General features: G+C 40.6%; 4 protein-coding genes across 4 annotated transcripts; 1 reads left to right on the top strand and 3 right to left on the bottom strand.

The window, feature by feature from the left end:
- Window positions 1-9,762: 9,762 nt before the first annotated feature.
- Window positions 9,763-10,704, bottom strand: LOC128103995 (olfactory receptor 2B2-like). Its single transcript, XM_052728716.1, has one exon. The coding sequence runs from the start codon at window positions 10,702-10,704 to the stop codon at window positions 9,763-9,765; it is 942 nt and encodes a 313-aa protein (XP_052584676.1).
- A 12,304-nt stretch (window positions 10,705-23,008) lies between these two features.
- Window positions 23,009-23,950, bottom strand: LOC128103981 (olfactory receptor 2B2-like). Its single transcript, XM_052728700.1, has one exon. It carries the CDS (start codon window positions 23,948-23,950, stop codon window positions 23,009-23,011), a length of 942 nt encoding a protein of 313 aa, XP_052584660.1.
- A 12,459-nt stretch (window positions 23,951-36,409) lies between these two features.
- On the bottom strand, window positions 36,410-37,351 carry LOC128104012 (olfactory receptor 2B2-like). The gene has a single exon (XM_052728754.1). The coding sequence runs from the start codon at window positions 37,349-37,351 to the stop codon at window positions 36,410-36,412; it is 942 nt and encodes a 313-aa protein (XP_052584714.1).
- Window positions 37,352-69,418: 32,067 nt separating this feature from the next.
- Window positions 69,419-70,360, top strand: LOC128103928 (olfactory receptor 2B2-like). The gene has a single exon (XM_052728615.1). It carries the CDS (start codon window positions 69,419-69,421, stop codon window positions 70,358-70,360), a length of 942 nt encoding a protein of 313 aa, XP_052584575.1.
- Window positions 70,361-72,089: the final 1,729 nt, after the last annotated feature.

Raw genomic sequence — 72,089 nt, 5'->3', positions numbered from 1 at the left:
CACAAGAGATATCATGTGTAAGTGTGCGTTGTACATTTAAGATATATTTAAATTGTAATGATCATTACTAGCAACCTACTAACTTTACTGACCATTTCTGGGTACTTTTGTCAAATAGAAATAGAACACATATGATAATTATCATGCTAAATATTTTATCTGAAATATAAACATTATTAAAATAGTGTAGTTTAGTTTTAGCACTAATTATACTGATGAGGATGGAATATTTTGACTAGACACAATGAATCGCCGCTTCTATTTAGAGGCAGTGGGTAGTGTTTTGTTGTCAGCCAGAACGGAATACAAAGGTGAGCAGTAAAGTCCTTCACGGGGTTCTGCTTTTCCACTCAATTCTTGGCACATGTGAGTTATTTCACACTTAGATTCAGCTATTGGCGTGCGCTATCATCTTACTTTAGCATTTTCTTATGGAAACTAGGAAGAAAAACCTAGAGAATTTGATGCTCTCAAGAATTTCTTGAGATAATGAGTCCCTCTGAGAAATGAGAAAAATGTGTTTCATACAGGCAGAAACAATGGCAGGAGAAAAATGGTTAGCCAGGAAAAAAATTCAAAGCCATCTTTGTTTTTATTTTTTTCGTTTCACCTCTGTTTTGTTCACACTTAGCCTATCATAACCTACAACTCATTTAAAACACATTCAAGTTTATAATTGATGGGAATATTATAGTGTGAAAACTTGATATGGAATAAAGCAATACAGCCCAAACATTACGTGTTAACATATTAATATAATATAGTGTGACATCACAGAACATGTCAGAGGAAGGAGCAGAGTCTATGTCTGCGTGTTCTCTCCTAAGTGCATCTACATCCAAACACACTCTGCTGTGTTGTGACTTAGTCCGTTACCACAGTAGCACTGGGGAACAGAAGACTTTACTAATACAACTTTAATTATGTGTAATCAGAAATGTTGATGTCAAGGATCCATTAGCTCTTTGAATTTTATTTCTTCAATCTGATTTGGATGATTTTTGCCTCACTTGGATTTGTCCAGCCACCAAGTTTTAAAACAGCACAGATCGCCGGGCGGGTGGTGGCGCACGCCTTTAATCCCAGCACTCGGGAGGCAGAGCCAGGCGGATCTCTGTGAGTTCGAGGCCAGCCTGGTCTCCAAAGCGAGTTCCAGGAAAGGCACAAAGCTACACAGAGAAACCCTGTCTCGAAAAAGAAAAAAAAAACAAAAAACAAAAAACAAAAAACAACAGCACAGATCCCATGTGTCTTTCCCTAGTTCATACCCCTAAGCCAATAGATCCACTGTGGTGTCTGCCTTTCAGAGCTGATTCTTTCTCTCAACTCCACAGTTACAAGTGCTTCTTCGCTTAAAAAATAATTTTATTATTTAATTTTTTGAGAGAAGGTGACCTTGAACTCATATCAATCTTCCTGCTTCAGTGTCCTGAGGGATGGGATAATAGGCATGCATATTACAATCAGCTTCATTTGTTAATTTTAATGTCTCACCGCTTCTAACTATCCTTCACTTTGCTACAAAAGGAGATTTTCTAAAAACTTAAGTATTGTCAGCCCATATATAAAGTCCTGACATGGAAGTCCTTGGCCTAAAAAAAAAAATGCATATATTCTTAAATACTTATTTTTAGTCAGAGAAAATTTACATTTTCCACTTTACCTAAGAACTTAAAAAATGTGTGTGTGTGTGTGTGTGTGTGTGTGTGTGTGTGTGTGTGTGTGTGTGCTCATATGTGTGAGTGTGGGCATGCATGTGGGATTAGAGGACTATCTCGGGTAGTCTAGCTTTCCTCCTTGTTGCAGATCAGTATTCCCCGAGATCTGGCCCACAGGCTTTCAGAGATTCCCCTTCCATCTTGCTTAAGAACACTGGGATTACAGATGCAAGCTACTGCATCTGGATTTTACATGGGTATCAGAACACCGGGACACAGACACACACTACCTCATGGGTATCAGAATACCGGGACACAGACACACACACTGCATGGGTATCAGAACACCGGGACACAGACACACTACTGCATGGGTGTCAGAACACCGGAACACAGACACACACACTACATGGGTATCAGAACACCGGGACACAGACACACTACTGCATGGGTGTCAGAACACCGGAACACAGACACACTGCTACATGGGTATCAGAACACCGGGACACAGACACACACACTACCTCATGGGTATCAGAACACCGGGACACAGACACACTGCTACATGGGTATCAGAACACCGGGACACAGACACACACACTGCATGGGTATCAGAACACCGGGACACAGACACACATACTACATGGGTGTCAGAACACCAGGACACAGACACACTACTGCATGGGTGTCAGAACACCAGGACACAGACACACACACTACATGGGTATCAGAACACCGGGACACAGACACACTGCTACATGGGTATCAGAACACCAGGACACAGACACACACACTACATGGGTATCAGAACACCGGGACACAGACACACACACTGCATGGGTATCAGAACACCGGGACACAGACACACATACTGCATGGGTATCAGAACACCGGGACGCAGACACACTACTGCATCTGATTTTATACGAGTCCCGGGTCCAAACTCAGGAGCCCGTGCTTGTGTGAAAAGCCCTTTGTACACCGAGTCATCTCTCACTCCGACTTCTAATGATTTCCTCTCTACTTCATGCATTTGAATCCTTGGTACCCAAGGACAACGCTCAGAGGTGGCTCCATACACCTGTAACCCGTGTTGAGGGAATGAGGCAGGGACTAGAGAATCCCCAAGGTTTGCTAGCTGGCCTGTCTACCACAACAACTGCACCAAGAGACCTTGCCTCAAGAAAACAAGGTGGAGCAGCAACAGAGAAAGAAACTTAAAAAATATATATATATTTATTACATATACAGTGTTCTGTCTTCATGTATGCCAGAAGAGGGCACCAGATCTCATTACAGATGGTTGTGAGCCACCATGTGGTTGCTAGGAATTGAACTCAGGACCTCTGGAATAGCAGCCAGGGCTCTTAACCTCTGAGCCATCTCTCCAGCCCCAGAGAAAGAAACTTAATGTCAAATTCTCCACATGCAAATGAACATATGGCCACTCAACACACACACCCACAAGTACATTTGCACACACCCTGTTTAAAAAGTTACAGTTATCATTAACAAGGAAATGTAAGGTCAACCAGAATTTCTTACATATATATGTAAATATATATATTTGTTGATGTAAAATATATGCACAGCTATTTTTTAAAGGTAGTGATTTTATTTTTTCTTTACAGCCAAATAGTATCCCATGGTGTATATGTACTATATTTTCTTTATTCACTCATCAGTTGAAGATAATTCAGTTGTCTCCATTTCCAAGCTCCTATGTATAGAGCAGCAATGAACACAGCTGAGCAAGTATCTGTGGTATATGATGTTGATTCCTTTGGGCAAATGCCAAGGAGCGGTATAGCAGTGTCATATGGGAAATCTATTATTATTTTTAGCTTTTTGAAAATTCCCCATACTGATTTCCAGTGTCTCCACTGTTTGCTGCCCCACTACCAATGAATGATGGCTCCCTTTCCCATATCCTCACCAGCATTTATTGTCAGTTGTTTTCTTAATCTTATCCATTCAGACTAGAGTAAGGTGGCATCGCAAAAGGGTTCTAATTTGTATTTTTCTAATTGCTAAGGGTGCTGAACATTTTTATGCTATTTTAGCCATTTTATGTCTTCTTTTAAGAATTTTCTGTTAAGATTTAAAGCCCATGTTTTGAGTGAGTTATTTTATTTTTTGACTACATTTTGAGTTCTCTATATATTCTGGATATTCATTTTCTGTCAGTAGTACAACTGGCAAAGATTTTTCTCTCACTCGGTGGGCTTATTATTCACTCAATTGATTATTTCCTTGGCAATGCAGAAGACTTTTCGCCTCATGAGGACCCACTTGTCAATGGTTGGCCTTAATTTCTAGGCTAATTCAGAAAGTCTCTTTCTACACTGATATCTTGGAGAGTACTGCCTAAGTTTCCCTCTAACATTTTCAGTGTTTTAGGTTTCACAGTGAGGTGTTTGATCCATTTGCGGCTGATTTTTGTGCAGGGTGACAGATAGGGATCTAATTTCATTCTTCTACATGTGGACATCCAGCTTTCCTAATATCATTTGTTGAAAATACTGTATTTTCCCCAGTGTGTAAAGCATATTTGGCATCTTTGTCAAATATTAAATGGCTGTAATTATGGGTATTCATGTTTGAGAATTCTATTTTGTTCCATTCGTCTATACGTCCATGTTTGTGCCAGTACCATACTGTTTTTATTACTATGACTCTGTGATATATCTTGAAATCTAGAATAGTAATCCTTCCAGGACTGTTCTCTTTGCTCAGATTTACTCAGGATATTCAGGATCTTCTATAGTTTCAGCTGAATTTTAGGACAGCTTTTTCTCTATTTCTGTGAAGAATGAGATGGAGACTTTGATTAGGATTGCATTGAATCTGTAAGTTGCTTTTGATAGAACGGTCTTTTCACAATATTAACTCTACCATCCATGATATGGGATGTCTTTCCATTTTCTAGTGAGTTCCTCAATCTCTTTCTTCAGAGATTTGAAGTTTTCCTTGTGGGGTCTTTCACACAGTTGATTAGGTTACTTCCAGATGGAACTAGAAAACATTATATTGAATGAGGTGGTCCAGACCCAGAAAGACAAGCACATATTCTCTGTCATCTGTGGTTCCCAGATGAGAGAGACGTGAGTATATAGCCTTGAGTAACTGCAGAAACCAGGGAAGTAAAAAGGTACGACAGTGGAGGGGGAACAGGAGGCAGGGGGGAGAATGAACACTAGAGAGTGGAACAGCAGGGTCCAAGTGATACGAAGGGGAAATGGGAAACCCAGGGTCTGGGGATTTTACTGTGGGAAGTCACTACAGAAGGAGAGGGAGGGAAGAGGGGAAATAATACTAAGAATGTTTGAAAAGGCCATAAAATCTTATTTTTATTTACTTAAAATTGCATACAACACATAGGAATGTATGTGTATACAAATACATACACAGATTAAATGAAGTTATACCATTAGGGCTGACAATGCTCACTCTAAGAGCTAAAGCTAACAAAATATTCAGTACATGCATGATAACCCCTTTAAGTTGTTGACTAAGGGAATCAAGAAGTCCAATGCAGAGCACTCCTGAGACTGAAGGTAAGTCCCTATTGTTGAAGATATCATGCATTTCAGACATGGATCTGAGCTGGATCTGAACTGGAAGCCTCCTCCCTGAGGCCTAGCTTTCACAGTAATGCAAGCTTCCCAAGGGGGGAAAGGAACCAATAGTCTCCACCCAGCTGTGAAGTCTATAAACCATAATGATTAGTAGCATGGCAAGATCTCACTAAGGGTGTGATAGTGGCACTTATATCTTGGTGGTAACCAACATCTCTCTAATTGGACTTAATTCTTGCTCAACAGGAGGGAAATCATGCCTGGTACTGCAAACCTAGCCAATGACCCATGGGCAGGAGGTCATGGATCTTAAAAGACAATCTACTACTGTCGCTTTACCAACCTGTCATAATTCCTAACAACATTCTACATGCTTATCCTTATAGCCAGATAAATTTAGCTCTTACCCATCATCAAAAGCTTCTCTTTGTTTTTTTTTTTTTTTTTTTTTTTTGGTTTTTCGAGACAGGGTTTCTCTGTGTAGCTTTGCGCCTTTCCTGGAACTCACTCGGTAGCCCAGGCTGGCCTCGAACTCACAGAGATCCACCTGGCTCTGCCTCCCGAGTGCAAGCTTCTCTTTGTAGCAGACAGAAACCATTACAGAAAATCACAACTGTTCAAAATGGAGAGAACAGCTGATCCTGGGGTACACAGCCTAATGGGTAAGTCTATAATACAACTCCTGGGCTTAAGGCTCAGGAACATTGATGAAGAGGGGTTGGAAAGACTGAAAGCCAGACTACCAGGATATCTGATGTGAGATTGTGACTCCTAGAAATGACAGGGCTGCTTCACCTACAATAGCCCAACAGTATGTCTGCCTGAACATGACCTGAACAAGAACAATACCAATAGAAATGCTGAAGTGGAAGGGGGAAATCTCAGGGGCTCTCTGTCCAAACAAACAACTACAATGAGGAATTTGCCAATGAGGAATGCTGAAGGGGGAGAATTAGTTTTCCCTCGGGGTCAGCTCCCTAATTGGTTATCCAATATGAAGTAAGTAGTCAGTCATATCTCTATATATCTCAATTAAAGAAAAATGGGACATGAGTTTAAGAGAGGATGGGGACTGGGTGGGGGACATGGGAAGAGTTGGAAGGAGAGAAAAGAAGGTGGGAGAAGATGTAAATATATTTTAGTTTTTAAAAAGAAATAAAACCTTTAAAACATAGGTTGTGAATTTAGAACTACTATATAATCACTGAGTATTTCCAAATATGTAAAATGTATAGAACAAATTTGAAAAATATCAAAAATGGATAATAGAGCTAAACAGATATTTCTCAAAAGAAGACAAAAAAACAATCAATAGATTTCGCTAAATGTTATTGATCATCAGGGAAATGCAAATCAAAGCCACAGTGAGCAAAGACCGGGTATTATCAAAAAAGATAAGGTGAGGGTGTCGGAAGAAAACAGCTGTTACAGAACAAAGTTTAAGTAAGCAAGATATTATGGAAGACAGTTTGAAGGTCCACAAAGAATAAAAAATGGGGCTAACATATGACCCAGAAGTGTCACTACTGGATATTCAACAGGGAGAATAGCCATTTGTAACCCCTTGCCCACTACTTACAATACAAGAGAAATGGCCGTCAATGATGACTGTTAAAGAAAACGTGGCATAATGTATTTCAGTATACACAATGGAGTATTACTCGGGTATGAAAGGAATGAAAGCCTTCTTGCAACAGTGAGAACTGAAGATCGTTATGCTGAGTGAAATGACCCACACACCTGAAGACAGGCAATGCATCAGCTCATATGTGGAAGACAAAACACTGGCCTTAGACTTTTGAGGAGTGGATGAGGGGGTGAGGTGGGGGGAGGGAGGCAGGAGGAGGAGAGGGAGGGGAACCAGGATTGGTATGTAAAATGAAAAAAAATTTAAATAAAAAAAAAGCCCACTGGCCTTGAGAAATAAAAAGTAGAACATTGGTTACCAAGCATTGTAGTGATCAATGGAGGCTGAACTACAGTTAGATAAGAGTAAGATATTTTGGTGTGCTGTTGCACAGTAGGGTGACTGAAGATAATGATTTCATACTGTATATTTCAAGAAGCTAGAAGAAAGGATCGTGAATGTTTCCATAGCACACATTTTGGAGATGTTCAATCTGATTTATGCATCACTCAGTATCTATATGTGTTGAAACATCACATATTACGACATTAATACAAAATCACATGTTTTTGTACATTGGCTAAAATAAGTTTATGCTGTGGGATAGTCTGTACGTCAAATGTGTTAGAGGAGAATTGAGAGAACAGGAAGGCAGCGGGGGGAGGGGGGAGACACACTGCCAGCCACCGCCGCCATGACAAGCAGCATGTGAAGATGCCAGTAAGCCACAAGCCACAAGGCAAGGTATAGATTTATAGAAATGGCTTAATTTAAGATGTAAGAACAGTTAGCAAGAAGCCTGCCATGGCCATACACTTACTTTGTAAGCAATATAAGTCTCTGTGTTTACTTGATTGGGTCTGAGTGGCTATGGGACTAGTGGGTGACAGAGACTTGTCCTGACTGTGGGCCAGGCAGGAAAACTCTAGCTACAGGTTTACTTTATAAAGTATATTTCTTCTGGATAGTGTAGAGTGGGTCATTTGAATGCTGTGACAATCTGGGTCTTTTCACTGGACTTTAATAACATAGGGTAAGTTTTTTGTTTTTTTTTTACAAAAATGGAGTAAAAGTATTGCACATTTGCATGATATGATTGTTACTTGTAATATATATTATGCAGATAAGGGAAAGTATAAATGAGAGAGTGTAGTGAATGTGTTTGTTGAAATTAAATACAAACAGACAAGTTCTACTGCTTCTAATAATCCTGTCACCCATGCATGAAGTTGACAAAATCAACCAGCACAGTGTTATTATCAGTGTGCTATCCCAGGTGAGGTTTCTTTGGAATATGTTGTCAATAGTATTTCAGTATCTTGTAGTGTATGAAATGAAGAAGATACATGTATATTGATTTTTGTTAAATTTTACCACCTTATTTCTTGCTTTTATTCTTTTTTTTTTTTTTTTTTTTTTTTTTTTTTTTTTTTTTTTTTTGGTTTTTCGAGACAGGGTTTCTCTGTGCAGCTTTGCGCCTTTCCTGGAACTCGCTTGGTAGCCCAGGCTGGCCTCGAACTCACAGAGATCCGCCTGGCTTTGCCTCCCGGGTGCTGGGATTAAAGGCGTGCACCACCACCGCCCAGCCAACTTTTATTCTTATTTCATACATCTTTAGAAGAATTTTCTCTCATTCCATTGTCCTTTTTGTATCATTTATTCTTATGTGTATTGGTGTTTTGTCTGCTTGTTTATCTGTGTGCCTCCTTTGTGCCCATTACCCACAGAGGCCAGAAGTTCAGAAGGGGGCATCAGCTCTCCTGGGACTGTAGTTATAGATGGTTGTGTGCAGCCATGTGGAACTGGGAACCAAAGAACACTAGTTGCTTTTCCGGAGGACTGGGGTTCAATTCCCTCCATCTACATGATGTCTAATAACTGTGACTTTAGTTCCAGAGGATCAAATGCCCTCTCCTACCCTCCATGAACACTGTATACACATGCTACATAGACATATAGGTAGACAAAACACCAGTACACATAAAAAAAATTCTTCAGCACTTTGCTGGGTTTTCTGAAAGCCATATGGAAGATGTATGAATCATGGTATGTTCTGCCTCAAGGGCACTAATAATAATTCAATAAGCATTCTTTTTGCATATGAAAAGTGAATTAAATAAGTGGTGGAAATCATTGCATGATGAGCTTACGTGAGATCATTTAAACTGCATGCAGTGCCTTAATACTTAAAGGAGAGAAATGTAAGGAAAAAGGAAATTGTTCAAAATGCTAAAAGTAAGTTGGATTCAGATTGTAAAATCCAGCTTTATTTATTTATTTATTATTTATTTATTCATTCATTCATTTATTTATTTTGATACATGAGATTCTGTAAGACATTAAGAGAAGTAGAAAGTACAAAAATAAAAAGAATTGAAGATTTGATTAAAACTGTGGAAATTTTCATTGTATTTTTTAGAATAGTATTTCTTAAAGAGTGTGAAATTTCACTCTAAGTCTCCTAAGTGTATACTTCTGATATAGAAGCCATAGAAAGTTTTACAGAATTATACTAGATCAACACATGTCAGAAAAGAATAGCAGAGTTCTGGTTTTTGCATGTAGATGAGATATTCATGTTATTAAAATGTATTATTGGGGAAAAGATCCACAAACATGTATTTCAGACCCTGAGATGTCTAAGAAACCTCACCAAGAACAAAAAGGCTGTAAATCCTGAAAGTGTGAAGCTTATAAGGTTAGCAGTTTTGGAAGATCATAAAAGGTCACTTCTCACAGCTTGTGAAATGAATATATCTAGGCAGCAGAATACTAATAAGGGTTTCTGGCTTCAAGATTGTATTTTCATAAGATGATCATAACAGTGCCACAGGGAACAAAATAGTATAATTCATCAAGCTGTAAGAGCTTATAATAATAGGGCTATCATTGGTAGTCCTTATTTTGTGACCAAGAAGACCCTTGTTATCAACCTCTTAAATGCTCCCTTTACCTCTTTGTTCCTAAGGGTGTAGATGAGGGGGTTCAGCATGGGTGTGATGATTCCATAAAAGAGGGACACCATCTTTCCCCGGTCCTTGGAGGCAGGGGATGGAGGCTGCAGATACATGTAGATGGCAGTACCATAAAAAAGTACCACCACAATTAGGTGGGAGCCACATGTCCCAAATGCCTTTCGCCGACCTTCAGCTGACCTTATTCTCAACACTGCTTGGACAATAAGAGTATATGAGATAAGGATGAGAGTCACAGGTATTAAAAGGAAGACAACACTTATAAAAAATTGTTCTGCCTCAATTGCTGTTGTATCTACACAGGACAATTTGAGTAGGGCAGGGATCTCACAGAGGAAATGATCCACTTTCTTGTGACCACACCGTGGCATCCTAAGGGTCCACGTAGACTGCAATACTGAGTTGCTGAAGCCACTGATCCAACAAGCAGCTGCCAACTGGAGACAGCGCCTATGGTGCATGATGACTGCATAATAGAGAGGCCGACAGATGGCTACAAACCTGTCAAAGGACATGACACCCAGGAGAAAACATTCAGTGCAACCCAAGGCCAGGAAAATGAAAAGTTGGGCCACGCAGCCACCATAGCTGATGACCTTCCGGGTGCTGCATATGTTGATGAGCATCTGTGGGACTGTGCTTGTGGTGTAGCACAGGTCCAGCAGGGACAGGTTAGTGAGGAAAAAGTACATGGGGGTGTGGAGTTTGGCATCCAGGCGGGACACAAGAATGATCATCATATTCCCAAAGATGGTCAAGATATAGGACACTAGAAACACCACAAAGAGTGGCAGCTCCAGCCATGGCCGATCTGAAAACCCTAGGAGGATGAATTCCTCTGAGATGCTCTCATTCGCCAGACTCATGTTAAATGGGACAGCCTCCGGGTCCCTGGAACACAAAGGGTTAGTAAGCTGGTGAACATGATTATTGGCCTCATCAGTTAGTTATGAACTGACTATGCCAGAGTATCTCATGCATTTATAAGCTGATCCTGTTAGGTTTGAAAAATATACTGACAAAAGATTAAGCATCTGTCAAACCTTTCATAGGTGTTTATGGATTCCTATGCAACAGTTTTTAGCAAAATGATTTCAAGTTACAGCACTGTACCAGTTTCTACAGCCACAGAGCTTCTCCTTTGGGGTTTGCTCTTCCATGGATGGGTCTTCTGGGGACTTTCTACCCAGATACCTGCTGTTGGGGCATATAGATATTGTTCCTATTATTTGAATTCACTTAAATCTCTCCCCAGAATCAGTGAGAGTGTCTGGTTGTGGGCATGTGTTACAACTATTTAAACCTTGTTTTCCCACAATTCCTGCCCTTCCCTCAAGTAAATCCAGCCATTATGGCATCTATCCAGAAAGTTTTCAGACACAATGTGAGGACACTTGTCCTCTTAGGCTCATGTCACAGAATCTACACAGGATTGTTTGCTGGTGTGATAATGAGGCTGGCAGGCCTGGCTTATCCACCCCAACACCCACTGTAACTAGTTTTATTGCCCTAGAAATGCATCTTGTGCGTTGATCTTCAGGTTCTTCATTTGTAAGACAGAAATATAAATGCGTTTACTGGCCTGTTGAGAATCACAAGGTCACCCCACTCAGCCTGACTCTGGTTGAGAACACAGCAGTGTGTACAAGGACAGAAATGCTGAAAGATTCCCTTGGAGCTTCTACAGTGTTCATTTCCAAATGGGTCAGTGGTGCAGATGGTTATGTTACAACCCTAAATGTCAGCTTCTATCTCAGGGGCCAAGGCAACGAATATGAATACAGATGTTATCATCTGTGTAAACTGTTTGTCAATGCCTGGTCCCCAGGAGCACTGGTGCTGGACCACAGGAGCACCAGTGCTGGGCCACAGGAGCACAGGTGCTGGACCACAGGAGCACAGGAGCTGGACCACAGGAACAAGGTGCTGGGATACTTTGGGTGGAGTGAGTCAGAATCCTAAATATCTTAGAAGGAGTCATGTAGCAAGTCCAGGATCTAAAAAGTATGGATCTCAAAGAAATCGCCCTAAGAAACTGTGTTCATATTGATTCTATCAACATGAGAATGTATTTTTATCAATTTTATCCATAGTCATTAAATATTACCAATAGGTATTGATTCCCCCCCCCCCCACTTATTCTAAAATATTTACACCCTTGTCTGCTGGAATTGTATAAACATGAGATAAGATACACTGTTTCAATACATTTTCGTGTGTGTGTGTGTGTGTGTGTGTGTGTGTGTGTGTGTGTGTGTGTGTGTGTCTACCTGTGGTTGCTGGTTTGTACACACACATGCCGCAGCACATACAGGAAGGTCAGAGGGCACCCTCAGTTGCTGCTGTTTTTTACCTTGGTGGAGATCGATTTTCTCTTTTGTTGTTCATGGTGCATAAGGCAGGCTAGCTGGCCCTCCAGATCGAGACCATTCTCCTATCTGTCTTTCATCTCCCTAGAAGCACTGGGATTGTGAAGAGCACAATGTGCTCTAGAGTGTTTTCTGTGGTTTGAACTCAGGTCCTCAAATCTATGTGATGAGGCATTTATCTGCTGAGCCACTTTCTCATTATCTCAGTAGAGTTTTTTATTTCTTGAGTTATGGTCTCATGTATCCCAGGCTGGCCTCAAACTCGCTCACATTTCCTTTCTGCGACACCTCATTATTTTATGCTTTCTCAAACTACCTCATTTTCTTATGAGAAGGACTTTCACGTATGTTTTCTAAATTTGTAGATAAACAAGAAGTCTTTCCCCCCACACAGCTAATAAAGTGAAGGTTTTACATAAAATTTTCTTTTGAAGAGATGAACCCTGAAGGCAGAAGCTTGGGTTTCTATGTTCCTCTGGCTTAGCTTGCTTTCCTGAGGGTCCAGATCTGCTTGAGCAGCAAACAGAAGGGACAGCTGACCTGCTGTGAAGGCCATGGTCCCCACCGAGATGACAAATGTCTCCTAATGCTCAAATCCTAATGGGAGTTTATTTAGACATTTCTGATATATTCTACTTACCTCTGATTTAAGCATGAGAGACAGAAAAATTAGTTTTGACTTCCAAAATGCCTGGCATTCAAACAGAATTAACTCAAAAGGCACAAATATAATGCCATTTCCATGTACTAGTCATGTATTGTTCAGGTGAAGTGAATTCTTCTTTAGTTTTGCTTGCTGGAAGTCTCAAGGTCTTCAGTCAGAGCAACCTGGATGGTGGCAGGATGCACGGGTGATGCCCAGAAAGTGTGGTTCTGGAGTCAGTTTGATTACTCTTCAGGGAGCTAATCACTGTCTTTTAAAGAGATAATTTCTGGTTGAATTTACAAAATGGTGAAAATACATTTTCAGCTAAATACTGGTTTTGGCCTCTGGTAAAATCTCAACACTGTTCCTTCCTTTATACTGTCCATAGGGGCTAACCAACCTCCTGACCCAATGGAAACAGGGAGGAGATCTAGGAAGGGACGTCACCTTTCATTGTTGTTTGGTTCAGGATAAACATCTCCAGGGACCAGCTCCTTAACTGTGTGACACTCCAGCAGTGATGTTGGGAAAAACAACAACCAGAACATCTGAACAACTAACTGGGTTTTGTGCCCAACAGGGCTGTGTTTACACTTGTCAGTTATTATTCAGTGAGTTCCCTAAAGTCATTCCATTACTGTTGTTCTTGTTCCTTTGTTTTTTTTGTTTGTTTGTTTTTGTTTTTTGAGACAGAGTCTGGATATATACCCCAAGCTGTCCTAAAGACCAGGCTCCTCCTGCCTCAGTCTTCCAAGTGTTGAAATTACAGAAGTGTGTCTCTACATGGATTTACAGGGGTGTTTCTCCACATGGGTTTACAGGGGTGTGTTTCCACATGGGTTTACAGGGGTGTGTCACCACTTCTGGTCATCATTTAATCAGTTCTGTCAGAAATCAGAAAATTCATTTTATGTTCCCTATATCCATCTATAATCATGTTCTCAAACCTTTTATTTCCATCCACATCAGGAAAGAGACTGATATTTGACCAATCTTTTCAAATTGCTTATTAACTTTGTCTATTATATATTTCATATAAGAAAAATTGTGAAAACATGTATTTATATCCAGTATATCTGGAATATATTTTCTTTCCTGGGTTCATTCTCTCTATCAATGAAATGAAAGGAAGTTCCAAATGCAGGTTCTTTGATGTCCATCATCATTTAATGAAGTAGATTGGTGCTGCCAGGAACAGACATGTCTTACTGTCATAAGAGCCTCAGTTTATTAAACATCTTAAATGTCATGTTCTGTAGGCCTTAAAGTGTTTGACAACCATCTGTCTCTATGGATATATATCTGTTTAACCTTGAAAATATACCTAACGTGATTACAAGTTTGATTATTATAGATGGCTAACTAGTAACCTGTATTTCTTAATTATACATTATATTTTAAAATGAGCTGCATAAGCATAAAACCCCAAACAAGCACAGAAACATACATACATTATAACAAAAATAACATTAAATTTGTATCAATATAGCAAAGTCTACACCAATGTAAAATATTTGAGGTTAATAGTCATCTTTTTATCCTATATTCCTATATCGCCTCTAAATGATGACAAATATCCATAACCTACCGAATAACCCAATACCACCCACCACACCTCTTGGGAATTTGGGCATCATGATCTCTAGACTGCTTCCTGTTGTCCAGGGATGAGGACATCTTTAGGAGACACTGAGAAAATTAAGATAATGGTCAAGTCCTGGGAGAGTTAGCTGTTGTCTAGTCTTGGTAAGGTGGGAAAATGTAGGACTTACCTGAAGTCTGGCTGGAGTCGTCTGTGAGGCTGGACCATCTCTGCCAGTAGCCTTGAAGCTGCTCTGGATGTGGAACTCTGTGGAAAGTGCAACAAATGCACCCCGAGAGATTGGATCATCTGGGCCACCTGTTATTATTGGTGTCTGGTCTCCTTGCTCTGAAAACACACAAAAGTTTTAAGGTAACATACATATTTTCATTAACACAAGTATGGAATGTGCAGTGTGCACAAGTCAGTTAAAGATGATTTCCTTGTTCTGTGTTTGAGCAGCTAAAAGGTATCTGTCAACTTTAGAAGTCCATTTGGACTGTATAACCAAACAGTAATATAAATTTCTATCCATGCCATATAAAAGGATGGCATGTAATAATTAATCATGAGTGCTCTGTAGCCAACAAGATTTATCGTGTCTCATCTTGTCTCCAAGCTGTTCCCTTGAAGAGGGATCAGCTTACATGTCACCTGTCTTGAAGTCTTTCTTAGCTTCCTCTTCCATGTCTGTAGATGCTTAGGAAGTCTCCCCTAGTCAAATCTGATCTCTGTTAACATGGAAGGAATCCACAACCTTTTATTTCCTTGGAAACAAAAGCATAGCCTCTTCTCCAATGTAACACGTTTTTAGCCTTCCATTTTAAAGTTAAGGTATTCCTAAAGATGGTTTAATTCAGCAGTCCCTTCCCCAATTCAATGTCTCTCAGCAACTGTTGTCTGTTCATTAGCATTCAAAAATTTCAAAATTAAAAAAGCACTATATAAGGTCCAAACTCCCAGTGTTATACTATTTCCCATCCTTATGTGGTTTCTTTTTTCTTTTTTTTATTTACTTCTAACTTTAAAGACTTTATTATTCTTACACTATTTATTTTTTGTGATTATCTACACTCTTTTTCTTTTCCTTAACCCTTCACACATTGTTAAACACACTGTGAAATGTTTATAGGTTTTTTTCCCCTCTGAACCTGCTTTACTGGGTATCTGTAATCTTTTCTTTCTGCTTGAGCAAAACCTTAAACCACTGTGTAGCTTCACTCATGGTGAACTGGCAGCTCAAGCCCACAGGCAGTGACTGAGAGTCTCTGTACTGGGACCTGCATGAGAGACAGCAGGACTAAGAAGCCAAGTTTGGCTCTGTTTCTGTGTGTTTATAATCTTTTTTAAAGCTTTCTCAGGTCTTAAGTGGAAATATGGACAACTACATTGGACACCATTTGTAATCAAACTTTTCTTTGGGCTGCCAGCTCACAAAAATGACAAGGAGACTTTTATTAACTATGAAAGCTCCACCTATAGGTTAGGCTTGTCCCACTCGCTCTTATAACTTAAATTAACCCTTTTCTATTCATCTACATGTTGCCCTGTGACTCATGGCTTTTACCTTCCTTCCTGCCTGTTCTGCTTCCTCTGCAGCCAGCTGGCAATCCCATCTTCTTTCTTCTTTCAGAGTTCTCTGTCCCTAGAAGTCCCACCTAACTGCTTCCTGCCTAGCTAATGGCCATTCCGCTCTTTATTAAACCAATCACAGTGGTATATCTTTACACAGTGTAATCAAATATCTCCCAACATAGTTTTCAATCTCCTCCTAGGATGGCCCGATAAGCAGCATTTAAAACATTCAACTGCTTTTCTAATCCACAACCCCAAGGTCCATATTCCTTCAAACAAAACCATGGTTAGGCCAATCACAGCAATACCCTAGTCCCTGTACCAACTTCTGTCTCAGTTAGGGTTTCTATTGCTATGAAGAGACCTCCTGACCCCAGCAATTCTTATAAAGGGAAACATTTAGTTGTGGTGACTGTTACAGAGCAGAGGGTTAGTCCATTATCATCTTGGCAGGAAACAAAGCATCATGGTGGAGGACGTGATGCTAGAGAAGGAGCTGAGAGTTCTTACCTCTTGACTCATAATCAATAGGAAGTGATCTGAGACACTGGGCATGGCTTGAGCATTTATGAGACCTCAAAGCCTGCCTCCACAGTGACACTTCCTCCAACAAGATCACACCTACTCAAACAAAGCCATAGCTCCCAGTAGTGCCACTCTCTTTGGGGGACATTTTCTTTCAAACCAACACATAGGGTGACTGAGGATAATAACTTCATATTGTATATTTCAGAAATCTGGGAGAAAGGGTCAAGATGTTTTCATCACACACATTTGGGTTATGTTCAATCTGATTTCAGCATAACTCAGCATTTATATGTATTAAAACATCACCCATTACCATATTAACATGAGAAAATTGTTGGTTTTTATATATTGGCTAAAAAAGTTTACTTTATAAAGGATATTGCTTCTGGATAGCATGGAGCGGGTTGTTTGAATGCTCTGACAATCTGGTGTTTTCACTGGACTTTAATAACACAGGGTAAGTTTTTGTATAACAATGGAGGAAAAGTATTGGACATTTGCATGATATGATTGTTATTTGTAATATAGTTTATGCAGATATATGAAAGCATTAATGAGAATGTACTTGATGTGTTTGTTGACATTAAATATTAAATACAAGTTATACTGCTTCAAATAATCCTGTCACACGTGGTGCTGATTAATGTTCACATAGCTTTTAAAATTACACTGTAGTGACTGTTCCAGGCTGAAAGCAAGGCAAACGGGGACAAGGAAACGGCTTCTTATGAGACCATGCTGTTTGCATGCACTGGGCTATTACACTCAACTCGCTAATATGTCCACCTGTATACATATATGTGCCAGTAATTTTTATAAAACTATTTGTTTCTTGAATCTGAAAACGGGGTATTATTCTTCTGCCAACTTTGCCTAAATGATTAATTCAGTGTGTGTGTGTGTGTGTGTGTGTGTGAGAGAGAGAGAGAGACAGAGAGAGAGACAGAGACAGAGAGACAGAGAGACAGAGAGACAGAGAGAAAGAGAGCAGCAATCTTCCACTAATTCAAACGGAAAAATATGTGTAGTTAAAAAAATTTTATTGGCAATAAGAACATGTTCATGCTAAAAGTGAAACTAAAGTATTTGCTCACCAGCTCAAGAATCCAGAAAAGAGTTTCATCACTTAAGTTATCTTTATTCTGTATAAGATGAGGGGCTCTATGGCCTAGAATGTTGAAATGGTTCAGAGCGTTCAACAACAGCAAAAAATTCCCACAAAAAATATAGAACATGTAATTTATGATGCCACAAATGACAAAATATATGGTTGAAAATCTTTTTCAAACGATTTACTTTTGTCGTTGAAATTTTTGTCTATTTATGTGCCTGTGTGTATTTAAGTCACACGTATGCAGCTGCTTGCAGAAGCTCAAGAATGTGTCAGATCCCTGGAGCGGGAATCACAGGTAGCGGTAAGCCACCCAATGCAGGGTCTGGGAATCAAACTCAGGTACCCTGAGGAGGCAGCCGGCTCTCTTCACTGCTGAGCCACTGTTCCAGTTTTCTTTGAGATCTGTGGTTAACACCATGATCAAAAGGAACTTGGGGAGAAAGGGGTTCATTCCAGCTTACACTTTCAGGTAGCAGTCTATCACCAGGAGAAGTCAGGGCAGGGACTCAAGTAGGAGCCTGGAGGCAGGAACTGAAGCAGAGACCATGAAAGAGTGTTTTTTACTGGCTTGCTCTCTGACTCATGCTCAGCCTGATTTCTGATATGACACCGGCCCTAGGATAGTGCCATTAAGAGTGGACTGGCCCCTGCCTTGTCAATGTTCAATCAAGAAAATCTCTCACAGTCTATGTTCAAGGCCAATCTGACTTGGAAAACTTTTCAATGAGTTTTGTCTTTCAAAGTGACTCTAGGTTTACATCAAGTTGATAATAAAATCTAACCAGGGCACCAACTCTCCAACTCCTGAATGAAAATCCTTAGAGGTGGCATTTAGGATTCATCATCCATATGGATCCCAAATGTGTAACAGGCTTTCTTTTGTTCCACCAGCCAGCTCCCAAATTATAACATAGAAAATTGTTATTAGTTATGAATGCTGGCCTTATCTTAGCTCTTGTTCTAATCTGTTTCTCTTTATCTATGATTTGTGTCAGGACTTTTTACCTTTCTTTCATTCTGTATATCTTACTTTCTGTTTCCTCTATGTCTGGCTGCCTGGCTTCTGGCCCCAGAAGTCTCCCTTTCTTTCTCCCTTATTCTCTCTCATTGCTCACCTCTCTTCTCTTCTCCTTACTTATTCTCTCTGCCTGCCAGCCCCTTCGACTACTGCTCTCTACTGCCTGGCTATTGGTCCTCCATCTTTTCATTAGACCAATCAGGTGTCTTAGACAGGCAAGACGAAACAGCAACACATCTTTATATAATTAAACAAGTGAAGCATAAACCAATGTAACACATTTTTACAAAGTTAAAGCAATATCCCACAACATAAACAAATGTAACACATCTTTGCCTAGTTAATGTAATATTGCACAACACAAATGTCATCATGAATCCTCAGGAGACAGGGGATGAGAGATTTAACTGAATTGCACATAGAGGAAAAAGAGATGTGACATAGAACCTAAAGTGTCCTAGAGTCAACCAACAAGACACGCCCACAGTGACCACTGTTAAAACAAGCAGAGGAGCTTCCCTACTTTCTTTCCTACCACTCCAGAGTGAAGCCCTAGCTGATACTACGATTTCAAAAGTATGGCCTCTAGAACTTCAAAAACTAAGTTTTGTTGTTTCAATTCATCAAGAATTGGACATTATATTATGGTGGCTTTGGGTGACAAATACAGCTGATTGCTTCATTGAGCCCAAGATTTTATCTTCTGGAAACTAACCAAATTCATCTGACATTGTGGTTGCCAGAACCATAGACTTTTTGGATTAGAAGGGTTGTTACAAGCTGTGTAGTCTGACTTCCCATAGGTATTTGTAAATGTCAGAGATATTAACCCATTTGTGTCATTGCATATTTTATAGTGTGACATCTATGACAAGAATTAGAACAGATTCCAGCAGCTCTGGTCTCAGATGACAAGCCATCAGTCCAACTTCTACATGACACCTGCTAAGTCATATCTTCGTTTTCTCTGTTTTATTCTTTGGTCATTCACAGACATCAATGTATCAAGTTTGATTTCACTGTAAAAATATTTCTAAAAAAGAACTGAAATAGGAAATCATTAAGCAGATTTTAATTTGATCTTTATTTTATATGCATTTCTATTTTCTAAGATTGTCAGAAATGGTCTACTCAATTAGCATGGTGTAGCATCAATATCTTTATGAGTCCTTTCTTCTGTAGTACTAAAATTAACTTCTTGATTTTTTTTATCCATTGGTAGGGATTCTGCTCTTTATGAAAGAAACTATATTTCATGAGCACCCTTCCAATGCTGATGTCAATGGCATCAGTACAAAGCACTTCCTACTCCGTGCTGAACAAATCCATGCCTTAAAAAGTCTTCAAGAGTTTTGATATTCTGATTCCTCAACTCGTCACTCACTCCCTATTCTATGAATTCATTTTAGTTGCAAAATAGATTGATTAAAATGCAAATTCCAAAGCTAAACCAGTGTTTGTCTTACTTAGATTTCTATAGCTATGACAAAACGCAATGACCAAAAGCAACTTGGGGAGGAAAGGGTTTATTTCATCTAATGCTGGCTGGTCTGTCATCCATGAAACTCAGGGAAAGAACTCAAGGCAAGAGACCAGAGAAAACTTCAGCTACAGAAATCAGAGGCAGGAACTGAAGCAGAAACCATGCAGAAACATGTATTGCTGATTTGCTCATAATGGTTTTGCTCAGCCTGTATTCCTTTGCCATCCAGGACCACCTGCCCAGGGATGGCACTGCACACAGTAGGTAGGGCCCTTCTACATTAATCATGAATTGAGAAAATGTCCTACAGACTTGTCTACAAGTCAATCTTATGGAGGCTTTTTCTCAATTACAATTCCCTTTTCCAAGATATACTTAGGTTTATGTCAAGTTGACAAAACCAACCAGCACAGTGTTATTATCAGTATGCTATCCCAAGTGAAGTTCTTATGGAATGTGTTATCAATCATATTTCATTATCTTGTAGTGTATGAAATGAAGTAGATGTATGTATATTGATTTTTTGTTAAATTTTACCAACTTATTTCTTGCTTTTATTCTTATTTCATACATCTTAAGAATAATTTTCTCTCATTCCATTGTCCTTTTTGTATCATTTATTTTTATGTGTATTGGTGTTTTGCCTGCTTGTTTATCTGTGTGCCTCCTTTGTGCCCATTACCCACAGAGGCCAGAAGTTCAGAAGAGGGCATCAGCTCTCCTGGGACTGTAGTTATAGATGGTTATGTGCAGCCATGTAGACACTGGGAACCAAAGAACACTAGTTGCTTTTCCAGAGGACTGGGGTTCAATTCCCTCCATCTACATGGTGTGTTATAACTGTCTGTAACTCTAGTTCCAGAAGATCAAATGTCCTCTTCTACCCTCCGTTAATATTGCATACACATGGTGCATAAACATTTAGGTAGACAAAACATCAGTACACATAAAAACTAAAATAAAATTCTTCAGCACTTTTTGGGTTCTGAAAGCCAAATGGAAGATGTATGGATCATGGTATGTTCTACCTCAAGGGAACTAATAAAGATTCAATAAGCATTCTTCTTGTATATGAAAACTGAATTAAGGAAGTGGTGGAAATCATTGTATGATGAACTTTTGTGAGATCATTTAAACAGGAAGTAGTGCTCTAATGGTTAAGGGAGAAAAATGTATGGACTGAAGAAATTGTTTAAATTGCCTAAGAAGTTTGATTCAAATTGTAAAGTCCAGCTTTATTATTTTTACTTATTTATTTTTGGTAGATGAGATTGAGTTAGACTTTAAGAGAGGTAGAAAGTACAGAAATAAAGAATTGAAGATTTGATGAGACATTTAGAAATTATAATTGAATTTTTTAGTATAGTGAGTGTTGTTTCTTAAACAGTGTAGAATTTCACTCTTGGTCTCATAAGTGTGTACTTCTGATTAGGGAGCAGAAGCTACAGACAGTGTTATAGAATTATGCTAGATCTAACATGTCAGAAAAAATAGCACAGTTCTGATTTTTGTATGTAGATGTGAATATTTATGTGTATTAAAATGTATTCTTTCTGGGGAAGAGATCCACAAACATGTATTTTAGACCCTGAGATGTCTAAGAAAACTTGCTAAACATAAAAATGGTATAAAGCCTGAAAATGTGAAGCTTATAGGGTTAGCTGTTTGGGAGGATCATAAAAAGACACTTCCTGTGTCATGGAGAGCCTTTAGCTCTGGATCTGCAGGTCCGGTCCCTTCACATGCTCCAGCAGTTCAGAGATGAGGTGGATGTTGAGGTAGGATAACTATAGGCCTGGTTCTGGGACTGGGTGGTAGCTGGGTTGCTCAGCTTAACAGCTTTCCCTCTTCATCACCATTAAAGTGAGTTCTCCACCATTGCTGTGGGTAGCTCACACAATGAAGGAGGCAGCAAGAATCAGGGCCAGTTCTCCTGTTCTCCTGCCCTCAGGGCTGGCTCACCCACACCTACACCATCAGGGACAGCTCTTCTGTTTTGCCCATGAGAGGTGCAGGACCCACTCTCCCAGCTGCTGCAGTTGGTAAGGGACAGGTCCAGCTCTCCTGCTCTCATGTCCCAGAGGCCAGGTCTCCCACCCACCTGGGGTAACAAGGGGGACGGGAAGGACACCTGGTGCCACCACACAGTAGATGTGTGGGAGTTATCTCTCCTGCTCTCAATCAGGGCCATTGGCCTCCACAAACACACCCCATACCCTCCACCCCGGGAAATAGGGTCAGCTCTAGTGTGCAGCGCAGGCAAAGTTCATGGCCCACTATCCTGTGTGCTGCAGCTAGTGAGGGGAAGGAAGAGGTCTCCAAAGGCAGCAACACGATATCCACCAAGAGCAGACCCATGAGGTCCCAATATTGATGGTGTAGTAGAAGCCAGAGGCCTTAAACCAGATAAATGACTAATTGCAATGAACACTTACAAGTTAGGATGTATGGTCTGGTGGGTAAACTGTGTGACTCACTGTGTTACACTACAGCTTCCCCAATGAGACTGTTGTTTGTTAATATGTGTTTTTTATTTTTCTTTTAATCTTTATTTTATTTTTGGGAGGAGGCTGCAAGGGGAGAGGAAAAAGGGCAGATAGGAAGGGATGGGGGATGAGTGGGATCCAGTTGCATGATATGAAACCCGCAAAAAATCAATAAAAAGATTTAAGAAAAAAAGTCACATCTCTGGATTTGTGAAATGAATATATCTAGGCAGCAAAACACTAATATAGATTTCTGTCAACAAGATTTTATTTGAGGAGGATCATCATAATATTTCCACAGGGAACAAAACAATATAATTTATCAGGCTATAAAAATGTATTCTAATGGTGCTGCTATTTGAGCAACCCTTATTTTTTAATCACAAAGACCCTTGCTATCAACCTATTAAATGCTCCCTTTACCTCCTTGTTCCTAAGGGTGTAGATGAGGGGGTTCAGCATGGGTGTGATGATTCCATAAAAGAGGGACACCATCTTTCCCCGGTCCTTGGAGGCAGGGGATGGAGGCTGCAGACACATGTAGATGGCAGTACCATAAAAAAGTACCACCACAATTAGGTGGGAGCCACATGTCCCAAATGCCTTTCGCCGACCTTCAGCTGACCTTATTCTCAACACTGCTTGGACAATAAAAGTATATGAGATGAGGATGAGAGTCACAGGTATTAAAAGGAAGACAATACCTCCAAAAAATAGCTCAGCTTCAATTGTTGTGGTATCCACACAGGACAATTTGAGTAGGGCAGGGATCTCACAGAGGAAATGATCCACTTTCTTGTGACCACACCGTGGCATTTGAAGAGTCCACGTAGACTGCAATACTGAGTTGTTGAAGCCACTGATCCAACAAGCAGCTGCCAACTGGAGGCAGCGCTTGTGGTGCATGATGACTGAGTAATGGAGAGGCCGACAGATGGCTACAAACCTGTCAAAGGACATGACGCCCAAGAGAAGACATTCGGTGCAACCCAAGGCCAGGAAAATGAAAAGCTGGGCCACGCAGCCACCATAGCTGATGACCTTCCGGGTGCTGCATATGTTGATGAGCATCTGTGGGACTGTGCTTGTGGTGTAGCACAGGTCCAACAGGGACAGGTTAGTGAGGAAAAAGTACATGGGGGTGTGGAGTTTGGCATCCAGGCGGGACACAAGAATGATCATCATATTCCCAAAGATGGTCAAGATATAGGACACTAGAAACACCACAAAGAGTGGCAGCTCCAGCCATGGCCGATCTGAAAACCCTAAGAGGATGAGTTCCTCTGAGATGCTCTCATTCACCAGACTCATGTTAAATGGTACAGCCTCCGGGTCCCTGGAACACAAAGGGTTAGTAAGCTGGTGAACATGATTATTGGCCTCATCATCAATTACTTGTGAACTGACAAAGCCACAGTGTCTTATGCATTTACAAACTGATCCTGTTAAGTGTGAAAATGTATTGACAAAAGTTTAAGTGTCTGTCAAACCTTTCATAGGTATTTATAGATTCCTATGCAACAGTTTTCATTATTTATTTATTTATTTATTTATTTATTTATTTATTTTGGTTTTTCGAGACAAGATTTCTCTGAGTAGCTTTGTGCCTTTCCTGGATCTTGCTCTGTAGACCAGCCTGGCCTCAGAATCACAAAGATCCGCCTGGCTCTGCCTCCCGAGTGCTGGGATTAAAGGCGTGCACCACCACCGCCTGGCATGCAACAGTTTTTAACAAAGTGATTTCAAGTCACAGCACTGTATGAGTTTCTACAGCCACAGAGCTTCTCCTTTGGGGTTTGCTCTTCCATGGATGGGTCTTCTGGGGACTTTCTACCCAGATACCTGCTGTTGGGGCATATAGATATTGTTCCTATTATTTGAATTCACTTAAATCTCTCCCCAGAATCAGTGAGAGTGTCTGGTTGTGGGCATGTGTTACAACTATTTAAACCTTGTTTTCCCACAATTCCTGCCCTTTCCTCAAGTAAGTCCAGACATTATGACATCTATCCAGAAAGTTTTCAGACACAATGTGAGGAGACTTGTCCTCTTAGGCTCATGTCACAGAATCTACACAGGATTGTTTGCTGGTGTGATAATGAGCCTGACAGGCCTGGCAAATTTATTCTAATCCTCTCTTTAACTAGTTTTATTGCCTTGAGATGCATCTTATGCTCTGATCTTCAGAATCCTCATTTGTAAGACAGAAATACAAATGCATTTTCTGGCCTGTTGAGAATCACAAGGTCACCCCACTCAGCCTGACTCTGGTTGGGAACACAGCAGTGTTCAATGCAGACACAGTGATACAAGGACAGAAATGCCGAAAGATTCCCTTGGAGCTTCTACAGTGTTCATTTCCAAATGGGTCAGTGGTGCAATTGGTCATGTTACAACTCTAACAGTCAGCTTCAATCCCAGGGATCAAGGCAACATATCCCTTGGACGGATGTTTTCATCTGTGTAAACTGTTTGGCAATGCCTGGTTCCTAGGAGCACCGGTGCTGGACCACAGGAGCACCGGGGCTGGACCACAGGAGCACCGGGGCTGGACCACAGGAGCACAGGTGCTGGGCCACAGGAGCACAGGTGCTGGGCCACAGGAGCACAGGTGCTGGGCCACAGGAGCACAGGTGCTGGCTACAGGAACACAGGTGCTGGGCCACAGGAGCACAGGTGCTGGGCCACAGGAGCACAGGTGCTGGGCCACAGGAGCACAGGTGCTGGCTACAGGAACACAGGTGCTAGTCCACAGGAGCACAGGTGCTGGGCCACGGGAGCACAGGTGCTGGGCCACAGGAATACAGGTGCTGGCTACAGGTGTCAAGAGTGCTGGGATACTTTGGGTGAAGTGAATCAGAATCCTAAATATCTTGGAAGTAGTGATGTAACGTGCCCATTGTCTAAAAAGTACGGATCCCAAGGAAATTGCCCTAAGAAATTGTTTTGATATTAACTTTATTAATATGAGAATATATTTTTATCAATTTTATCCAAAGTCATTAAATATTAGCAATGGGTATTGATTTTTTCCCCACTTATTCTAAAATATTTACCCCCTCGTCTGCTGTAATTTTATAAACATGAGATAAGAAGTACTAGGTCAATGCATTTGTGTGTGTGTGTGTGTGTGTGTGTGTGTCTACCGGTGGTTGCTGGTTTGTACACACACATGCCGCAGCACATACAGGAAGGTCAGAGGGCACCCTCAGGTGCTGCTGTCTTTTACCTTGGTGGAGACCTATTTTCTCTTTTGTTGTTCATGGTGCATAAGGCAGGCTAGCTGGCCCTCCAGATCGAGACCATTCTCTTCTCTGTCTCTCATCTCCCTAGAAGCACTGGGATTGTGAAGAGCACAGTGTGCTCTAATTAGAGTGTTTTCTGTGGTTTGAACTCAGATCCTCAAATCTATGTGATGAGGCATTTATCTCCTGAGCTACTTTCTCATTACCTCAGCAGAGTTTTTATTTTTTGAGGTATGGTCTCATGTATCCCAAGCTGGCTTCAAACTTACTCACATTTCCTTTCCTGTGACATTGTGTTATTTTATGCTTTCCAAATTACCTCAGATTCTTATGAGAGAGTCTTTCAAGTATAATGTTTTCTAAATTTGTAGATAAACAAGAAGTCTTTCCCCCCACACAGCTAATAAAGAGAAGGTTTTACATAAAATTTTCTCTTTGAAGAGATGAACCCTGAAGGCAGAAACTTGGGTTTCTATGCTCCTCTGGTTTAGCTTGCTTTCCTGAGGGTCCAGATCTGCTTGAGCAGCAAACAGAAGGGACATCTGACCTGCTGTGAAGGCCATGGTCCCCACCGAGATGACAAATGTCTCCTAATGCTCAAATCCTAATGGGAGTTTATTTAGACATTTCTGATATATTCTACTTACCTCTGATTTAAGCATGAGAGACAGAAAAATTAGTTTCGACTTCCAAAATGCCTGGCATTCAAACAGAATTAACTCAAAAGGCACAAATATAATGCCATTTCCATGTACTAGTCATGGACTTGTTCAGGTGAAGTGAATTCTTCTTTAGTTCTGCTTGCTGGGAGTCTCAAGGTCTGCAGTCAGAGCAACCTGGATGGTGAGCAGGATGCACGGGTGATGCCCAGAAAGTGTGGTTCTGGAGTCAGTTTGATTACTCTTCAGGGAGCTAATCACTGTCTTTCAAAGAGATATTTTCTGGTTGATTTTACAAAAATGGGGAAAATACATTTTCAGCTAAATACTGGTTTTGGCCTCTGGTAAAAATCTCAACACTGTTTCTTCCTTTATACTATCCATAGGGGCTAACCAACCTCCTGACCCAATGGAAACAGGGAGGAGATCTAGGAAGGGACGTCACCTTTCATTGTTGTTTGGTTCAGGATAAACATCTCCAGGGACCAGCTCCTTAACTGTGTGACACTCCAGCAGTGATGTTGGGAAAAACAACAACCAGAACATCTGAACAACTAACAACTGCGTTTTGTGCCCAACAGGGCTGTGTTTACACTTGTCAGTTATTATTCAGTGAGTTCCCTAAAGTCATTCCATTACTGTTGTTCTTGTTCCTTTGTTTTTTGTTTGTTTGTTTGTTTTTGTTTTTTGAGACAGAGTCTGGATATATACCCCAAGCTGTCCTAAAGACCAGGCTCCTCCTGCCTCAGTCTTCCAAGTGTTGAAATTACAGGAGTGTGTCTCCACATGGATTTACAAGGGTGTTTCTCCACGTGGATTTACAGGGGTGTGTTTCCACATGGGTTCACAGGGGTGTGTCACCACATCTGGTCATCATTTAATCAGTTCTGTCAGAAATCAGAAAATTTATTTTATGTTCCGTATATCCATCTATAATTATGTTCTCATACCTTTTATTTCTATCCACATCAGGAAAGAGACTGATATTTGACCAATCTTTTCAAATTGCTTATTAACTTTGTCTATTATATATTTCATATAAGAAAAATTGTGAAAATGTGTATTTATTTCCAATATATCCAGAATATATTTTCTTTTCTGGGTTCATTCTCTCTATCAATGAAATGAAAGCAAGCTCCAAATGGAGGTTCTTTGATGCCCATCATCATTTAATGAAGTAGATTGGTGCTGCCAGGAGCAGACGTGTCTTACTGTCATAAGAGCCTCAGGTTATTAAACATATTAAATGTCATATTCTGTAGGTCTTAAAGTGTTTGACAACCGTCTGTCTATCAATATATTTCTGTTTAACCTTGAAAACATACCTAAGATGATTACAAGTTTGATTATTACAGATGACTAACTAGTAACCTGTATTTCTCAATTATACATTACATTTTAAAATGAGCTGCATAAGCACAAAACCCGCCAAAAAGAATAGAAACACACATACATTATAACAAAAATAACTTTAAGTTTGTATCAATATAGCAAAGTCTATAAAAATGTAAACTATTTGAGGTTAATAGTCATCTTTTTATCCTATATTCCTATATCACCTCTAAATGATGACAAATATCCATAACCTACCGAATAACCCAAAACCACCCACCACACCTCTTGGGAATTTGGCATCATGTTCTCTAGACTGCTTCCTTTTGTCCGGGGATGAGAACATCTTTAGGAGACATTGAGAAAATTAAGATAATGGTCAAGTCCTGGGAGAGTTCTCTGTCCCTAGAAGTCCCACCTAACTGCTTCCTGCCTAGCTAATGGCCATTCCGCTCTTTATCAAACCAATCACAGTGGTATATCTTTACACAGTGTAATCAAATATCTCCCAACAACATAGTTTTCAATCTCCTCCTAGGATGGCCCAATAAGCAGCATTTAAAACATTCAACTGCTTTTCTAATCCACAACCCCAAGGTCCATATTCCTTCAAACAAAACCATGGTTAGGCCAATCACTGCAATACCCTAGTCCCTGTACCAACTTCTGTCTCAGTTAGGGTTTCTATTGCTATGAAGAGACCTCCTGACCACAGCAATTCTTATAAAGGGAAACATTTAGTTGTGGTGACTGTTACAGAGCAGAGGGTTAGTCCATTATCATCTTGGCAGGAAGCAAAGCATCATGGTAGAGGACGTGATGCTAGAGAAGGAGCTGAGAGTTCTTACCTCTTGACTCATAATCAATAGGAAGTGATCTGAGACACTGGGCATGGCTTGAGCATTTATGAGACCTCAAAGCCTGTCTCCACAGTGACACTTCCTCCAACAAGATCACACCTACTCAAACAAAGCCATAGCTCCCAGTAGTGCCCTGATTCAAACGATTTACTTTTGTCATTGTAACTTTTGTATATTTATGTGCCTGTGTGTATTTATGTCACATGTAATCAGCTGCTTGCAGAAGCTCCAGAATGTGTCAGATCCCTGGAGCGGGAATCACAGGTAGCTGTACGCCACCCAATGCAGGGTCTGGGAATCAAACTCAGGTACCCTGAGGAGGCAGCCGTCTCTCTTCACTGCTGAGCCACTGTTCAGTTTTCTTTGAGATCTGTGGTTAACACCATGATCAAAAGGAACTTGGGGAGAAAGGGGTTCATTCCAGCTTACACTTTCAGGTAGCAGTCTATCACCAGGAGAAGTCAGGGCAGGGACTCAAGCAGGAGCCTGGAGGCAGGAACTGAAGCAGAGACCATGGAAGAGTGTTTTTTACTGGCTTGCTCTCTGACTCATGCTCAGCCTGATTTCTGATATGACACCGGCCCTAGGATAGTGCCAGTAAGAGTGAACCGGCCCCTGCATTGTCAATGTTCAATCAAGAAAATCTCTCACAGTCTATGTTCAAGGCCAATCTGATTTGGAAAACTTTTCAATGAGTTTTCTCTTTCAAAGTGACTCTAGGTTTACATCAAGTTGATAATAAAATCTAACCAGGGCACCAACTCTCCAGCTCCTGAATGAAAATCCTTAGAGGTAGCATTTATGATTCATCATCCATATGGATCCCAAATGTGTAACAGGCTTTTTTGGGGGGCCACCAGCCAGCTCCCAAATTATAACATAGAAAATTGTTATTAGTTATGAATGCTGGCCTTATCTTAGCTCTTGTTCTAATCTGTTTCTCTTTATCTATGATTTATGTCAGGGCTTTTTACCTTTCTTTCATTCTGTATATCTTACTTTCTGTTTCCTCTATGTCTGGCTGCCTGGCTTCTGGTCCCAGAAGTCTCCCTTTCTTTCTCCCTTATTCTCTCTCATTGCTCACCTCTCTTCTCTTCTCCTTACTTATTCTCTCTGCCTGCCAGCCCCTTCGACTACTGCTCTCTACTGCCTGGCTTTTGGTCCTCCATCTTTTCATTAGACCAATCAGGTGTCTTAGACAGGCAAGACGAAACAGCAACACATCTTTATATAATTAAACAAGTGAAACATAAACCAATGTAACACATTTTTACACAGTTAAAGCAATATCCCACAACATAAACAAATGTAACACATCTTTGCCTAGTTAATATAATATTGCTCAACACAAATGTCATCATGAATCCTCAGGAGACAGGGGATGAGAGATTTAAGTGAATTGCACATAGAGGAAAAAGAGATGTGACATAGAACCTAAAGTGTCCTGGAGTCAACCAACAAGACACGCCCACAGTGACCACTGTTAAAACAGGGGGAGGAGCTTCCCTACTCTTTCTTTCTTTCCTACCACTCCAGAGTGAAGCCCTAGCTGATACTACGATTTCAAAAGTATGGCCTCTAGAACTTCAAAAACTAAGTTTTGTTGTTTCAATTCATCAAGAATTGGACATTATATTATGGTGGCTTTGGGTGACAAATACAGCTGATTGCTTCATTGAGCCCAAGATTTTATTTTCTGGAAACTAACCAAATTCATCTTATATGGTGGTTGCCAGAACCATAGACTTTTTGGATTAGAAGGGGTCTTACAAGCTGTGTAGTCTGACTTCCCATAGGTATTTGTAAATGTCAGAGATATTAACCCATTTGTGTCATTGCATATTTTATAGTGTGACATCTATGACAAGAATTAGAACAGATTCCAGCAGCTCTCTTCTCTGATGACAAGCCATCAGTCCAACTTCTACATGACACCTGCTAAGTCATATCTTCGTTTTCTCTGTTTTATTCTTTGGTCATTCACAGACATCAATGTATCAAGTTTGATTTCATTGTAAAAATATTTCTGAAAAAGAACTGAAATAGAAAATTATTAAGTAGATTTTAATTTGATCTTTATTTGTTTATATTTTAAATTTTATTTTATAATTTAATTTAATTTTACATATCAGCCACGGATTCCCTTGTCCTCCCCTCTTCCTCCCCTACTCCCCAGCCCACCCCCCATTCCCATCTCCTCCAGGTCAAAGACTCCCCTGGGGATTGAGTTCAACCTGGTAGATTCAGTTCAGGCAGGTCCAGTCCCCTCCTTCCAGGCTGAGCTAATTGTCCCTGCATAGTCCCCAGGCTCCAAACAGCCAGCTCATGCACTGAGGACAGTTCCCAGTCCCACTGCCTGGATGCCTCCCAAACAGTTCAAGCTAATCAACTGTCTCACTTATCCAGAGGGCCTGATCCAGTTTGGGGCTCCTCAGTTATTGGTTCATACTTCATGTGTTTCCATTCGTTTGGCTATTTGTCCCTGTGCTTTTTCCAATCTTGGTCTCAACAATTCTCGCTCATACAAACCCTCCTCTTTCTTGCCAATTGGACTCCTGGAGCTCCACCTGGGGCCTGGCCATGGATCTCTGCATCCAGTTCCCTCAGTCACTGGATGAGATTTCCAGCACGACAATTAGGGTGTTTGGCCATCCTATCACCAGAGTAGGTCAGTTCGGGCTTTCTCTCACCCATTGCCAGTAGTCTATTGTGGAGGTATCTTTGTGGATTTCTGTGGACCTCTCTTGCCCTTTGCTTCTTCCAGTCTCATGTGGTCTTCATTTATCATGGTCTCTTATTTATTGTTCTCCCTCTCTGTTCCTGATCCAGCTGGGATCTCCCGCTCCCCTAAGCTCTCTTTCCCTCGAACCTCGCCCTTTATTACCCCCACTCACGTCCAGGTGGTTCATGTAGATCTCATGCATTTCTCTGTCATTGGGTGATCCCTGCGTCTTTCCTAGGGTCCTGTTTTCTAGGTAGCCTCCCTGGAGTTGTGAGTAGCAGTCTAGTCATCTTTGTTTTATATCTAGTATCCTCCTATGAGTGAGTACATACCATGTTTGTCTGAGTCTGGGTTACCTCACTCAGGATGATTTTTTCTAGATCCAGCCATTTGCCTGCAAACCTCATGATGTCATTGTTTTTCTCTGCTGAGTAGTATTCCATTGTGTATATGTACCACATTTTATTTATCCATTCTTCAGTTGAAGGGCATCTAGGTTGTTTCCAGGTTCTGGCTATTACAAACAATGCTGATATGAACATAGCTGAGCAAGTGCCCTTGTCTTATGATTGAGCATTCCTTGGGTATATGCCCAAGAGTGGTATAGCTGGGTCTTGGGGGAGATTGATTCCCAATTTTCTGAGATATCACCACATTGATTTCCAAAGTGGTTGGACAAGCTTGCATTCCCACCAGCAGTGGAAATTTGCTGTGCTGATTTTCTCATAGTGGAGGAGAGTTCCCCTAGCTCCACATCCTCTCCAGCATAAGCTGTCTTCAGTGTTTTTGATCTGAACCATTCTGACAGGTATAAGGTGGTATCTCGGAGTCATTTTGATTTGCATTTCCCTGATGATTAGGGATGTTGAGCAATTCCTTAAATGTCTTTCAGCCATTTGAGCTTCCTCTGTTGAAGAAGATGTCAGAAAATTGAAAGATCTCCCATGCTCATGGATAGGCAGGATTAACATAGTAAAAATGGCGATCTTACCAAAAGTAATCTACAGATTCAATGCATTCCCATCAAAATCCCAACACAATTCTTCACAGACCTAGAAAGAATAATACTCAACTTCATATGGAAAAATAAAAAACCTAGGGTAGACAAAAGAATCCTGTACAATAAAACAACCTCTGGAGGTATCACGATCCTTGACCTCAAGCTCTACTATAGAGCTACAGTAATAAAAACAGCTTGGTAATGCCATAAACACCGACATGTGGACCAATGGAATCAAATTGAAGACCCTGACATTAATCCACATACCTATGAACATATAATTTTTGACAAAGAAGCCAAAACTGTACAATGAAAAAAAGAAAGCATCTTCAACAAATGGTGCTGGCATAACTGGATATCATCGTGTAGAAGGCTGCAAATAGATCCACATCTGTCACTGTACACAAAACTTAAGTCCAAGTGGATCAAAGACCTCAACATAAATCCAGTTACTCTGAACCTGATAGAAGAGAAAGTAGGAAGTAGTCTTTAAAGTATTGGCATAGGAGATCACTTCCTAAATATCAATGGGACCTCTTAAAACTGAGAAGCTTTTGTAGAGCAAAGGATACGGTCAACAAGGCAAAGCGACAGCCTACAGAATGGGAAAAAAGTCTTCACCAACCCCACATTTGACAGAAGGCTGATATCCAGAATATATAAAGAAAAGAAATTAGACATCAAAATGCCCAACAGTCCAATTAAAAAAAGGGCTATTGATCTTTATTTTATATGCATTTATATTTTCTAAGATTGTCAGAAATGGTCCACTCAATTAGCATGGTATAGCTTCAATATCTTTATGAGTCCTTTCTTATGTAGTACTAAAATTAACTTCTTGATTTTTACCCATTGGTAGGGATTCTGCTCTTTATGAATGAAACTGCATTCATGAGCACCCTTCCAATGCTTATGTCAATGGCATCAGGACAAAGCACATCCTACTCCATGCTGAACAAATCCATGCCTTAAAAAAAACTTCAAGAGTTTTGATATTCTGATTCCTCAATTCGTCACTCACTCCCTATTCTATGAATTCATTTTAGTTGCAAAATAGATTGATTAAAATGCAAATCCCAGAGCTAAAACCAGTAGTGTATTACTATTTGTCTTACTTAGATTTCTATTGCTATGACAAAACGCAATGACCAAAAGCAACTTGGGGAGGAAAGGGTTTATTTCATCTAATGCTGGCTGGTCTGTCATCCATGAAACTCAGGGAAAGAACTCAAGGCAAGAGACCAGAGAAAACTTCAGCTACAGAAATCAGAGGCAGGAACTGAAGCAGAAACCATGCAGAAACATGTATTGCTGATTTGCTCATAATGGTTTTGCTCAGCCTGTATTCCTTTGCCATCCAGGACCACCTGCCCAGGGATGGCACTACACACAGTAGTTAGGACCCTTCTACATTAATCATGAATTGAGAAAATGTCCTACAGACTTGTCTACAAGTCAATCTTATGGAGGCTTTTTCTCAATTACAATTCCCTCTTCCAAAATATACTTAGGTTTATGTTAAGTTGACAAAACCAACAAGCACAGTGTTATTATCAGTATGCTATCTCAAGTGAGGTTCTTATGGAATGTGTTATCAATCATATTTCAGTATCTTGTAGTGTATGAAATGAAGTAAATGTATGTATATTAATTTTTGTTAAATTTTACTGGCTTATTTCTTGCTTTAATTCTTATTTCATACATCTTTAGAATAATTTTTTCTCATTCCACTGTCCTTTTTGTATCATTTATTTTTATGTGTATTGGTGTTTTGTCTGCTTGTTTATCTGTGTGCCTCCTTTGTGCCTATTACCCACAGAGGCCAGAAGTTCAGAAGGGGGCATCAGATCTCTTGGGACTGCAGTTGTAGATGGTTGTGTGCAGCCATGTGGCATTGGGAACCAAAGAACACTAGTTGCTTTTCCAGAGGACTGGGGTTCAATTTCCTCCATCTACATGATGTCTAATAACTGTCTGTAACTCTAGTTCCAGAGGATCAAATGTCCTCTTCTACCCCCCATTAACATTGCATACACATGGTGCATAAACATTTAGGTAGACAAAACACCAGTACACATAAAAACTAAAATAATATTTTTCAGTATCTTGCGGAGTTCTGAAAGCCATATGGGAACTAATAAAGATTCAATAAGCATTCTTCTTGCATATGAAAACTGAATTAAGTAAGTGGTGGAATCATTGTATAATGAGCTTTTGTGAGATCATTTAAACGGGAAGTAGTGCTCTAATGGTTAAGGGAGAAAAATGTATGGACTGAAGAAATTGTTCAAATTGCCAACAAAAAGTTTGATTCAGATTGTAAAGTCCAGCTTCATTATTTTTATTTATTTATTTTTGGTAGATGAGATTGAGTTAGACTTTAAGAGAGGTAGAAAGTACAGAAATAAAGAATTGAAGATTTGATGAGACATTTAGAAATTATAATTGAATTTTTTAGTATAGTGAGTGTTGTTTCTTAAACTGTAGAATTTCACTCTTGGTCTCATAAGTGTGTATTTCTGATTAGGGAGCAGAAGCTACAGACACTGTTATAGAATTTTACTAGATCTATACCTGTCAGAAAAAATTGCACAGTTCTGATTTTTGTATGTAGATGTGAATACTCATGTGTATTAAAATGTATTCTTTTTGGGGAAGAGATCCACAAACATGTGTTTTAGACCCTGAGATGTCTAAGAAACCTTGCCAAGCATAAAAATGGTATAAAGCCTGAAAATGTGAGGCTTGTAGGGTTAGCTGTTTGGGAGGATCATAAAAAGACACTTCCTGTGTCATGGAGAGCCTATAGCTCTGGATCTGCAGGTCCGGTCCCTTCACATGCTCCAGCAGTTCAGGGATGAGGTGGATGTTGGGGTAGGATAACTATAGGCCTGGTTCTGGGACTGGGTGGTAGCCGGGTTGCTCAGCTTAACATCTTTCCCTCCTCATCACCATTAAAGTGAGTTCTCCACCATTGCTGTGGGTAGCTCACACAATGAAGGAGGCAGCAAGAATCAGGGCCAGTTCTTCTGTTCTCCTGCCCTCAGGGCTGGCTCTCCCACACCTACACCATCAGGGACAGCTCTTCTGTTTTGCCCATGAGAGGTGCAGGACCCACTCTCCCAGCTGCTGCAGTTGGTAAGGGGCAGGTCCATCTCTCCTGCTCTCATGTCTCAAAGGCCAGCTCTCCTTCCCACCTGGGATGACAAGGGGGATAGGATGAATTCACTGATGCCACCACATGGTAGACGTGGGGGTGTCATCTCTTCTCTTCTCAATCAGGGCCATTTGGTCTGCACATACACCCCACAACAAGCACGCCCGGCAAAAGGGTCAGCTATGGTGTGCAACCAAGGCAAAGTTCATAGCCCACTATCCTGTGTGTTGCAGCTAGTTAGGGGAAGGAAGAGGTCTCGTAAGGCAACAACATGATATCCACCAAGAGTGATTCCAGTGAGGTCCCAGTATTGATGGTGTAGTAGAAGCCAGAGGCCTTAAACCAGATAAATGACTAATTACAATGAACACTTGCAAGTTAGGATGTATGGACTGGTGGGTAAACTGTGTGACTCACTGTGTTACACTACAGCTTCCCCACTGAGACTGTTGTTTGTTAATATGTGTTCTTTGTTTTTCTTTTAAACTTTATTTTATTTTTGGGAGGAGGCTGCAAGGGGAGAGGACAAAGGGCAGATAGGAAGGGATGGGGGATGAGTGGGATCCAGTTGCATGATGTGAAATCCACAAAGTATCAATCAAAAGATTTTTTAAATCAAGTCACATCTCAGGATTTGTGAAATGAATATATCTAGGCAGCAAAACACTAATATAGATTTCTGTCAACAAGATTTTATTTGAGGAGGATCATCATAATATTTCCACAGGGAACAAAACAATATAATTCATCAGGCTGCAAAAATGTATTCTAATGGTGCTGTTATTTGGACAACCCTTATTTTTTAATCACAAAGACCCTTGCTATCAACCTATTAAATGCTCCCTTTACCTCTTTGTTCCTAAGGGTGTAGATGAGGGGGTTCAACATGGGTGTGATGATCGCATAAAAGAGGGACACCATCTTTCCCCGGTCCTTGGAGGCAGGGGATGGAGGCTGCAGATACATGTAGATGGCAGTACCATAAAAAAGTACCACCACAATTAGGTGGGAGCCACATGTCCCAAATGCCTTTCGCCGACCTTCAGCTGACCTTATTCTCAACACTGCTTGGACAATAAAAGCATATGAGATGAGGATGAGAGTCACAGGTATTAAAAGAAACAGCATACTGATAAAGAATAGCTCTGCTTCATTTGCTGTCGTATCCACACAGGACAACTTGAGCAGGGCAGGGACTTCACAGAAGAAGTGATCCACTTCCTTGTGACCACACCGTGGCATTTGAAGAGTCCACGTAGACTGCAATACTGAGTTGCTGAAGCCACTGATCCAACATGCAGCTGCCAACTGGATACAGCGCCTGTGGTGCATGATGACTGAGTAATGGAGAGGCCGACAGATGGCTACAAACCTGTCAAAGGACATGACACCCAGGAGAAAACATTCAGTGCTACCCAAGGCCAGGGAAATTAAAAGCTGGGCCACACAGCAGCCATAGCTGATGACCTTCCGGGTGCTGCATATGTTGATGAGCATCTGTGGGACTGTGCTTGTGGTGTAGCACAGGTCCAGCAGGGACAGGTTAGTGAGGAAAAAGTACATGGGGGTGTGGAGTTTGGCATCCAGGCGGGACACAAGAATGATCATCATATTCCCAAAGATGGTCAAGATATAGGACACTAGAAACACCACAAAGAGTGGCAGCTCCAGCCATGGCCGATCTGAAAACCCTAAGAGGATGAATTCCTCTGAGATGCTCTCATTCACCAGACTCATGTTAAATGGGACAGCCTCCGGGTCCCTGGAACACAAAGGGTTAGTAAGCTGCTGAACATGATTATTGGCCTCATCAATTAGTTATGATCTGACTATGCCAGAGTATCTCATGCATTTATAAGCTGATCCTGTTAGGTTTGAAAAATATACTGACAAAAGATTAAGCACCTGTCAAACCTTTCATAGGTGTTTATGGATTCCTATGCAACAGTTTTTAACAAAGTGATTTCAAGTCACAGCACTCTATGAGTTTCTACAGCCACAGAGCTTCTCCTTTGGGGTTTGCTCTTCCATGGATGGGTCTTCTGGGGGACTTTCTACCCAGATACCTGCTGTTGGGGCATATAGATATTGTTCCTATTATTTGAATTCACTTAAATCTCTCCCCAGAATCAGTGAGAGTGTAGGCATTTGTTAGAACTATTTAAACCTTGTTTTCCCACTATTCCTGCCCTTCCCTCAAGTAAGTCCAGCCATTATGGCATCTATCCAGAAAGTTTTCAGACACAATGTCAGGAGACTTGTCCTCTTAGGCTCATGCTACAGAATCTACACAGGATTGTTTGCTGGTGTGATGATGAGGCTGACAGGCCTGACTCATCCACCCCGAACCCTCTTTTGTAACTAGTTTTATTGCCTTGAGAATGCATCTTTTGCTCTGATCTTCAGGTTCCTCATTTGTAAGACAGAAATACAAATGCATTTTCTGGCCTGTTGAGAATCACAAGGTCACCCCACTCAGCCTGACTCTGGTTGGGAACACAGCAGTGTGCTCAATGCAGACACAGTGATACAAGGACAGAAATGCCGAAAGATTCCCTTGGAGCTTCTACAGTGTTCATTTCCAAATGGGTCAGTGGTGCAGATGGTTATGTTACAATTCTAACAGTCATCTTCAATCCCAGGGGCCAAGGCAACATATCTGAGTACGAACGTTATCTTCTGTGTAATTCTTTAGCAGGGCCTGATACCCAGAAGCATAGGTGCTGGGCCACAGGAGGACAGGTGCTGGGATACTTTGGGTGGAGTGAGTCAGAATCTTAAATATCTTAGAAGGAGTCATGTAGCAAGTCCAGGATCTAAAAAGTATGGATGCCAAAGAAATCGGCCAAAGAATCTGTGTTCAAATTGACTTTATCAATATGAGAATGTATTTTTATCAATTTTATCCATAGTTATTAAATATTAGCAATGGGTATTGATTTTTTTCCTCACTTATTCTAAAATATCCACTCCTCTTCTGGGATTTTATAAACATGAGATAAGAAGTACTGTGTCAATACATTTTCGTGTGTGTGTGTGTGTGTGTGTGTGTGTGTGTGTGTGTGTGTGTGTGTATGCCGGTGGTTGCTGGTTTGTACACACACATGCCGCAGCACATACAGGAAGGTCAGAGGGCACCCTCAGGTGCTGCTGTCTTTTACCTTGGTGGAGACCGATTTTCCCTTTTGTTGTTCATGTTGCATAAGGCAGGCTAGCTGGCCCTCCAGATCGAGACCACTCTCCTCTCTGTCTCTCATCTCCCTAGAAGCACTGGGATTGTGAAGAGCACAGTGTGCTCTAACTGGAGTGTTTTCTGTGGTTTGAACTCAGGTCCTCAAATCTATGTGATGAGGCATTTATCTCCTGAGCTACTTTCTCATTATCTCAGCAGAGATTTTATTTTTTGAGGTATGGTCTCATGTATCCCAAGCTGGCTTCAAACTTACATTTCCTTTCCTGTGACATTGTGTTATTTTATGCTTTCCAAATTACCTCATATTCTTATGAGAGAGTCTTTCAAGTATAATGTTTTCTAAATTTGTAGATAAACAAGAAGTCTTTCCCCCCACACAGCTAATAAAGAGAAGGTTTTACATAAAATTTTCTCTTTGAAGAGATGAACCCTGAAGGCAGAAGCTTGGGTTTCTATGTTCTTCTGGCTTAGCTTCCTTTCCTGAGGGTCCAGATCTGCTTGAGCAGCAAACAGAAGGGACAGCTGACCTGCTGTGAAGGCCATGGTCCCCACCGAGATGACAAATGTCTCCTAATGCTCAAATCCTAATGGAAGTTTATTTAGACATTTCTGATATATTCTACTTACCTCTGATTTAAGCATGAGAGACAGAAAAATTAGTTTCGACTTCCAAAACTCCTGGCATTCAAACAGAATTAACTCAAAAGGCACACATATAATGCCATTGCCATATACTAGTCATGGACTTGTTCAGGTGAAGTGAATTCTTCTTTAGTTTTGCTTGCTGGAAGTCTCAAGGTCTTCAGTCAGAGCAACCTGGATGGTGAGCAGGATGCACGGGTGATGCCCAGAAAGTGTGGTTCTGGAGTCAGTTTGATTACTCTTCAGGGAGCTAATCACTGTCTTTTAAAGAGATATTTTCTGGTTGATTTTACAAAAATGGGGAAAAATACATTTTCAGCTAAATACTGGTTTTGGCCTCTGGTAAAAATCTCAACGCTGTTCCTTCCTTTATACTATCCATAGGGGCTAACCAACCTCCTGACCCAATGGAAACAGGGAGGAGATCTAGGAAGGGACGTCACCTTTCACTGTTGTTTGGTTCAGGATAAGCATCTCCAGGGACCAGTTCCTTAACTGTGTGGCACTCCAGCAGTGATGTTGGGAAAAACAACAACCAGAACATCTGAACAACTAACAACTGCGTTTTGTGCCCAACAGGGCTGTGTTTATACTTGTCAGTTATTATTCAATGAGTTCCCTAAAGTCATTCCATTACTGTTGTCCTTTTTCCTTTATGTTTTTTGTTTTGCTTTGTTTTTTGAGACAGAGTCTGGACATATGTCCTAAAGCTCAAGATCCTCAATTTTCCAAGTGTTGAGATTTCAGGAGTGTGTAACCACATGGATTTACAGGGTTGTGTCACCACATTATTTACAGGAATGTGTCACCACATGGATTCACAGGGTTGTGTCACCACATGGATTCACAGGAGTGTGAAACCACATGGATTCACAGGGGTGTGTCACCACATGGATTTACAGGAGTGTGTAACCACATGGATTTACAGGCGAGTGTCACCACATGGATGCATAGGGGGGTGTAAACACATGTAGTGAGTTCTATCAGAAGGGAGAAAATTCATTTTATATTCCCTATCATGCCATCTAAAATCATGTTCTCATACCTTTTACTTCCACATCAGGAAAGAGACTGCTATTTAATTGATCTTTTCAAATTGTTATTAACTTTGTCTATGACATATTTCATATAGGAAAAAAATTAAAAACATATATTTATATCCAATATATCCAGAATATCTTTTGTTTCATGGGTTCATTCTCTCTACACTAGGTTACTATTAGCAGAGGATTATATGTGACCTATTACATTATTTTGTTTAAAATCTATCTGCAATATATCATTTATTTCAACCAGAATACAATGTATTTGTAGTTTCATTTTTATGATGTACAGGTTCACTTCAATTTATTTTTTAGACAGATAGATTTAGAAGATATGCTTATAATTCTAAAAAAAACCCTGAACTTTAAACAAATTTGGAGAAAAATACCCAATAAACTACCAAATTAAAAATAAAATGACAAACTGATGTAGAGTAGCCAGGTTTGAGAAAAGCATGTCCAAGCCGGGTTGTGGTGGCTCACGCCTTTAATCCCAGCACTCGGGAGGCAGAGCCAGGTGGATCTCTGTGAGTTCGAGGCCCGCTTGGGTTTCAGAGTCAGTTCCAGGACAGGTGCAAAGCTACACAGAGAAACCCTGTCTCGAAAAACCAAAGAGAGAGAGAGAGAGAGAGAGAGAGAGAGAGAGAGAGAGAGAGAGAGAGAGAGACAGAGAGACAGAGAGACAGAGAGAGAGACAGAGAGAGACAGAGAGAGACAGAGAGAGAGAGAGAGAGAGAGAGAAAAGCATGTCCAAATGATCAATGTAAGAAAACAGATTCAATTATCAAGGAAGTCTATAATATAGAAATGATAAAATTCTATATTCTCATCAGATTTTAAAAGGTAACTCAGTTTTGCAGGCTTTCTGAAGAGGCATCATGAATTAATTCCTTTTATTTTTTTTCATTTTTTATTTGTTTTTGAGAATTTCATAAAATATATTTTGATGATATTTGCCCTCTTCCCAACTCCTGCTCATTCATCTCCCCTCCTCAACCCACTCAACTGTGTCTTCTCATTTTATTTAGACCTATCAGCTCCAATTTGTGCTGCCCATACATTATTCTTGGATGTGTGGCCTTCACTAGAGGATGGTCAACTCCCAAGGGGCTGCATTCTCACAGAACACTGACTCTCCCTCTTCTAGAAACTCTCATTACCAACAGATCTTTAGCTAGGGATGGGACTTAGTGCCTCCCTCCCTCCCCATGTGGGAATTTTGTCTGGCTTCATTCAGTTTCTTCATACTGTCTCAACCACCATGAATTCATATGTGGAAGTCTTCTGTGTACAGAAAACACTGTTTCTTTTGATTCTTAATATAGCTCAACCTTCTCTTCTGCAATGATCCCAGAGCCTTGAGCAAATGAAGTGTGGAATAGATGTTCCATTTAGAGCTGAGGATTCTGTCATCTCTCATTATTGTACCTTGACCAGTTGTGAGTCTCTATGTTAGGTCTCCATATACTTAAAAAAAAGAAAGAAAGAAAAAGAAAAAGCCCCTCTAATGAGGGTTGAGAAATGCACGACTCTGTTGGTACAAAGTTAAGTCATTAGGAGTTGGTTGAATATTATGCACATTTAGCAGAGTCGTAGAAGTTTCTCCCCTAGAATCTAGGACCTGTCAGCCACAAGTACTTGATCCTGATTACAAGGCCAGAAATGGGTTTCACCTTGTAGAGCAGATCTGAAATCCAATCAGAAAGTGGTTGATTACTCCCATGTCATCCGTGTTACCACCGCACACATCGCATACCTTGCTGGCCAGTCCTTGTTGTATCTCTCAGGGCTCACAGCTGGGTAAGATTAATGATCACTTTTTTCTTCCTGTGGTGTGCATAGCCCCTTCTCAAACTATGAAAGCTAGCCAATAGGGATGAATCTTCTAGTTAAGTACTAGCTTGATATCTCAGTATCTATGACTCAAGTGTGTGATGCCTCAGAAATAGGGTTGTACTGTCATGTTTTGAAGAGTAACCAAAAGCATTTTCAATAGCCTGTCATAGTTGGGGATTTATGGGACCTCACTGCCCAACAACTGAAAAAGAGGTAATTCATGGTTACTACTGTGTGTCTAACAGGGGCATTTTTGCCCTGTGTTAGGGACTCTATTTAAACTCTTTATGTATTTGTATGTGTTTATTTAAGAAAGCTTCTGCTGCTTGTCATAGGACTTTTTCCAAAATCTCTTTAGAGTTAGTAATCATTCCCCACTTAGCGTTTCCTACCTTGTCCTCTCACCCTGTCCTTAAGCCTTCCTGTACCATTATTCACCTCTAGCCCTCTATGCCACTGCGTTTTATTTCCTTTCCCTTGAAATCCACCCTCCCATGGTCCCTTACTAATTTCCTGACCTTAATGGAGATTCCCAACGAGGCACACATACCTGGGCATTCAAAGCTCACATCCATAAATGAAAGCATATGTTTGTTTTGTGTGTGTGCATCTGTGTTATCTCATTGAGAATGGTTAATCCAGCTTCATTATTTACCTGTGAAATTCATAATTTCTTAAGAGCTGACTAATATTTCACTATGTAAATGTACCTTGCTTTCAAAATTCATTCATCATCGCTAGATGTCTAGGCTGTTTCCCTTTTCTGGCTATTGTGACTAAAGCAGCAATGAACATAGATGGGCAAGTATCTGTGTAATAGTAGGCAGGATCCTTTGGGTCTCTGCCTATGAACCCTGTGATAGACCTATTTCTTGACTTTTGAGGAACCTCTGCTCTGATTTCCAGAGTGCTATACCAGTTTGTGCTCCCACGGGAAGGAAATAAGCATTTCTCTTTCTCTATGTCTATGCCAAGTGCTGTTGTCTTTTTCTTGGGGCAGGGAGTGTCTTAGCTATTTTAATTGGAGTAGGACAAAAATCTCAAAGCAGTTTTCATTTGCATTTCCATGATAACTAGGAATGTTGAACATTTACAAATGTTTCTTGTCCACATGTATTCCATCTATTGCGAACTCTTTATTATTTCCATGACACATTTTTAACTTGGCTTGTTCATTTTCTTAATGTTTAGTGTGGTTCTTTTGTAGTTGTTCTTTGTATATTCTAGATACTAACCCTTTGAGAGATGTTTAGATGCTAAAGATACTGTCTCATTTTGTAGGTCTTATCTTCCCTTGGATGATGGTATCTTTTGCTGTATGGGAGATTTTTGTCATTAGATCCTGTTTATTAATTCTTGGTCTTTATGCCTGTGCTATCAGGGCCCTATTCATAAGGTCGTTTTCTGTGCCGGGAAGTTCAGGAGTATACCCTACTATCTCCTCTTTCAGAGTCGGGGTATCAGGTCGTATGTTGCTCCATTTGAAATTTAGTTCTGCAGGCTTAGAGACAAGTATCTAATTTCATTCTTATTCTAATTTCAAACCTATTTGTTTGTTCAGCATCATGGTTGAAGGTATTATCTTTTCTCCAGTGTGTATTGTCAGCTTCTTTGTCAAGAATCATGTAGGAGTGTGGGTTTGTGTGCGGGTCCTTGATTTTATTCCACTGATCAACATGTATGCTTTATGCTAGTACCACGCTGTTCTTATTACCAGAACTCTGTGCCATAAATTGAAATCTGAGGTGATGATTCCTCGGATATCTCTTTTATTGTTCAGGATTGTTTGCACTGTTCTTGGTCTTTTGTATTTCCATATGAAATTTAAGGTTAATTTTTTTCAATTTCTGAGATGAATTACATTGGAATTTTGACAGTGATTGCATTGAAATTGCTTTCTGTAAGATGTCCATTTTCACATTGTTATTCCTAGGATGGGAAGTCTTTCCCTTGTGGTATCTTCCTCAATTTCCTTTTTCAGTGTCCTAAAGTTTCCATTGTATAAGTCTTTCAGTTCTTTGGTTATATTTACTTCAAGTGTTTTTGTTTTTATTTTTATGTTTTTGTGAATGGATCACTACATGTAGAAGAACTAAATTAGGTACTGATATCTTTTTCAGAATAATTGTCATTTATGATTAGTAGCTACTGTTTCTTGTGTATTAATTTTGTATCCTACCTTTTTACTGTAGGAGATTTGTGGTAGAGTCTTTAATGTATAGAATCATATCATCTGTAAATAAGGATACTGTGAGATATTTCCCCTAGAGAATTTACTTTTTGGATGGCATTATCACATCACAGATTAGAAATGGAAAGTGAAAAAGACATCTAAAGAGTTTGAGGATCTTAAGAATTTCCTACCTGATATAATGAGTCCTTCTGAGAACTGAAGATGAGTGTCTTATAGGTCAGAAACTCAATAAAAGTTGAGGAAAGTTAGCCAGGAAAGAAAACTCAGCATACTCTTTATTTTTTTCCCATTTTGTTCTGACCCTTTCTTTTTGCTCACACTTGGCCCATCCTTACCCATAACTCCTTACAAATATATTCAAGTTTATAACTAAGGGACTATTACTGCTGTTGAAATCTCTTTTGGGTGAAATAATGTACTACAACCCAAAGCCCCTAAGTGTTGCAGGTGACAGTATGACTTAATGTATTAAAATTTGTCACCATAGACCATCTCAGAAGAAGAAACAAAGTTTATACCAGTCATTATTTCCACAAATTCTATAATATTGAAATGCATTCTCTTTTGTTGCAACTTAGTCTCATTATCTTCCTGGTAGCTTTAGTAGAAGGGAAGAAGAGAAATCCGATCACTGATAGTGCTTTCATTGTGTGTGTTCAGAGCATTTGTTGTCAAGCTCCCATTAGTTCTTTGAACTTTATTTCCCTAACCTGCTTTATGTGACTTTAGCCTCTTTGTGATTTGTACTAATTTCACAGTTTAAAACAGCACAGATTTCTTGGATCATTTCCCCCTTAGTATTTACATTCACTAAGCTGCTAAACCAACCCTGACTCTTGCCTTTCAAAGCTCCACCTTCTACTTTCTCTGTTTTTCTTATCCTAGCCTGCTACCCACCCCATCTGTATAAAGACATCTTCATTAGCAAAGTTTCTTTAGTAAACTATGGGGCAGAGTCTCACTCTGTAGTCCAGGCTTTCCTGTGGCTCATGACAATCCTGCCTCTGCATCTTGAGTGATGAAATAATCACAAATGTTTGCAGTATGTATGCCCTGCTTCATTTGTTAATTCTTGTGTCTCACTACTTGTAATTGTCTTTCTCTTTACTCCAAAGGAGCCTTTCTAAAGTGTAAGTTTTATCAGGCCATGTATAAAGTCCTGACGAGGAAGCCCTTCATCTAGAGAACACATATAGTCTTTAGTACTGATTATTAATCTAATTATGTTTACATTTCCAGCTCTACCTCAAGAGCTTATCTTTATCTTGTGCTAAAATGATTAAACTATTGACCATTTCTCCAGTAACAATGAAACATTGAACTAATTATAATAAAATAACTTGGAATAAATGAAAGGATGATAACATTTAGAGGGGAAAAAATAGCTCAAACTCCAGCCCAGAAACAACCACTGTGGGCTTAAAATTTCAAAGTCTCATTTAAAATTACAGGGGTGGGGGAACCCTTTGAAGAGTGATTGTGAATTACATATGGTAAGAAATGCTAGATGCCAGCATTGCCCCCAACACACAATGCATGTTTTGCAAATATACATTTTATAATTGGCATTTCTGTAATCACAGAATGTATATAAAGGCATCATGTCAGGCGTTTTGCAACTAATAATCTGTATGATGATGTTCTGAGATTGAAAGATGCTAAAGAGAAGCACTGTTTATAAACTATCTGATAAAGTATTCATCCCTATAAGCATCACAACAGGAAGATAATGGAAAAGGAAGGAAAATGGAAATGGAGATCAAAGTGAGGAAGATGGACAGAATGAAGAAGATGGAAAAGATAAAAATGTAGGTGGTCTGCAACACTCGGGAGGCAGGCCCTGCACCTTGTCTGGGCAATGCAATAGAGCCAATCCTGTTGGCGGAGGTGCGGGTGAGCCAGCCCTGAAGTTGTGAGCATGCAAGAGCTGGGAGAGATGCATCCCTGTCCATCAACGCCTGAGGCAGGTGAGAGAACTGACCTTGAGCTCATAAGAGCGGAAGAGCTAGCCCTACCCCTCATCTGCTGCAGCACTCAGGAGAGTGGCCCCTACCATGCCTGGACAACATAGTAGAGCTGGTCCTGAAGAAACAGGTGTGGGAGGTTCGAACCTTAAAACATAAAAGCAAAGAGAATTGGCCCCGCCCCTTGCTCGTCGCTGCCACAGGTGAACTCGCCAGGGCAGTGCAGGGAGAGCCCACCCTGGTGGTGAGGACAAGGGAGAGGGGAGAGCTGGCAGTCTGAACAGCTCTGCAATTACCCAAGTCCAGAACCAGGGTTATGAGTTGGCCCACCCCAATATCCACGCCATTTGTGATCTGCTGGAGCACGTGAAGGGGCCAGTCCTGCAGACCCAAAGCTGCAGGATTTTCACAACACAGGGTAACAGCAGGATAACCAAGAAGAATCCCAGTGAGGGCCCAGCATGGATAGTGTAGCAGAAACCAGAGGCCTCGAACCAGACCAATGACTCCTTGCAATGAACACTTATAAGTAAAGACATATGGACAAAAGTGTTTACTTTGTAACTCACTGTGTCACAATGCAGCTTCCACTACAAGATATTTTTCCTATTCTTTTTTCTTTTAAATTTACTTGGGAGAGGGGCTGCAAGGGCATAGGGCGGATACGAAGGGACAGGAAACGAATGGGATCAAGATGCATGGTGTGAAAGACATAAAAAATAAATTAAAAAGAAAGTTGAAAAATGTGGCTGGTGAAAAAAAAATGGGAAGAAGGATAAAAGTGATGTGGAGGCTGGAAAAGAAGCCAAAAATGAAGATTTCAAGATGGAGAAAAAGAGGAGTTTTGGAGTATTGTGTAAAACACCCCTATGTGATATCATAATTTGGTAACACAGTTCATTTTTTATTTTTGTTATCTCTTTGCAACAGACAGACAGAGAAAGCCACAACCAATCAAAATGCAGAATTGTGGACCAGAGACTGCACACCAATTGGTTATCCAGTACCAAATGGTCAGTCCTGAAAACACATGCATAAATAACATGATGCAGACTGAGCAGGCTGCATTTATGTATTTAGGAAGATGTGTGTGTGTGTGTGTGTGTGTGTGTGTGTGTGTGTGTGTGTGTGTGTGTGTGTGTAACAATAATTAATGAAAAAAGAGGGCATGGATTTGAAAGAGAGCCAGGAGAGGTAGATGGGAAGGTTTGGAGGAAGTAAATTGAATTGGGAAATGATGCAATTGTACTATAATTTCAAAATGAAAGAAATCGTCTTTAAAAACTGCTCTATGTGCTATCATAATTCAGCAGCACAGTCTGTTTGAACCCTTGTTATCTCACCTCACGGTGTCTCCCCACTTGTGACATTCTGTTGATGAGGATGCTCATCCTGTGACAGTTTGATCACAACAGTCAACGCAGGTGAATTCTCTTCCTGGAAGTGCTCCTGCCCCCTCCTGCTGTGTTTGGTCCTGTCTCCTGTGGGATTTAGCAACTCTGTCCTGTGTCAGTTCTCATTTCACTTTGTGCTGGATTTTATTTCATTTTTTTTCAAATGTAGATGCATCATGGGCAAGTGAATTCTTGATGAAAAGAATAGAATGTGTACACAGAAAGAGAAGAAGAGAAAATTTCAACAAACTTAGCAAAATGAAACAGACAAAAGTGTGTCGTGGTCAGTAAGGGAAGAGATGTGGGTATAGGGGTAGAAGACGGGAATATGGCAGAAAATGAAGCCCCTTATCTGATCTACATACAGAAAAACTCCACATTTTGTGATAATGACATTAGTCTTTGTACAATCTGTCATTCAGACCCCAACATGTAATAAAAACTACTAGACTTGAGAGGAAATCAGAGCTGTATACAATCAATAAATAAGGTTTCTTTCAAAGATGCTGTGGTAGTTTAGTGTAATTGGCCCCATAAGCTCATAGGAAGTGGCACTATTAGGAGGTATGGCTTTATTGGAGTAGATGTAGGCTTGTTGGAGGAAGTGTGTCAGTGTGGGGGTGGGCTTTGAGGTCTCCTATGCTCAAACTATACACAGTGTGTCACACAGACACCTTCTGGTGCCTGAGGATCAAGATGTAGAACTCTCAGCTCCTTCTCTACCACCATATCTGCCTTCATGCCTCTTCTGCCTGCTCCCTCCCCACCATCCCCTGAGGTACCAGTGACCACTGGTCCCATGGGCCCTACCTGCACTGATTGGAAGAAGAGGTGAGTCTCTGAGGTCCTGGCTAGACAGCCCAGTTCCCTAGCCCCTAAGCCCTGGGGGCACATATCGTGCCCCTCCTCCATGCATCACAGCCCCAGAGACAGGGCAGCAGCATCCTCTCCTGCCCTCTCACCAACCATCCCCTGCAGCAACAATGATCACCAGATTCACAGGCCCCCACCTGCACTGCTTGGAAGAAGAGGAACTCCCAGAGGCACAGACTCCACCTGTAAGGATTGGAGGAAGAAACGGTCAGATGGCAGCATAAGAATACATTCAAATCTCAGTGAGTTCAAGGTCAGCCTGGTCTACAAAGTGAGATCCAGGACAGCCAGGACTGTTACACAAAGAAACCCTGTCTCAAAATCAATCAAACAAACAAACAAACAAAAAACATTCAATAACATAAGAGTAATATGACACCTCCAGAAACTAGTGGTTCTACAACAGCAAGACCTGAACATCCCACTGCAGATGAAGCAGAAGAATATGACCTTAAAAATAACTTTATCAAGATGATAGAGGCCCTTAAAGAGGAAATGAAAAAAATCCCTTAAATAAATAGAGGAAAAGACAAACAAAAATTTGGAAGGAAACAGTAAATCTCTTAAAGAAAGCCAAGGAAAAACAATCAAACAGGTGAAGGAAACAGTCCAAGTATTGAAAATTGAAATAGAGGCAGTAAAGAAAACATAAATTGAGGGAATTCTGGAAAAGGAAAATTTGAGTAAACAAACAGGAACTACAGATGCAAGCATAACCAACAGAATGCAAGAGATGAAAGACAGAATCTCAGGCATTGAAGATACTATAGAGGAAATGGATTCATCAGTCAAAGAAAAAGTTAAATCCAGCAAATTCTTAACACAAAACACCCAGGAAATCTGGGACACCATGAAAAGACCAAACCTAAGAATAACAGGGATGGAAGAAGGAGAAGCACTCCAGCTCAAAGATACAGAAAATATATTCAACAAAATCACAGAAGAAAATTTTCCCAACCTAAAGAAGGACATGCCTACGAAGGTATAAGAAGCGTACAGAACACCAAATAGACTGGTCCAAAAAAAAAAAAAAAAGTTCCCTCGCTACATAATAATCAAAACACTAAACATACAGAATAAAGAAAGAATATTAAGAGCAACAAAGGAAAAAGGCCAAGTAACATATAAAGACAGACCTATCATAATTATACCTGACTTCTCAATGGAAACTGAAAGCCAGAAGGTCCTGGACAGACATTCTGCAGACACTAAGAAACCACAGATGAAAGCCCAGACTACTATACCCAGCAAAGCTTTCAATCACCATAGATGGAGAAAACAAGATATTCCACGACAAAACCAGACTTAAACAATACCTATCCACAAATCCAGCCCTACAGAAAGCACTAGAAGGAAAACTCCAACCTAAGGAAGTCAGGTACACCCACCAAAACACAGGCAATAGATAATCTCACAGCAGCAAATCCCAAATAAGGGATACACTCACACACTATCACCACCACCATCAAAACCAAAAAATCACAGGAATTAAAAATCACTGTCATTAATATCTCCTTATATCAATGGACTCACTTTGCCTATAAAAAGACACAGGCTAACAGAATGGGTACGAAAACAGGATCCATCCTTCTGCTGTATACAAGAAACACACCTCAATCTCAATGACAGACATTACCTCAGAGTAAAGGGTTGGGAAAATATTTTCCAATCAAATGGACCTAAGAAACAAGCTGGTGTAGCTATCCTAATATTTAACAAAATAGACTTCAAACTACAATTAATCAAAAGAGATAGAGAAGGACATTTCGTGTTCATCACAGGAAAAATCCATCAAGATGAAGTCTTGATTCTGAATATTTATGCTCCAAATACAAGGGCACCCTCATTTGTAAAATAAACATCATTAAAGCTTAAATCACACATCAAACCCCACACACTAACAGTGGGAGACGTCAACATCCCACTCTCACCAATGGACAGGTCTGCCAGACTTAAACTTAACAGAGAAATAAGGGATCTAACAGATGTTATTACTCAAATGGACCTAAAACTGACTACATACTCGGTAACAAAATAAACCTCAACAGACACAAGAAGAAATTGGAATAACCCCCTGTGTCTTGTTGCATCATCATGACTTAAAGTTAGACTACAACAACACCACAAATTGCAAAAAGCCTACAAACGGATGGAGACTGAACAATGCTCAAGTGAATCACCAAAGGGTCAAGGAAGAAAGAAAGAAAGAAATTAAAGACTTCCTAGAATTCAATGAAAATGAATGCACAACATACCCAAACTTATGGGACACTATGAAAGCAGGGCTGAGAGGAAAATTCATAGCTCTAAATGCCCACATAAAGAAGATGGAGAAATCTCACACTAGTGACTTAACAGCACACCTTGAAAGCTCTAGAACAAAAAGAAGCAAACTCACCCAGGAGGAATAGATGCCAGGAAATAATCAAATTGAGGGCTGAAATCAATAAAACGGAAACATATGGAACAATACAAAGAATCAATGAAGCAAAGAGTTGGTTCTTTGAGAAAATCAGCAAGATAAACAAACCCTTATTCTAACTAACCATAAGACAGAGAGAGAACATCCAAATTAACAATCAGAAATGAAAAGGGAAACATAACAACAGGCACTGAGGAAATCCAGAGAATCATTAGGTCATACTTCAAAGACCTGTACTCCACAAAATTGAAAAATGTAAAATAAATGGACAATTTTCTGGACAGGTACCACATACCAAAATTAAATCAAGATCAGATAAACAATTTAAATAGGCCTATAACCTCTAAGGAAATAGAAGCAGTCATTAAAAGTCTCCCAAGCAAAAAAAAAAAAAAAAAAAAAAAAAAAAAAGCAAGCCCAGGGACAGATGGTTTCAGCACAGAACTCTACCAGAATTTCAAAGAAGAAGTAATATCAATACTCCTCAAATTGTTCCACACAATAGAAACAGAAGGACCATTGCCAAACTCTTTTTCCAAAGCTACCGTTACCCTGATACCCAAACCACACAAAGACACGACTAAGAAAGAGAAGTACAGACCAATCTCCCTCATAAACATTGATGCAAAATACTCAATATAATACTGGCAAACCGAATCCAAGAACATATTAATAAAATCATGCACCATGATCAAGTAGGCTTCATCCCAGAGATTCAGGGATGGTTAAACATATGAAAATCTGTCAATGTAATCCACCATATAAACAAACTGAAAGAAAAAAAAATCACATGATTATCTCATTGGATGCTGAAAAAGCCTTCAACAAAATCCAACATCCCTTCATGATAAAGATCTTGGCAAGATCAGGGACACAAGGAACATACCTAAACATAATACAGGCAATTTACAGCAAGCCCACAGCCAACATCAGATTAAATGGAGAGAAACTCAAAGCGATTCCACTAAAATCAACAACAAGACAAGGCTGTCTACTCTCTCCATATCTATTCAATATAATATTCAAAGTTCCAGCTAGAGTGATAAGACAACAAAAGAAGATCAAGGGGATACAAACTAGAAAGGAAGAAGTCAAACGTTCACTATTTGCAGATGATATGATAGTATACATAAGTGACCATAAAAATTCTACCAGGGAACCCCTATAGCTGATAAACACATTCATTATTGTGGCAGGATACAAGATTAACTAAAAAAAAAATCAGTAGCCCTCCTATATACAAATGATAAACAGTTTGAGAAAGAAATCAGAGAAACATCACCCTTTATAATAGTCACAAATAACAAAATATCTTGAGATAACTCTAACCAAACAAGTGAAAGACCTGTATGACAAGAACTTCAAGTCATTGACAAAAGAAATTGAAGAGGATATCAAAAAATGGAAAGATCTCACCATCCTTAACAAATGGTGCTGGAATAACTGGATGTTGACATGTAGAAGAATGCAAATAGATCCATGTCTATTGCCATGCACAAAACTCAAGTCCAAATGGATCAAAGACCTCAACATGAATAGTTTATGAACCTGATAGAAGAGAAAGTGGGAAGTAGCCTTGAACACACTGACACAGGAAACACTTTCTAAATATAACACCAGTAGCACAGACACTGAGAGCAACAATAAATAAATGGGACCTTCTGAAATGGAGAAGCTTCTATAAGGCAAAGGACATGGTAAATAAGACAAAACAGCAGACTACAGAGTGGAAAACATCTTTACCAACCCCACATCTGACAGAGGGCTGATCTCCAAAATATATAAAGAACTCAAGAAACTAGACATCAAAATACCAAACAATCCAATTTTTAAAATGGGGTACAGATTTAAACAGAGAATTCTCAACAGAAGAATCTCAAATTTAAGGAGTTGCTCAACATCCTTAACCATTAGGGAAATGCAAATCAAAACGACTCTGAGATACCATTTTATACCTGTCCGAATGGCTAAGATCAAAAACACCAATGACAGCTTATGCTGGAGAGGATGTGGAGTAAGGGGAACACTCCTTCATTGCTGGTGGGAGTGTAATCTTGTACAGTCACTCTGGAAATAAATATGGCAGTTTCTCAGAAAATTGGGAACCAACCTACCTCAGGACCCACCAATACCATTATTGGGAATATACCCAAAAGATGCTCAATCATACCATAAGAACACTTGCTCAACTGTGTTCATAGCAGCATTATTCATAATATGTGGAATATTATGGAATGTGGAAATATTATGGAATGTGGAATGTGGAATATTATGGAATATTATGGAATGTGGAAACAACCTAGATGTCCCTCAAAGGAAGAGAGGATAAAGAAAATGTGGTACATTTACATAATGGAGCATTACTCAGTGGTAAAAAAAGAATGACATCAAGAAATCTCTAGGCAAATGGATGGAACTAGAAAAAAAATCATCCTGAGTGACGTAACCCAGACCTAAAAGACAAACATGGTAAGTACTCACTCATAAGTGGATATTAGACGCAAAGCAAAGAATAACCAGGCTACAATCCACAACCCCAGAGAAGCTAGGTAAAGAGGAGGACCCTGAGAGGGTCATACATGGATCACCCCAGGAAGGGGAAATTATTAAGATCTCCTGGGTAAACTGGGGAGTTGGGGGTAAAGGGAAAGAGATGAAGGATGGAAACATGAGGGATTAAGATGGCCGAGTTGGGGGAGGGACAGAGAGGGAGAGCAAAGAAAGAGATATCTTGACAGAAGGAGCCATTATGGGCTTAGAGAGAAACCTGGTGCTAGTGAAATCCCTAGGAACCCACAAGGATGACCCCAGCTAAGACTCCTAGCAATGATGGAGAGGGTGCCTGAACTAGCCTTCCCCTATAATCAGATTAGTGACTACCTTAATTGTTATCATAGAACGTACATCCAGTGACTGATGGAAGCAGATGCAGAGACCCACAGCCAAGCACTTGACTGAGCTCCTGGAGTTCAGTTGAAGAGAGAGAGGAGGGATTATAGGATCAAGGGAGGTCAAGATCATGATGGGGAAATCTACCGAGACAACTGACCTGAGCTAGCGGAAGCTAATAGACTCTAGACTGGGAAGCCTGCATGGGACCGAACTAGGCCCTCTGAATGTGGGTGATAGTTGTGTGACTTGATCTGTTTGTCAGGGCCCTGGAAATGGGACCAGGATATATACCCACCAGGTATGTATTGGCTTTTTAGTGCCCATTCCCTATGGTGTGATGCCTTGTTCAGCCTTGATGCAGGGGGAAGGGCTAGATCCAGGCTCCAACTTGGTATGCCAGCCTGTTTTGACTCCCCAAGGGAGGCCTTACCCCCTATAAGGAGTGGAATGGGGGAAGTGAGGAGGTGGGGAGCAGGAGAAAGGGAGGGAAGGGGAACTGTGGTTGGTATTTAAAATGAAAAAAAAATTTAAATTAAAAAAAATAAAGAAAAAAATCTTTTTAAAAGATAGTAAGTGGAGGCTAGAGAGAGGGCTTAGTGGCTGAAAGTGCATAGTGCCCTTGTGGAGAACCCAAGCTTAGTTCCTAGCATCCACTTGGGGCAGTTCATAGCTGCCTGTAACTCTAACTTGAAAGAATCAGATGCCTTCTTCTGGCCTGTGAAGAAGCTTGCACTCATATGTGGTGATATTTTATGTATGATCTAACAAATAAAATTGGCCTGAACATCAGAGGACAGAGCCAGCCACTAGATTAAACATAGGAGCCAGGCAGTGGTGGCACATACCTTTAATCCCAGCACTTGGGAGTCACATGCCTTTAATCCCAGCACTTGGGATCTCAGTATTTGGGAAGCACACACGCCATTAATCCCAGCACTACAAAGGTTGAGACAGGAAGTGATATGGCTGGACTGAGAAAGGCATATAAGATGGGAGGAGACAGGAACTCAGTCCTTTCGTCTGAGGACTCAGGGGCACTCAGTCTGAGGATTCATGGAGACAGGATCTTTCCCTTTCGGCTGAGAGTTGGCAGGTGAGAAGTGGCTGTGGCTTGTTTCCTCTGATCTTTCAGCATTTACCCCAATATCTGGCTCTGGGTTTTTATTATATGACCAATTAGGATTTGTACAACACTCATGTGCACATACTCACACACAAACACACGCAGACAACCCATACACATACATTAAAATAAAAATAAAACCCCTTTTAAAAAGAGGCTAGGAATAGCTTGGTCAAGCTGTGCAAGTATGAGGACTTGATTTGAGTGCAAGTTCAAGCACTCAGGTACAAGGTTACGTGGGGCACAATATGCCCGTGATCTCAGGTGAATCCTCGGGTTTGCTGGCCAGCCTGCCTAGCCAGATTGGTAAGCCCCGGTAAAAAATGAAAGACTCCGTCTCAAAAGGCATCATGGAGAAGTCTGACCACTGGCCCCACACACCTGCACAGTGGCCCCCCACTCCTGCACACAAATAACACACATCCATGAAGAGAGTAAGAATGATCTGTAAAAACCAATGTTTGAATGATGCATTTATATTTCTAATTTTTCAAAAGTGCGGACTATCTGGTATGTATTGTTTTTTGATATTAAAAAAAGGGACTATGCGCACTCTTCAGTGCAAACAGAAGTATAGGGAAATAAAAAGCAAATTAATGAGAATTATCTAGAGAAAATAGTGGTTTGTAGTTTACAGACTAAGACGGTGGGGTAGGGTGGGCAGGCTGAGAAAGAACTGATCCTTCCCTAACTATGTTTTATGTAGTTCCTTCTTATAGTGTAATAATGTTTTGCATATTTAAATTTTAAATAGATAGAGTAGAGAAGAATGGAAAGTGTCCAAAAGAAATACAAACAGAAGTAAATGACCTACTTGAACTAAAAGTGTGCACTGTCCCCAAGTTATAGAGGATAAGGAAAGCTGGTGGGGCTGTAACTTAACGTCTAGGAAAACAGTATTGTAATTGTTGCTTTTAGGGTCAAGACAAAAAGAAATTTATTAAAGTTCTGTAATCTTGTTACTAACAGTATTATTCCCAGAAGGAGAGATTAACAGTTTTGAAACTCTCTGTGTTATAGGATTGAGCAGTGTAAATACACAGTGGACAACAAAACCAACTTCCCATTGTCGGAGAAAGAAACAAGGAAAAGGAAAGAAGGCTGGAGGGGACCCTGTGGTACTCAGATATGAGCTAAAGTCATCAGAATGATCTGTGGATACACACACACACACACACACACACACACACACACACACACACACAGAGAGAGAGAGAGAGAGAGAGAGAGAGAGAGAGAGAGAGAGAGAGAGAGAAATAATACAATATGTGTGTATTCAGTTTTCATGGCTATAACAAAATACTTGAAGCTATGCTAGATATGAAAGAAAGACATGTTTACCTCACAGTTGGAGAGGACGAAGGTCCCAATATGTACCAGTACTGATGAGATGGAAGGCTTCATGCTGGGAGTGTGCTGAGACTGGTCACGGGCCAGGCTTGCCTTTTACATCGTTTCTTTGCTGCAAACAAATTGATGTTCCTCGAGACACCAGTTCCTTCTGCAATTTGGTAATCTTGTGATAAGCTTCATTTCTTCCATATCGAACATTCATCAGTAGTGCCAGGCATGGTAACACACTCCTTTAATCCCACCACTTGGGAAGCAGAGGCAGTTGGATCTCCATGAGTTGAAGGTCAGTCTGGCCTACATAGTGAGTTCCAGGACAGCTAGAGATTCATAGTGAGACCCTGTCTCAAAAACCAAGACCCTGGGAGAAACAATCTGTTTCAAGGCTGGGTAGCCAAGGTACTAGATGGCCCTGGACAGCAGTCACAGAGCTTAGACACGCTCAAACAGTGAGCATGCTGCCAGGTCATGGGAGGCTCTCAGCGTAGCTGTCACAGGCCCAAACTGGGACAACCTGATATTAGTTAATTACAAATCAAGATAAACAGGAGACAAACCTGGGCTGTGTTGTAGTCCCATGAGTGTGCCCTTGAAGAGATGAGGGCTCATTGAAAGGACAAAAGAGTAAAGTTGAAAGATCTTTCAAAGGACAAATAGAGGACAATTTCTGTGACAGCTAAAACAGGGTCAGCTAATCTGCAGGGCTTCACAGCACTTTGTCAGTGTTAATTCCCTGAACACAGAGTTCCTGAATTGTCTTTGCAAACTTCTTAGAAGTTTAAAATCAGTTTCAAACAAAATGCATTGAGAATAATTCATTTAAAGTATATTTAATTTAAATGTAAAGAAAATATAAGCAGATATTATATTAGACAAGGCACGGGTTTGCTACAGAACTCTGGTAATTTTTCTAAAACCCTTCTGTCTGAACTTACACAGCCTCCACATAGCATCCAAGCTGCTTCAGGGAGATAAAGAATCTTGCCTTTGCATGGATGGCTTCATTAGCTTTCTCTTGGCTTAAAGCCACACATGTGTTAATATATATCTAAGCAAAAGCAGTACCCAGACGCAGTATATTTCCCCCTCCAGTTTAAAATTAGCTCAGTCTGTCCACTCCATGTGAAGCTTTAACAACCTACTACTTAATAACAACCTAAATTAGCAGCTCTGAAGACCAGAAATGCACTTTTGTCTACAACACCCAAGATCCTCTGGCAAACAGCCAGTTCTGGTGCTGAGCTGGAAAACAGAAAATCCTTTTAACAAGTGACAAACTTGTCTTCACTGTGATCACTTAAACAAGATGAAAAAAAATAGCATTTTCTCTCAATCTTCCTTTTCCTTCACAGAAACACAGTTGGAAAACTTCAGGTAAGTGCAGATACAGGGTTTAACTCATTGCTAAGGAGAGTTGATTCAAGGAATCCTGCTCTTCTTTGAACCCGAGAGCCAGGGTGAAAACAGGAAAGGCCAGAAGTAGAAAAGAACTGAATCTGAGTCAAGTACCTGGTCAGGCTCCTGTCTGTATTGCAGGCCCTCAGGATGCTAAAATGCAAACACAGTCTTGTGCTCCATAAGGATGCTTCAGTTAGGGACCTACTACGTATATGACCATGACCCTACAGCATCACAACAGAGATGGACACTTCCTGTTATCTAACGACATTGTGGTTGTTACAACTGTTAGAACAAGCCACTGCATCTGTGTTTCCTGTGGAACTGATGTAAACAAACCTGTGTTGACAGTGATAAACAAGCAGGTACGTGCCACACGCTGTTATGCACACAGTATGCAGTACTTGATGAGTGGCCATGTTACTAGCTTATATTATTCTATTTTATTTTTATTTTTTTTTCGTTTTTCGAGACAGGGTTTCTCTGTGTAGCTTTGCGCCTTTCCTTGAACTCACTCTATTATTGTATTTTAAATTGCACTGTCATTACTTGCAAAACGTTTCCCATAAAGCATCATGCTCTTTTGTGCTGGCAGCAGTCTTATATGTATGTAATTACTGCATCTTTTGATTAATTTGTACAATTTATGTTCACAGAGTGAAATCAATTGATGGTGTATTTCTCAGAATGTATCTCCCTCATGCCTGAACACCTATGAATATGGCTGGAAGGATGGCAAGAAGGGCTGAGACCTTGACGACAACACTCTCCAGAGACCTTCCATGGTCCTGGTAGACTAAAGATAATCAAGGATACTGTAGTTTAATGTATGCCATGGAATTTGAGAGCTTATGTGTCTCTGAGGAAAGTGGGCCCCTCCATGTCCTCTTTTCTCCTTTGGTGTTACCAAGTCATTGAAATGGCTTTTAAGAATAGCCTCATCAGGACGAAAGAAACAGATGCCCGCAATCCCAGTACTCAACAAGGCAGGAGGACTGAGAATTGAAGCCAACCTATGCTAAATGTTAGTAAGACCCTGTCTTGACCCAAACCAAAACAACAACAGCCTTAACAATAATAATATAACAGTCAAAGGGGGAGGTCCATCCCAGAGCCAGCCGCTAAATCGATCCTTCCAGTAAAGGTGTCTACTTCAGGTCATTTGTGGCTATAATGGCTATGCGATAAATGTTTCAATCCATGGATTCATCTGTCTTACAGCACTCTAAGCAGACAATATCACTAGAACGCAGCACATCTTCAAAGTCTTCTGTGGAAGCATTTTCTTAGGAAGGAGATCCTGAATATTTGGTCAACCTTTAAGAGTGAAAGTTTGCAGAAATCAAATGATACAGGTTTTACGGAGCCTCAGGGTATCCATAAATCCAATCTATGACCACTTTCCCTAAGTCTGGATGGTCTCCATTTGCTAAGCAGATTGGACTCTGAGCCTCCTGTACAGCCAGGGCCTGAACAGAGCCAAAAGTCAGGTAGCCATAAGTCCCAGTATGATTTCTACGTTGGGGTTAACACCATGACCTAAAGCAAGTTAGGGAGGAAATGGTTTATTTCATCTTACAATTTACAGTCCATCCTGGAGGGGCATCAGGGCAGGAGCTGAAGCAGAGGCCATGGAGGACCATTGTTTACTGGTTTGTTCTCCAGGCTTGTGTTGAGCTACCTTTTTAAAACTTTCCAGGACTGCCTGTCCAGGGTGGCACACATACAGTAGGTTGGGTCCTTCCACATCAATCATTAATTAAAAAAAAAAAACAACAAATGCTCCTACAGACTTGCTTGTAGGCCAGTCTTGGTTTTTGTTTGTTTGTTTGTTTTTTTAAAGTTTATATTGTCAGATATTTAAATGGCTGTACCAGCTTGCTTCTTAGGTCCATTTTCTTGGAGTACCTTTTTCTTTCTTTCTTTCTTTCTTTCTTTCTTTCTTTCTTTCTTTCTTTCTTTCTTTCTTTCTTCCTTCCTTCCTTCCTTCCTTCCTTCCTTCCTTCCTTCCTTTCTTTCTTTTTATTAAGAAAATTTTTTCATTCATTTTACAGACCAATCAAAGAACCCCCCCTTTCCTCTTCCCGCCCCCCCAGCCTCCCCCTCCCACTACCTTCCACAAGAAGGCAAGGCCTCCCATAGGTAGGCACATCCAGTAGAGGCAAGTCCAAGCCCTTCCCCCTGTCTCAAGGCTGCACAAGGTGTCCTATTATAGGTGGTGGGCTCCAAAAACCCACTCATGCACCAGGGATGGATTCTGATCCTACCGCCAAGGGGCCCCTCAAGCAGATCAAGCTACACAACTGTCTTGCCTTGCAGAGGGCCTGGTCTAGTCCCATGCAGGCTCCATAGCTGTTGATCCAACTTTCATGAGTTCCCACAAGTTTGGTTTGGTCGTCTCTGCAGGTTTCCCCATCATGATCTTGATGCACTTGCTCATAGAATCCCTCTTCTCTCTCTTTGAATGGATTCCTGGAGCTCTGCCTGGTGTTTGGCTGTGGATCTCTGCATCTGCTTTCATCAGCCACTGAAGAAATGCTCTGTGATGACAGTCAGGGTGTTCACCGATCTGACCACTGGGGTAAGCCAGTTCAGTTCAGGCACCCTCTCCACTATTTCTAGTAATCCAAGCTGGGGTCATCCTTGGGTATTCCTGGCAATTTCCCTAGCACTGGGTTTCTCTCTATCTTCATGATAGATGACATCTCTTTCATTCCTGTTCCAGTTCAACCATCCCACTCCCTTATGTTCTCATCCCCTATCCCCCACCCTCCATTGCCCACCCCTCATCCCCAGTTTACTCATGCAGATCTCATCTATTTCCCCTTCCCAGGGTGATCCATGTATCTCTCTTTGGGTCTTCTTTGTTAACTAGCTTCTCTGGAGTTGTGGGTTGTTGTCTGGTTGTCCTTTACTTTACAACTAGTATCCACTTATGAGTGGGTACATACCATGTTTGTTCTTCTGAGTCTGGGTTACCTCACTCAGGATGATATTTTCTAGTTTCATCCATTTGTCTGCAAATTTCATGATGTCATTTTTTTCTCTGCTGAGTAATACTCCACTGTGTATATGTACCACATTTTCTTAATTCATTCTTCAGTTGAGGGACATCTAGGTTGTTTCCAGGTTCTGGCTATTACAAATAATGCTGCTATGAACATAGTTAAGCATGTATCTAAGTGGTATGATTGAACATTCCTTGGGTATATGCACAAGAGTGGTATAACTGGGTCTTGAGGAAGATTGATTCCCAATTTTCTGAGAAACTGCCACACTGATTTCCAACGTGGCTGTACAAGTTTGCACTCCCACCAACAGTGTAGGAGTGTTCCCCTTGCTCCACATCCTCTCCAACATAAGCTGTCTGGAGTGATTTTGATCATAGCTATTCTGACAGGTGTAAGATGGTATCTCAGAGTCATTTTGATCTCCCTTATGACTAAGGATGCTGAGTAGTTTCTTAAATGTCTTTCAGTGTAGGCCAGTCTTATGGAGGCATTTTCTCAATTGAGGAGCCCTGTTCCCAGATGACTCTAACTTGTGTCAAGATGACAAAAACTAAGTTGGAATACCCTATTAGAAAAGACTGGCCTGTCTCTAGTTACCTTGAGCCTTGGAGTGTGTCTCCCATGCCTTCCTACTAAAGAGCTGTGTGCTCATCAGAGTCTAGCCACTGTATTAGTCATGATGACTGGATTTTATTTCCCAGAATTGTGAGACTTGAAAATGCAACTGTTTTTCAGGGTTTTTATTTTCTTCTTTTGTTAAATGTAGCTTTTAAATTTCCATCTCTACTATATTTAAAGGCTTGTTCAAAATCTTGTATAGGAGTCCTTAATTAATTTTGGTCACTTTAGCTTTCTAAAAATAACAATTTTCTCCCCATTCCCTACCCCTTATTCCTCACTAGCTGTCTTTTTACCAGCTGACCATGATATGATTAGATTTATGAAGCCACCAGCTTCTGGCTGGCACCTAGACCCAGCAAATTTCTCTAGGGAAAAGCAACTTCAAGTCCACTTCACAAGTCTTCACTCTATGGAATAGGAACCGTTTATGTTTATTGCTTCAATGGCTCTATGTTACTTACACAAATATTTTTGATATTTATTATGACTTCTTCAGTTCTTGAAGGGTTAGCATACTTCCCAAGATATTCTGTTGCCTAGAAGCAAAATTCATGATCTAGATTTGTTTGCAACAGGGGACATAGATTTCACTACCACAGATGACTTCACAGGTAGTGGTCACAGGTCACAGTTTCACCATGAAACTGAGCTTAATTTCATAGACTAGCACTTGCACAGGCTTTTTCTAAGACCCTGGGAAGGGTCCTAGTGATGTATTCACATAAACTTATTTTACCCATAATTCATGACTCCCATACTTTTTCATTGTCATATTAACTGATAATGAAATAGCTGTGAGAATTTTTATCATCTAGCTAAGAGATGGTGCAGCTGGAAGTTTTCTTGTGTCCTGGCCTGCCGGCAGTCAGGATGAATCTCTCCCACTCCTGTCCCCCAAGTAAACACACAGAGGCTTATATTAATTAAAACTGCTCAGCCATTAGCTCAGGCTTACTGCTGACTAGCTCTTACACTTAAACTCAGCCCATTTCTGTTAATCTATATGTCACCACGTGTTCCGTGCTTTACCTGTGTGCCATTACATGTTGCTTCCTGGATGGCAGACTGGCATCTTCTGATTCAGCCTTCCTTTTCCCAGAATTCTCCTTGTCTGGTTATCTCACCTATACTTCCTGCTTAGCTACTGGCCAATCAGCATTTTATTTATCAACAAATCAGAGCAACACATATTCACAGCATACAGAACATCCCACAGCACCTCCCCTTTTTTGTATAATCAATAAGGGAGGTTTTAACTTTAACATAGTAAAATTACATATAATAGAACAGTTATCAAGCAAGAATTACAGTTATAATGTCTAGTCTATTTGTATTTGGCAAAATTAAAGAAAATATTCTATCTATCCTATATTTATGAGTCTAAAGCTTCATATCTAATTTATCTTTTATCATAACCAAGGAAAATTATAACTATCTAGTCTTCAGCTACATCAAAGACCTCAGAAGGATATAATATTACCTAAGTAAACAGGAAATGCTTTTTAAGCAACTTCCAAAATTCTGGAAACAGCAGAGACAGCTGCCTGCCTGGACAATCATCCAAAGTTCCTCTGCAACATTGGGGCATCCATCTTCAGCCCATAGGACTAATCTTTTAGTCACTTTTTCCTGTATCCTGTAGAATGTCTGACAGTTTATTCTGTGAAGCAGGAACCTGAAGGATCATTTTGCCTTGCAAAATTCAGTGGTCACCTACCTGTGGGTCCTGCATGTCCAGTTGATACAACAAACATTATGCGCAGTTGAAGAGTCTAACAAAAGTTTACAGACTACACACAAAGAAGCTTTGGTAGAGAGAAGTGTGTGGTGCTCACAGCAAGTATCCCACACCCGGGAAGCTGTCAGGACTCAGTGGAGTGGCCTGCCTCATAGCGAGAGTGATTGCATGAAGAGGGCTGAATAAGCAAGGGACTGTGTTGAAGAGCCTGGGTTCTTCTGTTTGGAGAAGTAACGGATAAACAAGGGGAGGGAGAAGACCTGAATGAAATCTACAAATGGAATTGGAATGAAGGTATCACTGAGAACTCATGTACTTACCATATACAGATGAGTGAGTTAGAAAGAGGTGAAGAATGTCTGTGTGGGGGTGTTACATACTAACGTGTTCATGCACTCTTAGGTCAAGCTTTCTTTTCCATCCCCCCACCCCCAAGGAATCCAGAGCACTGTGGAGAAATGGCTGTTCCAGACACATCTTGTGCTGAATTTATGGAAGGGTTTCTGGAAACAAGAGGACAAGACAAAGGGATGTAGTGGCGGCTCAAAGAGACTCATGTGGGTGCAAAGTGGGGAAATCTGAGCGTCAAAATCATGACTGACTGAAATTTCAACTAATAGGATGGAGAGGGAAGGTATGAGTCTATACTGCTTTAAAGTTTTGAACAAGAAAGTGGACATTTGGTAGAGTACCAACTAATCAACATAGAAGAATAACAAGACTGGAAAGGGAGCATTTCAAAACCATGGTGTCGTGGGTGCAGATACGCATCGAGGAGAGGCAGGAGGCAGAGGGGGCTTTTAGTCAGACAAAAGAGGTCAACACATATCCAAGGATATCTAAAGGATTCCTCTTGGTTAAGTCAAACATGACCTTAGATGCTATCTTGGGAAATTTATATGTAAAATATTTTTTTTTTGCTTTCATCGAACTAAGTAGTGAGCAGATGTGGTGGCATATCCCTGTAATCCCGGCACTTAGGAGGCTGAGGCCATCCTGAGCTACACAGCCAGACCCTGTCTCAAAAATAAATACCAAACAAAACCAAACAATGGCAATTAAATGGTTTTGAGAAACTCTCTGGATAGCTCACAAAAAGAAAATAAATCCCCACTGAGCACAAAATGTAGTTTTCATTCGATAAAGCACTTTAGTTAGAGGCCATTCTTTTAGTGTCTGAAAAAGTAGAAAATCCCATCCCTAGAGGGAAGTTCCTTCTCGAGCTAATCAGTGATGAGAGAGACACCGTTTGGCAGATCCCCTGCCTGTGTCCCATTGGGTCAAGTCCTGACTTTGCCACTATAAACAGAAGACTTAGGCAATGGACGGGTTGAGATTTCTTCCACCAACCAAAAAAGAACAGCAGTCTTTACAGACCAAGTATTTTTACCCAGGTTTGCAAGACTGATAGGAAAAAATAATCTCTAAAAATAACAGTAGATTCCCTAAACTGTACATGACATGGAACCAATGCCACACATTCCAGGTCTGAGGGATACTCCCTCCTCACTGTCCAGATAACTGTGTTTGGGGATCTCAGAACTTCTGCATAGCAAGTGAAACTAAAGAACTTTATTCAGTTTGCCAAAATGAGTATACAGCTAAACCGAGGAGGAAGGAGCCACCGTCTCTATGCATTTTAAAGTCATTCTGCTTGCATTCAAGGCTACTTGGACATCAAAGCAAACTCATCTGTTCCCAATGCTTAAGTTGGTGGTAAGTAACTACATTTATTCAAACTGCTAAAAGTCACATTAGGATTTGAGCATTAGGAGACATTTGTCATCTCGGTGAGGACCATGGCCTTCACAGCAGGTCAGCTGTCCCTTTTGTTTGCTGCTCAAGCAGATCTGGGCTCTCAGGAAAGCAAGCTAAGCCAGAGGAACATAGAAACCCAAGCTTCTGCCTTCAGGGTTCATCTCTTCAAAGAGAAAATTTTATGTGAAACCTTTCCTTATTAGCTATTCTGGGGGAAAGACACCTATTATTTATGCTTACAATTCAGCAAAAAAAAAAGGGTAGTATGGTAAAGAGCCTCTCATCAGGGTATAGGTAACTGGAGGAATCATCAGTAAATAATTTTCCATGGAGAGGAAAATGTCAACTCAACCCCAACACAGAAAATAAAACTGATGTTCAAAATGCTTAATTCACTCGCTCAATTGCGCAGGTGGCCGACCTGGAGCTGACTCTTGTTACCTTTCTTATCCCAATGTTCTTCACATCATAAAGCTTAAAGAGCTGTTATCAAGATTTCTCTCATCTTTGTGAGTTTTCAGGCTCAGATATGGGGCCAGGAAACTCAAGAGGGAGATGAGAGTGGAAGGCCAGCCCACATGCAGGCTAAAAACCAAATACATAAACAAATAAAGTAGTGATGTTATTCATCAAGGAAGCATCCTCAACTTTGGATTAAAAAAACTCTAAGATGACTGCAGATAAAACTTGTAAAGACCCCTCAGCAGCTTCCCTAAAACTCTCAGTAACCAATGTCAGCTTTAACCTCACTGGTGTGCTCTCACATAATTCAACTGTTTTGGGTTTTTGCTTTTTTTTTTTTCTGGCTAAGTGACAGTGTGTTATTCTAAAGGAGAATGCTATCACCCTAAGGTGCTGCAATGTAGGCTTGCTTTAAAGGAGAAAACCCTATTCACTGGCCTCAGAGACAAGGGTACCCTCACCTTTGATTTTATGTTCTTTTTCATTAATAAATACTTTTTTTCTAAGGCAAATGTTGTAAGTCTGAGTTCAACTCACTTAAAATACAGGATGATAGCAATACTATCTAGAGATATGCTTTTAGGAGTTCATAAATATTGGAGGGGTCTCACTTGCTGGAAGATGGACACATTCAGAACGCTGAAGAAGGCACAGTGTGAGAACCAGAGCATTGAATTCTTCCATTCCCTTCCTGGCCTTCCTGACCGTTTCTCTGTTGTTACCACTGTTCCAACAGTTCCTCCTAGAGTGATAAATTCTTTTGCTCTTCTTGTGCTGTGACTATGGAGCATGAAAGGATGTCACATATCACAGCTGCACTAATATATTAGATTGTTCATTAAGAAATTATAAATCATGACTCTCAGGGTGAGGGGTGCATTGATTAGAAATGAGTTGACTAATTTTCTCTCCTTTATCGATAATGAGGCTTCCTGGAGAAATAGTCTTTTGCTGAGTTCTCAGAAGAAACATTAGAATCAAGGTCCTAGTCAGTTGGGTCACTGGTCATGTTGGAGGAGAAAACGCAATGTCCTCGATGGTGAGATGCCTCTTTCGCAATAATACAGAGATCGTTTTACTCTTTAGCATTAGTTAGGGAGACTTTACAACTTATCCAGTGGGGACCCAGTTTGGAAGTGGAAGTAACTCAGTCAGTTACTATGCCAGGACAGCAAGTCCTTGGCGAACTGAGACATACAGTCATTGTAACTATAAGGACTTGTTGCAGGGGGAGTGATACACTCTTGTAATACTAAGACATGTAAACTGTATAGTATGTTAGAGAACTGTACCCAGCCCGTGGGAGGGTTCAGCAGGAGGATAATGCCACCATCAGCTATGGATCAAGATTGAGGCTAGCCTCAACTACATAAGACCCTGCCTGAAGAGAAACAAAAACAACAAAAATGAAATTGTGAAGTATGTGAAATGTATCTTTACTAATATTATTTATCCTGTTCTTTTACCCTGTGCCCACAGTTCTTGGCAATGTATGTTTTTGACTAAAAGGATAAAAATGTGTTTTTTCAGTCCATGCTTTAAATGTCCTTGTAGATTCATACTGAATTTTAAGAAAGCACCGAGTTAAAGAAATTTAATTTCTTATGAAGATTCGAGTCTGATGGCTATTGAAGTCTTCACTAAAGTTACTCTAGTCTGGAAATAGAAACCCAAATAATCTGAGGAGTAAAGCAATTAAAAATAATATAAGAGAAACACGTGCTCATTTTAAAACAGAACAGACAGCTGGCAGATTAGCAGGCCGAGACTGGTTTGCTTTCCTCTCTGCCTGTTTCCCACAGACAAGGGCCTCTTCCGTATTCCTCACGGTAACTTTCACCTTGCATATTAACAATTAGATACTGAATGCTGTATATTCTTTAAATGGAAGGAATCATGCTATACAACTGTTTAGGAACACAATTTCACTTAAAAGGACATTGAAGGCAGGGAATCTAGCTGCGTTCTGCTCAGTGCTTGCCTGCTGTGCTTGCAGACCAGGGTTCTGTCCCGGTACTGTTCAAGAGAGAGTGACAGTGTACACCTCTCAACAGCACTCCAGAGATGGGAGCAGGCGGGAGTCCCAGGTGAGCCTGGGCTACCAGGAAGTTTCATGCAAGTTTGGCCACCTGATATCTCGTCTAAAAGAAAAACTTAAAACTTAATGTCTCTCTATATGACCGTTTATGTCAGGTTTCTTAGGGGAGAGCAAGGGGATGCTTCTTGAGGGAGTATATGTTCTGGGATGAGTAGAAAAAAATCAGCACCCTTTGCTAAAATTTTGATGAACAGGATCAGAGCTGAGAAGCATAATTTCTAATGGTGATTAAATCACAAAGTAATTCAGATTATCACGGAGAATGGTTTGGGATGCATACATTCGTTAACTGTCAGATTGTCTCATAAGTACTGTCAGAATGTAGAGCTATGAACAGTTCTCAAAGTATCCCAGCACTCTGACACCTGTGGTCCAGCACCTGTGGTCCAGCACCTGTGGCCCAGCACTTGTGTTCCTGTGGCCCAGCACCTGTGCTCCTGTGGTCCAGCACCTGTGTTCCTGTGGCCCAGCACCTGTACTCCTGTGGCCCAGCACCTGTGTTCCTGTGGCCCAGGACCTGTGTTCCTGTGGCCCAGGACCTGTGTTCCTGTGGCCCAGCACCTGTGTTCCTGTGGTCCAGTACCTGTGTTCCTGTGACCCAGCACCTGTACTCCTGTGGCCCAGCACCTGTGTTCCTGTGGCCCAGGACCTGTGTTCCTGTGGCCCAGGACCTGTGTTCCTGTGGCCCAGCACCTGTGTTCCTGTGGTCCAGCACCTGTTTTCCTGTGACCCAGCACCTGTACTCCTGTGGCCCAGCACCTGTGTTCCTGTGACCCAGCACCTGTGCTCCTGTGGCCCAGCACTGGTGCTCCTAGGGACCAGGCACTACTAAAGAGTTTACACAGATGATAACATCTGTCCAAGGGATATGTTGCCTTGGCCCCTGAGATAGAAGCTGACATTTAGGGTTGTAACATAACCATCTGCACCACTGACCCATTTGGAAATGAACACTGTAGAAGCTCCAAGGGAATCTTTGGGGCATTTCTGTCCTTGTATCACTGTGTCTGCATTGAGCACATTGCTGTGTTCCCAACCAGAGTCAGGCTGAGTGGGGTGACCTTGTGATTCTCAACAGGCCAGAAAATGCATTTGTATTTCTGTCTTACAAATGAGAAACCTGAAGGTCAGAGCATAAGATGCATTCTCAAGGCAATAAAATTAGTTAAAGAGAGGATTAGATAAATTGGCCAGGCCTGCCAGCCTCATCATCACACCACAAACAATCCTGTGTAGATTCTGTGACATGAGCCTAAGAGGACAAGTGTCCTGACAGTGTGTCTGAAAACTTTCTGGATAGATGCCATAATGTCTGGACTTACTTGAGGGAAGGGCAGGAATAGTGGGAAAACAAGGTTTAAATAGTTGTAACACATGCCCAAAACCAGACACTCTCACTGATTCTGGGGAGAGATTTAAGTGAATTCAAATAATAGGAACAATATCTATATGCCCCAACAGCAGGTATCTGGGTAGAAAGTCCCCAGAAGACCAATCCATGGAAGAGCAAACCCCAAAGGAGAAGCTCTGTGGCTGTAGAAACTCATAGAGTGCTGTGACTTGAAATCACTTTGTTAAAAACTGTTGCATAGGAATCCATAAACACCTATGAAAGGTTTGACAGGTGCTTAATCTTTTGTCAGTATATTTTTCAAACCTAACAGGATCAGCTTATAAATGAGTGAAACACTCTGGCATCCTCAGTTCATAACTAATTGATGAGGCCAATAATCATGTTCAGCAGCTTACTAACCCTTTGTGTTCCAGGGACCCGGAGGCTGTCCCATTTAACATGAGTCTGGTGAATGAGAGCATCTCAGAGGAATTCATCCTCTTAGGGTTTTCAGATCGGCCATGGCTGGAGCTGCCACTCTTTGTGGTGTTTCTAGTGTCCTATATCTTGACCATCTTTGGGAATATGATGATCATTCTTGTGTCCCGCCTGGATGCCAAACTCCACACCCCCATGTACTTTTTCCTCACTAACCTGTCCCTGCTGGACCTGTGCTACACCACAAGCACAGTCCCACAGATGCTCATCAACATATGCAGCACCCGGAAGGTCATCAGCTATGGTGGCTGCGTGGCCCAACTTTTCATTTTCCTGGCCTTGGGTTCCACCGAATGTCTTCTCTTGGGTGTCATGTCATTTGACAGGTTTGTAGCCATTTGTCAACCTCTCCATTACTCAGTCATCATGCACCACAGGCGCTGCCTCCAGTTGGCAGCTGCATGTTGGATCAGTGGCTTCAGCAACTCAGTATTGCAGTCTACGTGGACTCTTCAAATGCCACGGTGTGGTCACAAGGAAGTGGATCACTTCTTCTGTGAAGTCCCTGCCCTGCTCAGGTTGTCCTGTGTGGATACAACAGCAAATGAAGCAGAGCTGTTCTTTATCAGTGTGCTCTTCCTTTTAATACCTGTGACTCTCATCCTCATCTCATATGCTTTTATTGTCCAAGCAGTGTTGAGAATAAGGTCAGCTGAAGGTCGGCGAAAGGCATTTGGGACATGTGGCTCCCACCTAATTGTGGTGGTACTTTTTTATGGTACTGCCATCTACATGTATCTGCAGCCTCCATCCCCCGCTTCCAAGGACCGGGGAAAAATGGTGTCCCTCTTTTATGGAATCATCACACCCATGTTGAACCCCCTCATCTACACCCTTAGGAACAAAGAGGTAAAGGGAGCATTTAAGAGGTTGATAGCAAGGGTCTTTGTGATTAAAAAATAAGGGTTGCCCAAATAACAGTTCTAATAGTATAAATTTACAGCTGATAAATTATATTGTTTTGTTCCCTGTGGAAATATTATGATGATCCTCCTCAAATAAAATTTTGCTGAGAGAGAACTACATCAGTGTTCTGCTGCCTAGATATATTCAGTTCACGAGCCATTAGAAGTGACCTTTTATGATCCTCCCAAACAGCTAACCCCACAAGCTCCATATTTTCAAGCTTTATACTACTTGTGTGCTTGGTAAGGATTATCAGACTTCTCAGGGTCTAAAGTAAAAACCTGAGAACCATTTCTACAAAAACAAGGCATTTCATACACAAGCAGATACACCGTCATGCACATAAACATACTCCCACAGTCTTTTAAATATGTAGATGTTCTAACAGAAATATGTAATGCGGCCATAGATTCATCTTTTTGAGGCTTGGGTGAAAATTCAGCATTGTCTCTACACCAACACAAATATAAAATTCACAGTGAATCCTCCACCTAAAGTTTATTAAAATATCTGATTATTTTATTTCTATAGTTTCTACCTCTATTAAATTGAAGTCACATCCTGTTTTATCTACCAAAAAAGAAATAATAATAAAGCAGTATTTTAACCTTTAATCAAACTGCTTTTTGACATTCTAAATTATTTCTCATATATATCTATATATCTATATCTATATCTATATCTATATCATCTTTCCTCATTAACTCTTAAAGGATCTATAGTTTAAATCATTTTTAAAAAACAGCCTTACAATGGTGCCCACTCATGTTCACTGTACTTTTGTTATGTAAGAAGAAAGTTTGTTTTCTTGCTGTTACTTGAGTCAACAGACTATAATTTATACTTCTTCCACATTTTCAGAACTCAATAGTGCTGAACAAAATTGTTATACACTAAAAGTCCTAACTGGTTGTTTATTATATATTACACTAATTAATCTCTTCAATTCTTTTTCACCAAACTGATCTAAAAACTGAGAATGCAGTAACAAAAAAAAAAAAATCTGAGACTAAGAACTTGTCTTTCTACAAATCCCCAGAAAGTGTTGATGTTCCCTGGCAGGGAACTTGCTTTAAGAACTGCTCTACTAACAGTTAAAGAAAACAGCAACTACACTGGGGGTCCCATCCTTTATTTCTATCAATGGGAATTAAAGAGAAAAATGGGAAAGAACACTAAAAGTGTATTTTGAAAACCAGAGGGCATTTTCTAAGGGAAGTACACACTTATCTTAAAGTCCAAGTAAAGGAAAGACCACATTTCCAGAGACAACTTTTTATGTTATTTCAAAGTCAGTGTCCTCTAGAGATCTGTGGAAGCTGGCTGTGGCCACTCTCAAAGGCAGGATGCTAAGGAGAGAGTCATTGAATCATACGCTCCATCCCGGCCCTCTGAGATAGTCCTGATATTTTCTCAGATATCATCTGGATGCAGCTTGCAGAGTTAGGGTGAGGTCGGCATGAGCTGTTTACTGTCATCTTGACTAAAGTCAGAAGGGTGCTGAAGGAACTAGCAGGAGGAAGGAAACTGAGGTATTTTATGTTTTTAAAACTGAGTAATTTAATTGATTCAGCACACTGAGTGCTGGTGAATTTTAAAGGATTTTATAGCTAAATGCTACAAATATTTTCCTATTAGTTGATGTATATGTGTACATATGTTACACGTTTCTTGATCGCCCCAGGTAATTCTCATTATACTTTTGTACAATGTGAATCAACAGTGA

The sequence above is a fragment of the Peromyscus californicus genome, unplaced genomic scaffold (assembly GCF_007827085.1).
Source record: "Peromyscus californicus insignis strain IS unplaced genomic scaffold, ASM782708v3 Scaffold_8__1_contigs__length_139910024, whole genome shotgun sequence".
In the NCBI taxonomy this organism is placed as follows: Eukaryota; Metazoa; Chordata; class Mammalia; order Rodentia; family Cricetidae; genus Peromyscus; species Peromyscus californicus.
The sequence above is the reverse complement of the archived record's forward strand: the minus strand, read 5'-3'. Positions and strand labels throughout refer to the sequence as shown.

Coding starts and splice junctions, on each gene's coding strand:
- LOC128103928 (XM_052728615.1), top strand. CDS start 69,419: ATGAGTCTGGTGAATGAGAGCATCTCAGAGGAATTCATCCTCTTAGGG.
- LOC128103995 (XM_052728716.1), bottom strand. CDS start 10,704: ATGAGTCTGGCGAATGAGAGCATCTCAGAGGAATTCATCCTCCTAGGG.
- LOC128104012 (XM_052728754.1), bottom strand. CDS start 37,351: ATGAGTCTGGTGAATGAGAGCATCTCAGAGGAATTCATCCTCTTAGGG.
- LOC128103981 (XM_052728700.1), bottom strand. CDS start 23,950: ATGAGTCTGGTGAATGAGAGCATCTCAGAGGAACTCATCCTCTTAGGG.